This window comes from Malus domestica, chromosome 05 (genome assembly GCF_042453785.1).
Source record: "Malus domestica chromosome 05, GDT2T_hap1".
NCBI classification, from domain to species: Eukaryota; Viridiplantae; Streptophyta; class Magnoliopsida; order Rosales; family Rosaceae; genus Malus; species Malus domestica.
Genome location: NC_091665.1, coordinates 46,401,821 through 46,454,113, shown reverse-complemented (window position 1 = coordinate 46,454,113; position 52,293 = coordinate 46,401,821). Strand labels below are relative to the sequence as shown.

The 52,293-nt window shown below is 36.7% G+C and overlaps 5 protein-coding genes across 7 annotated transcripts; 2 read left to right on the top strand and 3 right to left on the bottom strand.

The window, feature by feature from the left end:
• Positions 1 to 5,049: 5,049 nt before the first annotated feature.
• Positions 5,050 to 9,752, bottom strand: LOC103408748 (heavy metal-associated isoprenylated plant protein 7-like). The gene is made up of 5 exons (XM_070821604.1): positions 9,445 to 9,752; positions 9,007 to 9,172; positions 8,478 to 8,680; positions 6,248 to 6,338; positions 5,050 to 5,539 (listed from the first exon to the last, which is right to left on the bottom strand). Exons 1-5 carry the CDS (start codon positions 9,451 to 9,453, stop codon positions 5,196 to 5,198), a joined length of 813 nt encoding a protein of 270 aa, XP_070677705.1. The 5' UTR covers positions 9,454 to 9,752; the 3' UTR covers positions 5,050 to 5,195.
• A 7,554-nt stretch (positions 9,753 to 17,306) lies between these two features.
• LOC103434405 (protein PYRICULARIA ORYZAE RESISTANCE 21) lies at positions 17,307 to 19,446 on the top strand. The gene is made up of 3 exons (XM_029103369.2): positions 17,307 to 17,888; positions 18,294 to 18,375; positions 18,514 to 19,446. The coding sequence occupies exons 1-3, from the start codon at positions 17,871 to 17,873 to the stop codon at positions 19,188 to 19,190; spliced, it is 777 nt and encodes a 258-aa protein (XP_028959202.1). The 5' UTR covers positions 17,307 to 17,870; the 3' UTR covers positions 19,191 to 19,446.
• A 1,026-nt stretch (positions 19,447 to 20,472) lies between these two features.
• On the top strand, positions 20,473 to 24,227 carry LOC103434406 (pentatricopeptide repeat-containing protein At4g16390, chloroplastic). Of its 2 annotated transcripts, none has more exons than XM_029099059.2 (2): positions 20,473 to 22,765; positions 23,459 to 24,227. In XM_029099059.2, exon 1 carries the CDS (start codon positions 20,576 to 20,578, stop codon positions 22,703 to 22,705), a length of 2,130 nt encoding a protein of 709 aa, XP_028954892.2. In that variant the 5' UTR covers positions 20,473 to 20,575; the 3' UTR covers positions 22,706 to 22,765; positions 23,459 to 24,227. The 2 variants fall into 2 exon arrangements, with proteins under 2 accessions (XP_028954892.2, XP_008370969.3); XM_008372747.4 differs by lacking the exon at positions 23,459 to 24,227 and adding an exon at positions 23,053 to 23,442.
• A 6,263-nt stretch (positions 24,228 to 30,490) lies between these two features.
• LOC103455646 (myosin-15-like) lies at positions 30,491 to 44,898 on the bottom strand. The gene is made up of 21 exons (XM_008395226.4): positions 44,651 to 44,898; positions 43,318 to 43,534; positions 42,224 to 42,297; positions 41,306 to 41,420; positions 41,158 to 41,192; positions 40,892 to 41,014; positions 40,184 to 40,355; positions 39,977 to 40,081; positions 39,264 to 39,409; positions 39,005 to 39,167; positions 38,630 to 38,688; positions 37,949 to 38,105; positions 37,524 to 37,673; positions 37,283 to 37,419; positions 36,786 to 36,932; positions 36,588 to 36,689; positions 36,117 to 36,174; positions 35,927 to 36,019; positions 31,192 to 31,313; positions 30,911 to 31,010; positions 30,491 to 30,770 (listed from the first exon to the last, which is right to left on the bottom strand). Exons 7-20 carry the CDS (start codon positions 40,301 to 40,303, stop codon positions 30,965 to 30,967), a joined length of 1,605 nt encoding a protein of 534 aa, XP_008393448.2. The 5' UTR covers positions 40,304 to 40,355; positions 40,892 to 41,014; positions 41,158 to 41,192; positions 41,306 to 41,420; positions 42,224 to 42,297; positions 43,318 to 43,534; positions 44,651 to 44,898; the 3' UTR covers positions 30,491 to 30,770; positions 30,911 to 30,964.
• Positions 44,899 to 48,143: 3,245 nt separating this feature from the next.
• LOC103434416 (microtubule-associated protein 70-5) lies at positions 48,144 to 51,924 on the bottom strand. 2 transcript variants are annotated; one of them, XM_008372760.3, is made up of 11 exons: positions 51,544 to 51,924; positions 50,923 to 51,008; positions 50,735 to 50,800; positions 50,453 to 50,623; positions 50,194 to 50,364; positions 49,955 to 50,110; positions 49,681 to 49,827; positions 49,525 to 49,596; positions 48,832 to 49,425; positions 48,571 to 48,737; positions 48,144 to 48,468 (listed from the first exon to the last, which is right to left on the bottom strand). In XM_008372760.3, the coding sequence occupies exons 1-11, from the start codon at positions 51,668 to 51,670 to the stop codon at positions 48,450 to 48,452; spliced, it is 1,776 nt and encodes a 591-aa protein (XP_008370982.2). In that variant the 5' UTR covers positions 51,671 to 51,924; the 3' UTR covers positions 48,144 to 48,449. The 2 variants fall into 2 exon arrangements, with proteins under 2 accessions (XP_008370982.2, XP_028954767.1); XM_029098934.2 differs by having other exon boundaries at positions 48,586 to 48,737.
• Between the last annotated feature and the right edge of the window lie 369 nt (positions 51,925 to 52,293).

Here is a 52,293-nt window from a genome sequence, read left to right as displayed (position 1 = left end):
AATAACATTACTCTTCGCAAAGACCGAGTAGTATGTATGTTGACCCGCGATATACAGAGACGGGTGGCTCAAGGGGTGGGAGGTCCCACAGTCACTAGTGGACCCGCTAGTCCAAACTCGTAAACTTTTCATGCTGAAACTCAGCAGTTGAGATTCATTCAACACTCAGCACTCCGCACTCCTTAGCCTCGACTCGATCGATCAAAGATTGAAAGGGACAAGAGTAGGCACTTATAACATAAAGAATAGGACCCGGCCTCTCCCTCCCACTTCCCATACATTTTCAGCCCTTCTATTTAGTACGATCACAGTTAAACCATGTCAACATTTTATATTAATTTTTTTATAGAGATAATAAGATAAAAAGTAATAGTAATATAAAATATTGACGTAACTTAACCGTGACTGCATAAATAGAAGGGGATGAGAGTGTATGAGAAGTGAGAGGGCAGAGAAGTCAGATCCTAAAGAAAACACTTACGAACCTACTCACAAGTCAAAAGTAGTTACAAGACAGCACTTCCATTGCGATTAGTTGCAATGGGTAGGCCTGGTGATCTTCTGGAACGTACGATATATATAAGAGCAACAGAAGGAGCAACAGAGCTTTTGGTTCATTTGATTTGAATCATCAATTTCTACCTTATTGCTCAGATTCTCAGTCTGTAATGTAGGTTTCATTTGATTGAATCAAAATCACTAGAAACTGGAGATCGATGTTTGGCATTTACAAATTAACAAGTCTCAACAAGTTTATAAAGTGTACTATTTATATCACGTGAAATTATCCATTAATTATTTGATTGGCCCTACAACTATACGTTGTTATATGTGGAGACCAATACGAGAGCATCAAGTTGCTTCTTGGTTCTAATATGTTAATTTTTGTCAGATTTCTAAACTTGTGATTCATGTATGATGTATGAAGTTTTTGGATGAGCATTGGGTACCCAAATGAAGTCGCGGCATTCACAATAAGAAAAAGACCTGCCTGCCAACTGCCAATATTTGGGACAAGGAATTCCATATAAATAATTAAGACATTGCATTTATTGCTGCAAAACAAAAATAGATGTGGCGTCGCTACTCTGTCGCAGTCTACCTACCTTAATTCTAACCTCCCCCTGATAACATAACCCCAATATATATATTAGACATTAAGTAATGAATCTCACCTTACAATACGACTAAATGGCATGACATAATAAAGTTTATTTACATAACTACATCTATACTCCCCCATGCATGATTCTATTTCTGCCTCGTCCATTTGTTCTAAAACAATGGAGAGCCAGTAGTCCACGCAGTATAAGTTGGGCCTGATATATACATAATGGCAGTTGGAGAGTTAGAGATTGGACAATCTAGCTTTTTGTGATTTTCAAGCTTGCGAAGCTAGGTTCCAACAATGCCACCCAAATTTGAACCCAACGCGTAGCACGCTTGCTCGATCGCTCCACCTAAGTAGGCGTATACTACCAAACAGTCTGTTTCACCTTTCGGTTAAGATTGATCTCCCGAGATCCCATCCATGGTCCACCACCATTATATATTTGACGATATTCCACTATTTCTTCCAAGGCAATGCCTTTGTGGTCTAACGCTGTGTGCTGACCTGACCCGGCCCCCTATCGTATAAAGCCAGCTCGCTTCGTCGTTCCCACTCAAGTAGTTCCATATATGTATATATCTATCTGTCTTTGATGCCCCGTTAAGTTTTCATTTGTAAATTCGTTCATATTCACATGTGTCAATTTGAGCAATGTTTTATTTCTAACTGCCAATGTTTCACGGTGGAGCGAGACAGTTTTTATTTTATTTTGTTTTAATGCAAGCAATATACTCTTAAGAGGAGGAGGGGTATGAAATTTAAACGCGGTGAGTTGAATTCGAGTGGGATAGTGTTGAAAATAAAGTATTGCCTTAATAATTTAAACAGTAATAGGTCGTTCCATCTTAATATTGGCTTTTGATTTTATGTTAAATACATATACACATTCTAATAATATTATATTCTCAATGTTATGTTTCCAACTAAGCTAAAAGAGCAGCCCTAGTTGAGCAGATACTTTTTCTTTTAAGATAGGACCATATGTTAGTTATCGTGCATGGTCCATAATATATGAATACATTCTGCATCGATCGAGTGGAAAACGGATCTCAGGTCATCACTGTTTTGGTCACCACTTATCACTGGCTATATACGGCCTTGACAAATAATACAAATTGACATTTGACACAGACCACCAGCACAAAAGAGGACAGGGCTTTGGGGGTGGTGGGGGTATCTTTCTCCAGTAATTAGACGAGTGGCTGTCATATTATTAATATCTTTCTCCAGCCAATTCATGTGGGTTTCTTAACTTTGATTGTCCAATTTTGTTTCATTTTTCTTCCACTGACTTTACTATTGGAATTAATTTCAACCGTTAATATTTTTGTGCCTCTACATGCACTTGAGAGTTCTGTACATCGATCGACATAGCATATAATCCTATAATATATGTCCAATCTCTTCTCTTTTTTTAGCCCATGCATGTTCAAGCCCAGTATATGTTTTTTCATTAACCCCAAAAATCCTGAATATGTTTGCTGCCATTTTAACAAACAATTTTGCTCAAAATATATGGAACTCGTTATAGATTAATGTATAGAAAACTTCATTTTAATCCCTAAATAAGATTGTTTTTTCAATAATACCATATGTAAGATTAAAAACTAAAAATAGTCCTCCATGTCAGATTATAGTATTCCATGTCACATTTAATCATTTTTTAATAAATTTATTGCATTTTTAGTTTCCCTATTTACCCTTATTACTCTCTTAAAACCAATTAGAGAAACAAATATATAATTAATTTTTCAAGAATGCTTAATTAACTAGATCCATAATTAACATGTTTGTTATAACATAAACCTCCATGTGTTATTCCAATCAAAGAACCCAGAAAACTCAGAAACCATGATCAAACGAAAAAAGCCATAAAACTTACAAACCATCGTTGTATTCGGAAGAAAGAAGAAAAAATGGGCTTTTAGATGCCAAATTGACGGTGAATCCAAAGATAAATGAAAAAAAAATACAAATTAAGAAAATAGAATGTGAAATCACAACTTAAGTGATCGTATCAAATTAATTGGACATACACTATATAGTACCTAATCGACCGTACCGAATGGATAGGACCTAATTGACAGTACCTAAATGATTTAGGTGCATTCATATAGGTACTATGATTTAAGTGCATTCATATAAGTACTGTGATTTAGGTACATTCATATAGGTACCATGGTTTAGGTGCATTCATATAGGTAGCATTGTTTAGGTGTATTTGACTTGGTACTATGATTTGGCTATTTATATTTCCTCTATGCTTTGAATGGTGATAATGAATAATTTGAATTAGGTATTTGTTAATTCTTGTAACGTATCACTAATATTTTTTTTAATTATGTTTATCATTTTAGAAAATCAGACAATAATCAATGCCAAAAAATGTGGAGCAAATTAAAATCAAATATTTAATAGGGGCATTATTATATGAACAAAAAAAAACATTAAATATTTAAAAACAAGAAAATATAAATTTTAATATTTATGCTGACATGGAAATTTAGTCAAAGGACTATAATGAATATATAATCTAACATAAGGTTTTAATTGAATTTCAATCTTTATCAAGGATTAAAATGAAGAAACCCCTTAATGTATCATGACTACTTTTTCCTTGTCTCAATGTTATCTAATAAAAATTATCAGGAATGAAAATAATTCACTAGAGTTCCAAGAATTTCATCATGCACGCTCATACCAAACTAATAAAATTTGAAAATAGATGGTCAATTTGAAATTTAAGATTCATCACTGAGAAGGTTTACTCGAGCCGTCGAGTGTCTTAATACGTAGTCCGATCCCCGCAATAAGAGATGACATTCAATACAAGCCTAGATTAAGTAGGTAGGGTTCATTATAATTTCTTAGCTAGGTTTATGTTAAACTCAAGATTTCTATGTATCATACCATGATACATAGCAGGTTCGTCACCATTTCAAAATCTTAAGCGATCACATACATTGGAGTCAAACAAACAAATATTCTTTGATATTGATCAACTGGTGGTGAGTAAGCTATACTGGGAGAGGAAGTCGATTAGGCAATTAAGGTTGACAATCAGTTTCCTTGACAAGAAAAATGGACATAAAACTATGAACAAGTAGTGACCAATACATTCGCGCTTACTAATCAGAAATAGGGGCAAAAATTGAGAATTTTCCCACCTAATAATTAGGAGGGGTGAATGTTAAAATTGCACCTAAACAGTAGCGCTGCTATTAATAAATAGGTGCAAATAATCACATATTAAAATGATTCATACTTCAATTGATTATATACAAATGGTAGTCTAAAAAACACTTATATGTCTAATCAATCTTATACCTCCCAAAGACGAAATGATGCAACCCTTATAGGTACACCACATAAGGTAAAAGCAAATTAAAATAACAATCTTTTCAGAAAAATAAGAAACAAAACAATCAAATTATCTAAATGGAAAAGATCCAATACTTACGTTTCCCAAAAAAATTAAAAAATCCAATGCCCACTGCACATGTTCTATACCTTCGATCTTCTTCTTTCAATCGATTAATTATCTGTCTTTAATCACAATGTTCAACAGTTCTAATAATTCACGCATCAAATTAAGGAAGGAGCTTCTTGATCTTACTTATATATCACCTGAGTACACACTAGAATTCACAATTAGGGTTAAACTCTTTAGAGCATCCGATACAAACTAGGTCAAGGAACTCATTATTACGGGTAAGACTTCAATATTACGTATCATTCAATGTTACGAGAATTTTAGTCATCAGATTTGATTTTTACACCTACTTAGATCTTCTTTTTTTTAATCTTAGTCATTAATTTCACGTATTATTCAATACTATGTAGTATTAAAAAAAATTACATTATTACATGACGACATAATTCAAACATCGACCAATGTAAACTTATATATATATATATATATATATATATATATCGGATTGATGCCCAAGGATGGCATGCATACACTCTTAATTAATATATAAGTTGCAATAGTTAATAGTTCAATTATTAATTTCCACATGTACGTAGAAAATTGCAGATTTAGGCATGCATGTCTTACTGCACGCATATACATATATAGCAGTTACATAACAGAGCATGCATTAGGGTTTTCATCGCTGAAAATCTGAGGGTTTGGATACGATGAATAATCCGAGTAGTACTTTGTCGGCCAATATTCACTTCGCTTGATATCGACCTTATTATCCTCTCCCTGCTTGTCTTCCTCCCCTTCTTTCGTCTCTCCTTCTTTCTCGGCTTCTTTCTTCTCCTCTTCTTTCTTTTCTTCTTCCTTCTTCTCTTCCTCCTTCACAACAGAAACCTGCTTCCTGGTTTTTTTATACACCTCCTCAGCTAGCTTCGCCGGGTCCACTACGCCTTTTACCACAACCTGATTATTAGCTACGTCTGTTTCCACTGATTCCACTCCTGCAATATTTAATTTAAAATGCACCCTCCAAAATATTACATGTTGATCTGGTAAAATAGTTCAACAATTTAGGCTGCGCTTTAATTACATTCGGATAAAGATGTACTTGCCCTGCAGGCGTTCTATTATTATAGGGTTTAATTGCTATATTAATCACATGTAAAATAAGAAATAATTCATTCAACTAAAATCAAATTTAATGCATATTCATGATGGAAAATAATATCAAATGTTAGACATTTTGTTTTTAAAGCAAGTTTACGCCCTACTACGGTGTTCATGATTGATCGGCGTTGTAATAGTAGCATTCTAAATCATAAGGCGAGTGAATGGATATGTAAATATGATGTGAAAAATGATTAAATGAATATATGGGACTTTCTTTATTCATAGAGCTTGTCATTTGAATTTTATGTTTTGAGGGACACATTTTCCACCAAAAGACACCACTATCAATTTCCATTCAATTAATTTAATATATAATAATAATATTAAATTTCCAACAGGAATCGCGTCTCACCTACACTACCCCCAGGTATTAAATCCCAAACCCATAATGTGTGATTTTTTATTTATTTTTCATTTGAATAAAACTATTTGTACTACATCTGTACGCTATGCATGCGGTATTAAAGAAGACTTATATTAATTGAATTGAAACAAATATATGTAGGCTTAGAGAAAGAAAGATTATACGGAAAAAGTACCTTGGATCTTTCGAATTCGCTTCTGTAGAACTTGAGCGCAGGCGTCGCAGTGCATTCGAACTTGCAATACCACCGTAACAACAGCAGGAGGCTGACAAGAGAACGTTGAATTATATATAAATACTTTCTCACTTTTCAGAGATAAAATTCTGAATAATATGATCAAATAATTGATTCTTTACCAGAAGATCGGGTTTAACTAATTGATTAAGCATTATCACTTGAACTACATATATAGATTCTTGGTCTAATTACGTTGTCTTCTCTGGCCATATACTTGTGTACTTTCTACGTACATCACTGGTTTCTTGAATACAGATCTCCTATATATATATATATATATATAGAGAGAGAGAGAGAGAGAGAGAGAACTGTTATTATCAGTAAAAAAATCTCATTCTACACTATTCATAAATGTATTTTTTTTTCTTATTATAAAAAATTTGAATGCAAAATGAGATTTTTAAAGTGTCGATAACAATTATATATATATATATATATTAATATTAGATTTGTTTATTTCATTGGTAGTGTTGATCTATAAGGCAAAGGTAGTTCAAGGTCCAATGTATAAAGGACAAGAGTAAAGATGGACATGTGATACCAACAATCGCAACTCCCAATGTGAGGAAGTGGGATGCATACTGATTCAACAGACTAAATATACGACAACCAGCCTCCATGGCATGGCATGCATGCTATTGCAATTTACGTCTGCATATGCACTATAAAGATGTGTATTATCGTGGCTCTTGTGGGAGTAGAGCACATGTTTCTTTTATTTTATTTGTTAAATCATACATAAGGAAGAGCTATAGCTATATATAGCCTAAGAGTCGTAGGAGGGCATATGTTTTCCATGTTACATTGGGGCTGCAACATGTGCCCGTGACCCCCGGCACTCATGGCCAATGCCCAATTGCCCATGGTTGCTACAGCATATGTTTGTAACTACAACATAGTATGGTATGGCTGGTGTCTTTGGTATAACACAAAATCTCAAGAGGAACACATGTTAAATGACGTTAGAGTATACATGTATATTTTATTTGGTTAATAAAATACATAAATAACATGTTCTAATATAAGAATACGAGCGTCCAATTCAAATTAATTGATATTCTGTTATTTTAAGTATCTTAATGGTTAAATCTTTATTTAAAGATTAAAAAATTAAGAATTAATGATTAAAACACTTGAAATATAATACTCTAATGTGCCTAAGAATTTTTTCTTGTGAGGGACTTGCACGTGGATAGTGAATTTCGTGGAGGTGGGGCTGTAATTTGCTGACTTCGAATTGTTACTTTCATGTCAGTATTTAAAACAGTAGTCACGATATCACTGTTCTAGAGAATCGAGCCTACCCCATTCCTCCATCCATAGGACCATATAGTCACCATCCATAAAAACCCTAATTAATTCGTTCAAACTTGAACTTAATATGCTTAGTGATCTGCCAGATATTACCACAATCTAATGATAATCTTTTTTATTAATAAGTGAGAAGTCTTAGGTTCGATTCTCGTCAAAAACGAATTTGAATCACATTATTACTATCTTATTATGAGTTTTAGCCCATTCTTTACCATTTAGTTTTAATAATATAGTTTGTTTAAAAAAAGAAAAAAAAAATATATATATATATGCGCTTGGTGATCAGGATCACAGAAAAAACACAAAAGTAGCAGAGACTGATAGTTGAGACCCTTTGAGCTGGTTTAGTATTTATGTGCTTTAAAAAAAACTGTTTATGTTATGCTGTAAGAATAAACTTATTTTTTATTCTTCACGTTTTCAGCTTTTTTTCATGTAAAACTATGAAAATAAGCTGTTTTTAAGTGTTTACCAAACACTTTTTTGAGCTCAGCTGTTTTTTACACCCATTTTTTATAAAAGCACATCAGTATCAAACCAGTACTTAGTCTTCGAACACAGATACATACGTATATGTCATTATACAAATAAAAAAAACTTAAAAATATATTTTTCTATTTATATAATAAACATATGACGTACCACTTCGTGTTCTAATATATTAAAAATTCTCTCCTGATCATAGACTAGAGATTGGAGCGAGTAAAGCCGTGGAAGGTAGGTTAAAATATATGATTATTTCATGAGTATGTTAATGTCTCATTAGTAATATATAACGACAATCTTATGGTGGAGACCCGGTGCGTGAAAAAATAGTGAGTGAAAATGTGAAAGTAGGTTTTGAAATAATTACCTGCTCTTTTTTCTCTTCCTTGTCAGCTTCTTTAACCTGTTGGTCCTCCTTCTTCTCCTCTGGTGGTTTAGGCAAAGGTGAAATGAGGTCCACTTTTTTGCCGCTTTTCTTTTGTAATCTTTCGCAGACCTTTATGGGGTCTGCCGCCTTCCCTTTCACCACCACCTTACTTGCCTTGCTGTCTGTCGTTACATCCTCCACTCCTGCAGTCCACCCACCAGCGTCCACCACAAATTAATTACATTCAAATACTCAAAATTCAAACTACTTGCACTAACCCCTCCTCGTACCTTTTTAATTTCTTTCTGATTAATTATGAACGACAAGAAATACACTTGAAAAGTATTTTCTTCAAGAAAAACGTGCGAAACATGAACTACGCTAATACAAAAACACTTTTAAACTAAATTATATGTATTTTCCTGGCTCAATTTGTTTTATTCTTATACAATTCAAAAAATTGATGAGGGAGAGGTTCTCAGAATTCAAAAATTAAGGATGGAAATAATAAGGAAAAGAACAAGTTTACCTTCAAAACCCTTCAAGGCTCGAGCAACCTTCCTTGCGCAAGCTTCACAATGCATATCAACCTTGAGTACAATATCCGGAGGCTCTTCTTCTTTCTTTTCTTCCTTTTTCTCTTCTTCTTTCTTTTCATCTTTGCTTTCTTCCTTCTTCTCTTCCTCTTTCTTCTCCTTTAATTTGTTTCCATACAAAATATATATCAAAACAAAAATCAACTAGAAGATTAAACTTATAAAATGCCACTTAATACATGAAGCTAATCTTTGTTCTGCCCAAACAAATTAATGTCTAATACACAAGAAAAAACCAACAAGAATATTGGAAAAAAATTTGAAATATCTCAAAAAATACAGCAAGCTGTTCAAATCGCATACACACACACACACACACACACACATAAATAAAGCTGGTGAATAAAACAAAGCGTCGGCCAAATACTTACTTCGCCCATTTCTCTGGTGATTCTGAAAGTAGTTTTCTTCAGAAGTTTGAATGAAGATGGATGCAAATATGTTATGCAATCTGGAAAGAAAATGCGATGAAATATTCACTCTTTTGCTTTTATTTCTTTATCTCACTCCTCTCCTCTAACTCTTGGTCGGTCTCTTATCTCTCCTTTCCTTTCTGGGGTGTGGGTGAAGAAGCTAAAGGACATTTAAGTACGTGAGAATTCTACGTGTCCGACGTGGAATTGTTTAATGCTGACTCAGCTTCTCACAAATTGCCCCTGCTTTCCTTCGAAATGAACTGCATGATCATTCATACTACTGTTGGTATTAAAGGCAGGGTAGGGACAAAAATCATTTTACCCTGACAAAAGGAGTAAATGTTTACGTAGAAATATATCTTTTTACTCAAATCGTTGGGTATAAATTCAGTAATTTTTCATGGTCAAATAAGAACACAAACGTTAATGCATGTGATTGATCTCTTTAGCCGGCCTGGACGAAAAAGCAGTGGCGGGTCACGGGTGGATATGATGGTTTTGTATAACGATCTGATTTTTTTAAGGAAAGTTTTGAGGTGATTAAAAGGACAAAACCTTAGATTAAGGGGTCAAATGCTATGATCGATTGTATACATTGCATTTGCATAGTGTGAGAGATTTTGTTAATGTGCCATGTTCCGAGCACACTAAAAAATCTTTCGTATACTGCATTGCTTTGATATATACACACATGTAATCACCAAAGGGAAATGATTGGCCAACCCTAAAAGCTCCTGAATCCTGATAAGGTTCTCCTCCTACATCACTAACTTCAGTTTTGCAATCAAACAAAAAGTTTTCCCGACACTATTAAGATAAAGTGCAGATAAGACCTTTTTTCGAATCAAATGTCAGCCTTTAATCAACTTAGTTTTTCTCTTTACCTTTATGTAATCGACAATAATTGGATCTTTGAGATTTATTTTGTCAATGATTTCTACACTCCTCTTATTTTTATACACTCAGGTCTCGCTGGTTAGAGAGAGTTAGCTTTAGATAATATTGTTCACAATATTGAAGACATTTTGAAGAAAAATATGATTGACAAATTTCTTATATTGTCCAAGTTAAATGTTATCCTTTAACTTGGATCAAATATAAAATTGAGATTCATTTTTTTCTTCAAAATGCCTTCAATATAATGAATAATCATCTTGAAATCAATCATCTCTGACAGACGGGCCTCATTGTATTATTCTTTGATTTATTCAATACAATTTTACAGAAATAAAAAAAAAGTACATGAAAAATAGGAGAGTGCCGAAAATTCACTTCCCGTTTGTACAATGCTCATATTGAACGTTTTGATCCCAACATTGATCTTTTATTTGAATCTAACTACAAACTTAACACGATGTTGTTTCAAGAATCACGGCATGAAAACTGAAAAAAATAAAAAACACTATATTTAATTTATTCAGCAATTAACATAATTAGTTTTTTTTCTCCACATGTGGTACATTATCTTATTGGATATAGTTTTGGGTTTTCATCTATTGTGCCGAGTTCAAAACCGCATTCTTTTCTAAATTATTTTCATAGTTTCAAACCCTCTCTCCCATAATAATAATAATAATGTTTGGGCCCAAAATATCAGTTTGGGCCGAGTATAGAATTATTCTCATCCCAGAAGGCCTTACGACAGGGTTAGCAGGGATCATTTAGTTCTGGATTGGTTAGGTCGTGGGCTTCCAAACCTAGGTTGGTTAAGTCATGCTACATGACGAGTCGAATCTTGGTGCAATGAGGAGTCTCGGCAAGATTAATAACCCGGAAGTGAATCCGGCTCAATAAAGGACTAGGTTCACAATTATAGTGAAAATAGGACTAGTCGAGTTAGTATTTGATCATGAGAAGAAGTCCTAATCCGGGTAGGTTTTTAACTCGACCTTGAAGGTATCTGGTGCTATAAATAGAGGAGGTTGTACATCGTTCGAAGGCCCCTTCCAATTCAACACACAACTGCCCTGCGCAAATTCTCTCAACAACTTTGAGATTTTTATTTTCTCTTTTCGCTGACACATCTTCCGTTGGCATTAACAGCACTGTGAAAGCAACCAGTGATATCTTAAGTCGGCATAGATATCTCTGTTGCCGTAAAATCAGCCGATCTCGCAGCATCTTCCGTTGGTATCAACAGCACTGCGGCGAGGACGGTTGGTTACCTATCCAAGTCTCGGTCGAGAAGGATTTCCGAATCCTTATTGATTGAGGTCATCTCATTAGCTTTCTCGGCGAAGTGAGGTGTTACAGTTTACTGAGCTCGGCGCATTGCACACCGAGTTATTTTATGATTGGATACTCTCAAGTGGGATTTAGAGTTCGGCATTCAGACGACCGAACCACGTTCACTATTAAGAATTATATTCGCTTTGAGTATTTGTGCTCTTACACTTTGGTGTCGATTCGGTGTGAGTTTACTCTGACGAATAACAGCACTGTGACCGAATCTGACGACGACGAATTGTGAACTTCGTAAGAATAATAGTCTTGTCTTTAGGTTCGAGAACCCAAAAGGCCGAGACATGTTCCTTCCTCGGTCGCAATCGCAAGACGCAGAAGTCAGCCGCGCACCCAACGCAACGTCAACAAATTTACTCCTCGGCCGAGCTCGGCTGACGAGTTGGCACGCCCCGCATTCATCGAATGACGTAGTTAACTTATAGATTACTCGGCCTGCGCGCCACGTAGGCTTGGTAGTTTTTAGGGTCAACAAATAATAATTAAAAAAAATTAGTTTTTTTCTCCGCTTTAGGAGAAAATGGGAGTTTATTGATTATTATGTTTGGAATGTTGATTACATTATTTAGAAGAAAGACAAAAGAAGAAAGCATTACGTTCTCTTGATCGATCAGCACAAAAAAAATAAAAAATAAAGAATAAGAAAAACGATTATGCATGTGGAGCAGGAAAATAAGGCTGTCACAGCTCTTCTCCTCACTCAATTTGTTAGAGGTGCTATAAAATTGTGTGTAGCTAGAAATAGGATGGGAATGTTGATTACATTATTTAGAAGAAAGACAAAAGAAGAAAGCATTATGTTCTCTTGATCGATCAGCACAAAAAAAAAAAAAAAAAAGAAAGATAAAGAATAAGAAAAACGATTATACATGTGGAGCAGGAAAATAAGGCTGTCACAGCTCTTCTCCTCACTCAATTTGTTAAGAGGTGCTATAAAATTGTGTGTAGCTAGAAATAGGATGGAGCCCAAGGGGTCCCCAGGGTTTTGGATTCCAAGCTCCCAAGTGAATATCATGTGGACTAAACTAAAAGCCCATATTAGATATATAATTTTTATTATGACGGGAATACAGATGATACACCACGTATTTTTATGTAAATAATGAGAAATTTTACTTTTTAAGTTATTAACTTTTTAACACACATATCTTACCATTTGTATAATAACACGTGATGTACATGTGTCGATCATACTGAAAAATCTCTTCATATCAGATTGCCCTGGGAAATGGGAAGGCCATCAACATCTGGAAAGAGGTAGTGGAATCCAGCGGGACCCATCTCATGGAAACCACTCACTCGCTCACTCTTCGAGGGTTATGTTATGTCTGTGACTCTCTCTGTGTGTCTTTATGTGTCTCTCTGTGAATTGTGATGATAAACATTATCGTCATCTAGTTTCCCATGTCATGAAATGAAAGTAGCAGTAAACCAGGAAGGAAAAGGCAGATGAAAAGAAAAGGTGATTGGTATTTGGAGAGGGAGAGGGAAGGATTCCTGTCTTCACGTAACCAAGTTGGCCCTTGGCACCCAATCAATCACCAAAGAATATCCCATGCACTCACTTTATTTAACCAAATCGATACGAATGAAATTAATGAACAAGTACTAATTAACAAACTTTGTAGATCAGTATATAATCCATTTAAACATGCAACAAAGCGTTGGGAGATCAGTCGTTTGCCAAAATTTGTTTGCAAACCCTAACTGGTATCTATTTACCAAAGAAACCTAAACAGGTAGTAGGCGAACCAGCAGATCAAAGTGGCACTCTAGATTCAACTCGCACAATTACCAACTAGAAATTTCAGTAATTTTCCAATTTAGAGCCTTATGTGATTCAAACGAATATATAGCCGAAATAAGTTTAGTTATATGCTATATTCATATGCATATAAAAACAAGGAAGGGTAAAGAAGAAAGAAGGCAAGGGGAAAGCGGTTGGGCGTTAGATGGATCAAAAGATGATTCTGATATCTGATATTAGAATCCTGAAAGCAAAAGCTCGTGATAATTCCACGATGCTGTCATAAATTGGAAAGCGGTCCTTTGCAACTTAATAGATGAAATGTGTCAACGAAATTCAAAAGGCCATTAAGCCGAAAACCTGACTACACAGAAGCCCGAAATAACTTCTTCATCTACTACTCGTATGTGATATGTGTTATGGTAGGGTAGCTTATAGCGAGGAGCACTAGCACGGCACTCCAAATTCCCTATGTTCAAACCTTTGGGGTTTGATCATTTGGACTTGTGTCGGGAATGATATTTTACTCTCTGTGAATTTTTTCCCTTCAGCTGCTGAATTGATCAATTGCAATATCAACTTCTTCTTCTCCCATGGGAATGGGGTCAGTATATGGGACAGACCAACACCATTCATCTCTTATATGGGACACAAACGTTTTGATCTGTTATAAGAATGAGATGAGATGAAAGAGCTGGAATATATGTTAACTATAATGTGTTCTGTAGACTGTATAGACAGCGCTGATAATTCCCTTGTACAGTGCACTATACAAGAGAATATGGTTATTGGTTGCATGGTTTATCATTTTTTGAGCCAGGAAGCTTATATTAAACTGTTCGACCCAAAGGGTCAAATCCTAAAAGGGTTTTGTGCGTTAAGATTTAGGGTTTTGTTAGGTAGGTGGGTTGTACTGTATTCGTTGCCAACTCTGTTGGGTTATGTCAGTCTGGTGACTCAAATCCATCTTAAATTGTCACAAATCTGGGCTCCACAATTTTAGCATCGGCCCAAATTCAACATGGTAGTTTCTATTTACTAACTTTGAATTTTCTCTCATGCTATCAAAAGTGTACATTAACGCTCTTGTAATCGAGTGTTTATCAAATATAGCAAAAAATTAACTCTTAATTTCAAAAATATCACTTTTTATAAAATCTTTTAAATATATCCAAAATTCCACCTAAATAGACACAAATATTCTCAAATTTAACAATAAAATAAATTAAAGGCTTTTTAGCCAAAATGATTCGTGATATTGTCATAACTCCTTAATCTGGTCTTTAATAATTAATGATAATCAATAGTAGTGTTCTTGAATTTGTCTATCGTGAATCATTTTAGTCTTTCTTTGAATTTGTCCATCGTGATCATTTTAGTTTTTTTGTGAAAAATCTGTCAATTGTTCTGTTAGTGTGATGATGTGGTGCCACGTGGGTCTCACAAATACAATCATATAACGACATGTAAATTAACTTTAAAAACTAATTTTATATTTAAAACTAAAAATGATATTACTAAGAAAAAAGACGTTGAATGCATGATTGAAATTATGCTCCTCCCACTTGTAGTAACCGCGGCGCCGCTCAATGTCGGTGATGAGGGGGTCAAAGGGTATAGGGTTGTGGTGGTGGAGTGTAGAAGCAAGGGTGAAGTTGGACCGGAGCTTAAGGCGATAGTAGCTAAAAAACCTTTAATTTATTTAATTGTTAAATTTGAAGGTATTTATGTTTATTTAAGTGAAATTTTGAATACATTTAAAATTTTTTTATAAAATGTGACATTTTTAAAATTAAACGTTAATTTTTTTCTATATTGATAAATACTCCTTGTAATCTATATAATAAGCCTCTTTCAAAGTTACGCCTCTGGTGTGCGTGTTGAAGCTACCAAAGCCCATTCAATCATGGGTGGAGTAAAGTAGTGTCGGCACCAAAAATTAACGGTTTGGATAAGGCTGTGTCCCCACCACTCATCATTTCTCAAACCCTAATCTAATCCTACGGCTTTCTTTCTTTTTTTCATCATTGGTGGGTGGATATATAGTTTAATACCACACCCTCCCGAGTCCAATTGCGCTTATTATTATGAGAGTTGGACCGGCTTATCTGTTCTTCTACTTTCTATACATTTTCATTTTTTTCTATTTGTACGGTTACGGTTAAGTTATATTAATATTTTATATTTATTTTTTTATAGAGATAAAAACAAAAAGCAATAGTAATATATAATGTTGACGTGACTTAACCGTGATCGTACAAATAGGAAGAAATGAAAGTGTATGAGAAGTAGGAGGGTAGAGAAGCCAAGTCCATGAGAGTTACCTTACTTTGGTACTCACAAGTTCAAAACACAAGACAACATATTGGTACACTCTTGACTTCTTTTCTATTAATTTTTCTTATAAGTTACTGGTTTAACTACTTATAAACGTATATAAAGTTTCATTTTTTCTTGATGTGAGATTATCTCAATAATTTCAACAACTGATCCCGTGCATCCACAAACAACAAAAAAATGAAACTCAAAGTAAAAATTAAAAAAGAAATGAATGAAAAAACATAAATATGTTCAAAATACAATTGTAATGAATTTTTTTTAATAAATAAAATCAAATCAAGGAGACAAAGTTAAAGTGTAACGCACTTAATAAAGAGCCAAAGGATAACAAAACTATTAGTATAAAATTATATTTCTTGAATGATAAGCTGAGGTCACAAATATTAGGAAATGATAATAACTTTTATTATTCAATCAAATAACAAGACAACACACATTAGTGTTGTATAAAATAAGAAGATTAATTGAACCGGCACGTATTACGTACATCATTATCTTGACGATTTTCAACCCTAAGTTCAGCACACATCCATGCATGTTGTATAGATAATTCACCACTTTTTGTATCACCGCAATCCCGGAAGCGACTTCGTAACCACAAATTGTGAATTATTAGTAACCAGGCAATATACACCACCGACACAGTGCTATTGAGTATTATTAGGGTGTGTAGTGTAGTACTTTCTAGTCTCCAAATCTCATTGCACCAAAAAGATAATTAAGTAAATTACTAATAAAATATAATATAATACAAAGTCTTATGTCCACTAATCCAACCCATATCGGTTGCATCGAAACGAAACATATCAAGTCTTATGTAAAAATGAATGAGCTGTTATGCACTTAACAAATCTGGAAGGTACATATATAGCCTCACATTTTGTTTAATTGTATGCTATATATTTTAGTAAAATAAATGGACCACTGAACCCTAAAATAATAAGAAAAGATCAAATCGGATTGATCAAACACTATCGTGTGAGGTATGAGGCAGACCCACCTCTATGAAACTAGGACTTACATATGAACGGTTTTCTGAGGTAGCAGCCACACTTGTCATCTGGAGCCCATGGTTTTTGAATTTCGATCATCCGTTTTTCTCTCCGGTACATTGTAGATAATAGGGCTTATTACATTTTTTTTAATACACCGAATTCCACATGTAGATGATGTATGATATATGTCGGTAGTCTAAGGCAATCACTTGTTTGAAAAAAACAGTTAAAACTGGCATTTCAAACGTATCCACACTGTCAAATATTTTAACTTTTAATGGTGACAATATAAGATGGATTGCAATTATGGCTTCCCAGTTGCATCGAGTTACTAGACGTTTCTTCACCGGTTTAGATTAACAAACCAAATTTCAAGATGGGTGGCAGCGGGTACTTAGATCTAGGGACAATTGGAGGAATTTCCATGTGCCATGTGGGGGTGCATGATCCATAATTATCGACCTTGGAATATAGTTTATTTCAATTAACTTGATGATCATGAAATAATATTGGCAGTTTCTCCTCCACACCAAACTCTGTACTTTAATAATTACAATTAGCTAGCTTAGGATGTAATTTTACTTTTGATAATGGAATCATGATGAATCATTTACTTAAACTGATATTGGCAGGACGTTGGAAAAAGTATGGAAGGTGACGTGGGTGAATCGAAGCCAGCACATGCATATGCAAAAAACTTGCAACTTTTAGCGATCTTCAGAAAGCCACTACCTTCATATAACGACAACCCTCAATCATCATACCAAGAAATCAATCTTCCCATATCAACGTGTTCGCATGTCATTGGCCATTTGTGTACAGAACTATTGTTCTCTCTCTCTCTCTCACTCACTCTTTCTTAAGAAGCAATTTGCCATAATTCTTCAATCAAATATTCCTCTCTTCTTCTCCTCCCTTTGCTTTGTAGTTTGTTCCACCGAATTATATATCTATGTATAGATATAAAAGTTGGTTCAGTGAGGGCAGTCCCATTCAGTCATTTTAGTTGAGAGGTTCTGGTTCAGATCTGAGTCTGAAAGCATCCGCTACTCACTGCAATGGGGGAAAAGGAAAAGGTACGTAATATTTGGTAAAGTTTGTGTTCTTTGCTCATTTTCTTCTTCTTACCCAATGATGATTTGCATGGCGAAAACTAAAAGACTTTAAGCTCTTATTTGTTTTTTGTGGTTCCTATTTTTTTGTATCCTGATAAGAATCCCAAGTCCTCTGCTCTGCTATTTAATTTATTGTTTTTGGCTCTCGCGCGCTCTCTCTCTATGTTCTTCATTTTGCCACATACTATTTCACCATGATTCTTCCTTGTCAGTCAGAACCCTATTCTGCAGCAGCACTATATTCCACTTCTTTTTGTCTACACTTCTGCACAACAATCATCTGTATATTATATGAATTTTTTTTGTCAATCTTTGGTTAATATATATACAAATTTTTTTCATTAATATTAAAAATGGGTAGTCCAGGTTACGATTATGGTGTTGAAGGTGGATCTTGGGTGTCACAAATGCTATAAGAAGGTCAAAAAAGTTCTCTGTAAATTCCCCCGTGAGTCTCTCTTCTCCTTGAGTTGTCTATAATTACTAGATGAGCAACCGAGTTAAAGTTCTTTCTTTTTGGGAAACTAAGATTAATTTTGGATAAAACGTAAACTAAGTAAATAAAATGTGTGTTTGTGAACAAGAGAAATACGAGACCAGATATACGACGAGAAGCAAAACCAAGTGGTGATCAAAGTGGTATGCTGTAGTCCAGAAAAGATAAGGGACAAGATTTGCTGCAAAGGTGGAGGTGCCATAAAAAGCATTGAGATCAAAGAGCCAGAGAAGCCCAAGCCACCACCGGCCGAGAAACCCAAAGAGCCCGAAAAACCTAAACCGGCAGAGAAACCCAAAGTGCCCGAAAAACCTAAACCGACGACTGAGAAACCCAAAGAGCCTGAAAAACCTAAACCGGCAGAGAAACCCAAAGAGCCTGAAAAACCTAAACCGGCAGATAAACCCAAGGAACCTGAAAATCCTAAACCTGCACCGCCACCAGCGGAGCCAGTGAAACCGCCAAAACCTGCACCGCCACCGGCTGAGCCAGTGAAGCCTTCTCCTCCTCCAGTGCAGCCGGGTCCTGTTGTGCCAGGGTACCCACCGCCTGTCCAAGTAAACGCGTGTTGTATGGATTGTTACCAGGGGCATCCAGGTGGGCCATGCTACAATGGTTATGGCGGTGGGCCTGCCCCATACATACAATATGATGGTTACTATGGAAGACCTGTGTATGACAGTTACGGCGGTGGAAACAGAAGCTACTGTGTTACCCGCCCTGATTGTTTCAGTGAAGAAAATCCCTCAGCTTGCACAGTCATGTAAATCATCGATCATCTTCTTTGAACCGGGACGTCTTGTTCAATCTTGGATTAATATTTTAGTAGTCTTTGTTGGTTTAATATTTAATATTATCAGAGGACCATATTGTTAAGTGAATAATAAAGTTGGTTGATGATGTTGGTGGTCAAGTCACAATCACGTATATCTGTCCATTATATAATTGATTATCTAGAGAGAAAGAGAGACATCATGAAGATGAAGTTGTTGGCTGCTACAATTTTCAATGAAATAAAAGTTTAGTTATTCTCTAATTGGTGTGACTAGTTGAATCGAAAGGAGTGAGAATTAGGATTTTCATTCCAATTGTTTACTAAAATTCGTGTGTAAAATTATAAATTTAGATATTAACTTAAGCCGGTGTTTAACCCATAATCCAATTTCTTACTCCAATTTTTATTACGAGTACTAAAAGGATTAATATTAGAGAGTTAATTAATTATGTTGATAAAGAGGCCAAAACTTAAAACTGGGTGGGATGCTGATAATATATTGGCGGTGAGCGTATAAGATTGGCAAGTCTATTCATCCACATCACATGATTGTTTCATTGTTCTCAATCCGCACATTTCATTTAAACACATTAGATTATTTAACAACCCTCGATCCGTCGTCCCCTCCAATAGTCCAATGTCAACAACAGGAGAGGGATTGATATGTTTATACAAAAATCGGCAAATACCAAAAGCCGACGAGTCTAATCCAACATCAACTTTGCATTCAGGCTGGTACCGTTTCTACGAAACCCACCATAAAGCATCATTCAGTTTAAAAACTCATAAAAAATGATTTTACAGTAAGTGGTGATTTGTTATGGTGATTAAGATCTTCTTCTTTATTTTATTAAGGTTTAAAACTCTTTCCCCTATCGTTTAGCATAGAATTTTGTTTGTATTAAAAAAACTCCATCGTTACATTTTCTGGAATAGTTGTGAGCTAACACTCAACAATTCGTTATTGATTTATGATTTCTTTATATTATGCCATTTTTCATACACCGTAAGCTTTTGAACATCACTTTGTAAAAAAAGCTTCTGAACGTTTAGACCTGTAAAAGGATGATAAGACTGCTATGAAAAAGCTTAGAACAGATTCCTCGAGGTCATCATAAGACCTTTTTGAACCAACTTTAAACATAATCGTAAGGCTTTTGGAAATTCAAGTTGGGCTTGGGAAATTTCCCGTTCCCGGAAAATCACTTCCAGGCCCGCTATGAAATATTAGAGGGTCCGTAAACTCATAAGGCTAATATAGTAAATTAAGTCTCCCTCTATCCATTGGAGGTTTGGAACGCAGAGCAAAGGAAAGCTGAAAGCCCCTCCTTTCCATAATCCCAGACAGGGTGAGGTCAACACTTGCAGAGAGGGAAAATGGCTTATCACTTATGCTCTTCGCCCTCTTCTCTCTTCCACAACCCCCGAACTCCCTCCCGCTCTCTCCCTTTTCCTTCCCCGACTAATTTTCGACTCAGAAGCTCTGCAATTCACACCCACAGACTCAGTTTTCCTCCGCTACAATTTCAGTCAACAACCTCTCTGCAAATACACCGTGTTTCGTTGCAAGACCAGGTTGCAGAAGAAGCCCAGAGCCCCAAAGACTCAGAAATTGAAAGTCTTCAGAGCCCAGATGGAAATTCCGGGTCTTTGTCGAAAAGCTACGTCTGGGTCAATCCCAGGAGCCCCAGAGCTTCACAGCTGCGGCACAAGTCCTACGATTCCAGGTACGCTTCTTTGGTGAAAGTAGCTGAGTATTTGAACTCTTGCGCTCCGATTGAAAGTGATGTTTCTGAAGCTTTAAAGGGTTTAGGGGATAATATTTTGGAACAAGACGCTGTGGTTGTTCTTAATAACATGAACAATCCGGAAAATGCTTTGCTTGCGCTTAACTACTTTCACAAGAGATTGAAACCCAAGAGGGAGGTGATTTTGTACAATGTGACTTTGAAAGTGTGTAGGAAGGGTAAGGATTTGGATAGAGCAGAGAAGCTGTTCGATCAACTACTCCAGAGAGGTGTTAAACCCGATAATGTTACCTTTTCGACTATGATTAGTTGTGCTAGGATGTGTTCTTTGCCTGATAAGGCTGTGGAGTGGTTTGAGAAGATGCCCAGTTTTGGGTGTAATCCGGATGATGTTACCTATTCGGCTATGATTGACGCCTATGGGCGTGCCGGTAAGGTTGAAATGGCTTTCAGTTTGTATGACCGAGCTAGGACTGAGAAGTGGCGCATCGATCCAGTGACGTTTTCTACATTGATCAAAATTCACGGGCAATCGGGGAATTTTGATGGGTGCTTGAATGTTTATGAGGAAATGAAAGCTATAGGGGCTAAGCCAAACTTGGTTATTTATAACACTTTGCTGGATGCCATGGGAAGAGCTAGGAGGCCTTGGCAGGCCAAGAAAATTTACCGAGAGATGATCAGCAGAGAGCTTTCACCAAATTGGGTGACCTATGCGTCTCTTTTAAGGGCCTATGGTAGAGCTCGCTACAGTGATGATGCTCTTAATGTTTATAAAGTGATGAAGGAGAAGGGGCTAGAGTTAAATGTAATTCTTTATAACACCCTTTTAGCTATGTGTGCTGATGTTGGTAACACTGACGAAGCCGTTGACATTTTTGAAGAAATGAAGAGTTCTGAAACCTTGAAGCCCGACAGTTGGACCTTTTCATCCATGATCACCATATATTCCTGTAGCGGGAAAGTCACAGAGGCAGAAGCAACATTGAATGAGATGTTGGAGGCTGGTTTTGAACCTAATATCTTTATTTTGACATCACTCATCCAATGCTACGGGAAGGCAAAACGCACTGATGACGTTGTTAGGATATTCAATCAACTCCTAGATTTGGGTATAACACCAGATGAGCGTTTCTGTGGTTGTCTCCTGAATGTGATGACTCAAACACCAAAGGAAGAACTTTGCAAGCTTGCCAATTGCATTGAGAGGGCTGATGAAAAACTAGGGTATGTGGTAAGACTTTTGGTGGAGAAGCAAGACAGTAGTGAAAACTTCAAGAATGAAGCATCAGAACTTTTCAACTCAATCGGTTCGGATGTAAAGAAGGCTTATTGCAATTGCCTGATTGATCTTTGTGTGAACCTCGATCTATTGGAGAGAGCCTGTGAGCTATTAGACTTGGGGATTACACTTCAGATATACATAGGTTTACAGTCAAGGTCTCAAACCCAGTGGTCTCTGTATCTCAAAGGTCTGTCTCTTGGGGCCGCTCTGACTGCATTACATGTTTGGATCAATGACCTATCTCGGGTATTGGACTCTGCTGAGGAGCTTCCACCGTTGCTTGGAATCAATACTGGACATGGGAAACATAAGTATTCAGACAAGGGTCTGGCAAGTGTATTTGAGTCCCATTTGAAGGAATTAAATGCTCCATTCCATGAGGCCCCGGACAAGGCTGGCTGGTTTTTGACGACAAAGGTTGCAATCAAGTCATGGTTGGAGTCTAGGAGTTCATCCGAGTTAGTTACTGCTTAGATGTCGGCTGTTTAGTTTACTGACAAAGCTCATCACACTGAAATGTAACGTCAAAAACTGGTATGTGCTGCTTCTCAGTTTTCTATTTATATGCTTCTGAAGTTTTCGCTATTGGCGTAGAGAACAGTTTTGTACCATTAGAATTCAACTATGAAATCTACTTTCACTAGTCTTATAGAGTTAATGAAGTTCTTAGAATTCTTGCATCTTACTCAGTACTAATGTACCTATATATGTGCTGTGATTTGAGTGATGGTATCAATTAGATCCAGTTAAAGCATTGCTAAATGAATTCTAAGAAATCAAATAAGTGAAAAAAGTCCGTTTCCTTTTGCATGTTACGGAAGTTCTGAAAATTCCTTTTGATCAAAGCCATTCTGGAGGTATTGTGACATGAGAATGGCAAGGGGTACAAAACAAGTGCATTGTTCTAACTTGTGTTACCATCCAACGTCTATGAAGGGGCAATTGGCAATTTGGCATTGTCGCAGACTGAAGTGACCTTAGGTGCTTACTTTATGAGGCTTATTTCCGCTAGTATGGTTCTCTAGGTACATGGCATGTTATTTGCTTGCGATAGGATCAATTAGAAAGTTGATCTTTTGCATCTCTTTTGGTTGAATTCGAGAGCCGAATCTAGTTTGTGGCTAGTTGACCCAGGCTTCCTATGTGATTCGATTCGAGGCCTCATTTACATGTATTTAATAAAGACATAAAACATCTAGTTAAGTTCAATATTTTTTGCCTTTATAGGAAAACGGAAAGAAGTTCAATATTTTTTGGAGGTGACATTCGATACTTTATACTGTTGAGGCTGTGGTGCAATGAAGAATCTCACAGACCATTGACTTCAAGGTATTTAGATTATAAAACATAACTAAAGTAGCGGTGTCTTGGCTTGCACGTCAAACTTCCTCACACATGAAATGATCAAAGCCACACAACACTAAAAGTTCGATGAGAGTCCGAATTCCTAATTTCATCACTTGTATTTCTCTGTGCGAAGTTTATACCAGACAATGAGAAATTGCATAAATATTAAATGTTATGTTCCATCTGCCCCAAGACCAAGAGACGATTACATTTGGCTTTCACACTGGCTGCAAGCGGGTAACAACGCCCGACCGTATATGCCATTGGCACCCGACACTACGCTAGAACCCGGTGAGGTTTACAATCTCGTGCCAGACCTTGCAGGTCTCCTTGGAAACCCCTTGGTTCCTTCAAAAATAGTCCGCCAAGAAGGATGCAAAAGAAAGAAGATTAAGATCGTGGTGACCAGGGAACAGTTGGAGTTGTTGAAGAGTGCGACCAAGCTCCGGTCGAGAGAAGATGGTGTTCGATTGTCAGGGAGGTTTCGGCTGGAGCCTCCAAAATGGCAGCCTTCTTTGGCCATCGTTCTTTTGAATGATGGGATTTTGGATTTCTATCTCTCCCTCCAGCGTCATTTGTACATTTTTAAGAATAGTAGAACAGATTACTCGGTACTATATATAATGGGTATTCATAGACTTGAAAGTTCCATCAATCTTAAAATTCAACATCCTTGTATAATTACTAGTGAATAAGAGGACTATATGTGTAAAATAAAATAATACAAAATAAATGAGAAAGCGGTTGGTTTCATTCAATTTAGGGTAAAGTTTAAAACTAAAAATGAAATTATTATCAAACGGCCCTTGAAAACTAAAAACGAATAGCCCCTTAATTGAACTTATCCATTTTGTGTCATTTCTCTATTTATTAAGGAGTTTTCAAATTTTGGATTTTGGGTTTTGGCTTTCGTTTTCTTTCTTTTTTATTTATTTTTAAACGGAATGTAGTTGCTGAAACCTCAAATTGAAATAGTTATCGAAGGCCACTGAACTTTGGAGTGGTAACTTGGAAGTGAAATCTAGCCATGGATTTGTCGATCGCCTATTCTATTGACGAAGGTACATGAAAATCACCTTTTGTTTTTGTATTTTTATAAATTTAGCTTCAATATCATTGGTAAGGATGGAAGCTGTTGTATAAATGTTTCGTATGATTATAAATTTAGCTTTAATAAATATAATTAAACATCGAACTCGTCATTTATAAAAATAAAATTTAATGTTGAGCTTGGCACATATGAAAAGAAAAGAAAGCCACTAAAAAAACAAAAAATCAAAGCGTTAAAGATGATAATAATAATAATAATAATAATAATGGTAAGCAATTAAAATTAACTAAAATAACTAATTCTTCAATCATTTTTCTCTGTTTGTTACACATTGTTTCCCCCAACACATGGCTTGTAATAAAATTGCTGGAAATAATATTTGGAAAATGATTAGTTGCAAAGGCTTGGTTATTTATGTCTATAAATTATTCTTTGCTTTATATGATCCAAGAGACATAAAAAAACAATTTGATGTGATGGTCATGAAAAAACAATTTGATCTGATGGTCATAAATAAATAAGAATGTGCACAAAAGTTTTCGATATGATGGTCATAAATAAACAAGGATGTGCATAAAGGGAGAAAAGGGTGTGTAAAGATGAGCACAAAAGAAAGGAAATGGTTTGTACGACTAGGGTCCAAGAAGCTCAAGGAGGAGGAGGCAGTGCTCCATGAAGCTTTAAAGGTTGTGCATTTCTTTCCTTCACTCTACGTTACATTGTCGTCTTTTCATTCTTTGGATCGGTATGTGCTCTGTATCTTGAGGCGGAATTTGCTCATTATCGTTATGGTTTTGCTGTCTGAAGATTAAATGTTTAAAAATTGTATGTTGTTGTCGTTAAAAAATAATTTTCTTTTCTCTTGCTGGAAAGTTGATGCTTGAGTTGTTTGAGCAAGAGGAGGAGAAGAAGAAGTAGCTAGAACTAGAAGACGATGAGGAAAGTGTGAAACTTTGAAAGAAGCATTTTTTAATATTTTGGGTTTGACGCTCTAACTTTGACAACATCGTAGAGTTTTTTGAATTAAAAGAAGCATTTTAAGTTGTCATAAACAAACTGCCTGCCAAATGAAGTGAGGGGAAGAAGTGAAACCGGGATTCCCGTCTAAAAATTACTTGCTTCGGGTGCTATTTTCCATTCTTAAAATGACACTCAAAACTTAAAATGACCTTGGAAGAATTGCATGATGAAATTTGTGGTTTGTAGAGTGATTTCCACTATATAAAATGAGAATTACATTGTACATAAGGGCTTGTTTTTAGAGAGGTTATGGTTTGACATCCTCCTAAAGTGAAGGTGAAAGATCATTTTTATAAAAAAATAAGGGTTTCCTTCCCCTTTTATAGATGTCATAGGCTAAGTAATGAGGCCCAAATATTGAGGCTTTATATACGGTACAACATGAGTCCCCCATGTCTTCAGTCTAGAGAATCTTTTGGCTGGAGAAGTGACTAGATGTTGTCGAGAGTCAATCATTGGCATGAGGCTGGTAATGATGAATGTGTGATAATTGATGATGATTTGGAAGGAGATGCCGATGATGAAACAGATGAAAATAAATCAATAATGTCGATGATGCTTACCATCAATATCCACCATCCCAATCAGTATGACATTATATATATTGTGCAACAAGGTTTGGATGAGGAAATTGATATGATGTTGGAAGAATTGTAGGATGAAATTGGTTGGTTTCTTATCTTTGAACTTCTATGTATAATTGTAGCCGACCCTACACTTAACCCTAGATTGGTATATGTCATCCTATTTCATGCACAAAAACTAGTGGGTCCTAGGTTATAAACCATTGGGATATTACATAGTGTGAAGATGCAAATGAAGGTGTGATAATCAATTATGATTACTTCAAGGATTACATGCATCAATTCCTATGACTTTGATCTTTTACATTGTAACCCTAAGTGTTGTGGCTGCTGCTGAGGTTCAGCTGGTCTTGCTGCGTTGAGCCTGATAATGTTGAAGGTGTGATAATCGATGATGACAATGATGGTGATGATTTAGAAAGAGATGTCGATGATGAAGTGGGGGAAATGAGGCAATAATGTCGATGATGATGACAATGGGGGACGAGTGGGAGTACTCGTTCGAATCGTTGGTTATGTTCTAAATGATTTTGTCACTTGTATTGGTGTTGAGCAAATCCTCAATAATTTCGCCCTAGATGAGCGAGTGCGAGAAGAGTTGGTGTGCCACCTGCTTACCAACAATATCCACCCTCCATTTGGCTACGTAAAGCCTGACGATGATGAAGGCTTGATAATCAATGATGATAATTTGGAAGAAGATGATGGTGAAATGGAGGAAGATGCAATAATGTCGCCGATGATGACAATGGGGGAGGAGTAGGCACGGTTTGAATGGTTTTGTCACTCATATTGATGTTGAGCAAATCCTCAATAATGTTGCACTAGATGAGTTAGTGCACCACTTGCTTACAAACAATATCCACCTTACCTATCAGTATAACACTATATATGTTGTGCAACAAGGTTTGGATGAGAAAATTGATATGACCTTAGAAGAATTGCAGGATGAAATTTGTTGGTTTCTAGAGCCAATTTCAACTATATAAAATGAGAGTTACATTGTACATAAAGGCTTGTTTCTAGAGAGGGTATGGTTTGACATTGTCTTAAAGTGAAGGTGAAAAATCCTTTTTATAAAAACAAGGGTTTCCTTCGTTGTCATCATCAGCTATAAAATGGGAAGGAAACCTTGTTTTTATAAAAAGGATATTTCGGGATGTCAAACCCTAACATCTCTAGTAACAAGCCTCTACGTAAAATGTAACTCTTATTTTATATGATGAAAATCGACTCTACAAACCAACAAGTTTCATCCTGCAATTCTTCCAAGGTCATATCAATTTTCTCATCCAAACTTTGTTGCACAACATATATAGTGTTATACTAATCGGTAAGGTGGATATTGTTGGTAAGCAAGTGGTACATCAACTCATATCGCACTCATTCATCTAGTGCAACATTATTGATGATTTGCTTAACATCAAACCATAACCAACTATTTGAAAGGGTATGCCTACTTCTCCTCCATTGTCATCATCAGCTACATTATTGCATCTTCCTCCAAATTATCACGCCTTCATGATCGTCAGTAAATTATCATGCCTTCACTATCAGCTACAAGATTTCTTTCGTCGTTTGGATGAAGCGATAAATCGATTATGCAAGTTGAATGAAACTCCACCCCCATTATATCGAACTATTGTTCCAGAACAACTTGTAGGTCGAGCAGTAGGTCGTTTGCATCTTCACACCGTGTAATGTCTAATTGGTTTATAACCTGGCGATATGGACCATGATATGTGATGACATTTACCCATCTGGTTTATATTCCTAAACCACGGAGGAATATAGGGACTAGAAACCAACACTTGATCATCAATTTCTTCTAATGTCATATCAATTTAATGCAGACCCTATTACACAACATAGATAATGTTATAGTGCTCAGGCGGGTGGATATGATTGGGAAGTCGGTAACGAACCAACTCATCTTGCACTCATTGATCAAGCGCAGCAGCATTTGGGACTTGTTCAAGATCAATATGAGCGACCAACTCGTGCATACCATAACCAACAATTTCAACAGGTACTCCTACTCCTCCCCCATTGCAATCATCACCATTATCGTCCTCATCTTCTTCCATTTCATCATCGGCGTCCCCTTCTAAATCATCACCATCATCTATTAGCACACCTTCATCATCAGGGTCTGCAAGGCCAGCTGTCATTGCCACAACTGCTGCAGCATAAGAGACAAAATGCAAAGGCTTTTCAACATTGTTGCTAGATTTTGACTTGACATCTTCATCTCTATGCACTAACTAAGACATAATTAAGTTTAATTGCCTGAAACATACAGAAAATGACAACTTAATAGGAATGAGCATTACTCATAAAACAATCAGACCATAACCAACTATTTGAATGAGTGCTCCTACTCGTCCCCCGTTGTCATCATCATCGACATTATTCCTTTATTTCATCATCGACATCTCCTTCCAAATCATCATCATTGTTTATCACACCTTTATTTGCATCTTCACACTATGTAATATCTCAATGGTTTATAACCTAGTACTCACTGGTTTTTTGTGCATGAAATAGGATGACATATACCAATCTAGGGTTAAGTGTGGGGCTGGTTTCTTATCTCTTAACTTTTACGTATAATTGTAGCCAACCCCACACTTAACCCTAGATTGGTATATGTCATCCTGTTTCATGCACAAAAACCAGTGGGTACTAGGTCATAAACCATTGAGATATTACATAGTGTGAAAATGCAAATAAAGGTGTGATAATCAATGATGATGATTTGGAAGGAAATGGCGATGATGAAATAGAGGAAAATAAATGAATAATGTCGATGATGATGACGACGGGGGACAAGTAGGAGCACTCATTCAAATAGTTGGTTATGGTATGATTGTTTTCTAAGTAATGCTCATTCCTATTAAGTTGTTATTTTCTGTATCTTTCAGGCAATTGAACTTAATTCTATCTAAGTTGGTGCATAGAGATGAGGATGTCAAGTCAAAATCTAGCAGCAATGTTGAAAAGCCTTTGCATTTCGTCTCTTATGCTGCAGCCATAGGCGCTGCAGCAGCTGTCGTGGCAATGACAGCTGGCCTTGCAGACCCTGCCGGCGCAGACCCTAATGATGAAGGTGTGCTAATAGATGAAGCTGATGGTGATGATTTGGAAGGGGACACCGATGATGAAATGGAAGAAGATGAAAACGATAATGGTGATGATTGCAATGGGGGAGGAGTAGGACTACCTGTTGAAATTGTTGGTTATGGTATGCACGAGTTTCACTCATATTGATCTTGAACAAGTCCCAAATGCTGCTACGCTAGATCAATGAGTGCAAGATGAGTTGGTTCGTTACCCACTTCCCAATCATATCCACCCGCCTGAGCACTATAACATTATCTATGTTGTGCAATAGGGTCTGCATTAAATCGTTATGACATTAGAAGAAATGGATGATCAAGTTGTTTGGTTTCTAGTCCCTATATTCCTCCGTGGTTTAGGAATATAAATCAGATGGGTAGATGTCATCACATATCATGGTCCATATCGCTAGATTATAAACCAATTAGACATTACACGATGTGAAGATGCAAACGACCTGCTGCTCGACCTACAAGTTGTTCTGGAACAATAGTTCAATATAATGGAGGTGGAGTTTCATTCAACTTAGCATAATCGATTTATCGCTTCATCCAAATGACGAAAGAAATCTTGACGATGGTGAAGGCGTGATAATTGATAATTTACCGACGATAATGAAGGCGTGATAATTGATGATGATAATTTGGAAGGAGATGTCGATGGTGAAATGGAGGAAGATGCAATAATGTAGCTGATGATGACAATGGAAGAGAAGTAGGCATACCCTTTCAACTAGTTGGTTACGGTCTGAATGGTTTTGTCACTTATATTGATGTTAAGCAAATCATCAATAATGTTGCACTAGATTAATAAGCACGAGATGAGTTGATGTACCACTTGCTTACCAACAATATCCACCTTACCGATTAGTATAACACTATATATGTTGTGCAACAAAGTTTGGATGAGAAAATTGATATGACCTTGGAAGAATTGCAGGATGAAACTTGTTGGTTTGTAGAGTCAATTTTCATCATATAAAATAAGAGTTACATTTTACGTAGAGGCTTGTTACTAGAGATGTTAGGGTTTGACATCCTCCTAAAGTGAGGGTGAAATATCCTTTTTATAAAAACAAGGTTTCCTTCCCCTTTTATAGATATCACTAGAAATTACGCCCGCGCTGGGAACCAGCTGTTTCAAGCGTAATCGGATGAATAAAACACATTTAAGTTGAATAAATTCAACACAATTATGAACAAATCGTTCAAAATTAAAACCCTAAACCTCCACATAACCCAATACACAACCAAGGAGTCTACACAGATTCAAGTTTCCATATTCACAGATAACTATATTTCCATCACTTTCTCAACAACCGAACAAAAAATAACTGAAAAAGTGGAAAATGCTACCTTCCTCAGAATAAGGTCCAGAGGCTGCCTCAGATTTTGAGTCACATAACTAAGGTTGATTACTGCTAAATGCAAAGAAGAGAAAATACATGTTATTACCTATACAAAAAGCACAATAACCAACAGGGTTTCACTCTAATATGTTATTAATTATATTACAACAAAATAAACTGAAGCAAACAAATCTGAAAACAGGGCTAACCATTGAATTCTCAGGGTTTGAGCTTCTTGGTTTCTGGTTTACATGATGATCTGCTTACTTTGTCACATTCAACTCTCGAGCATTTTCAGATAAAAAAAATCTTCACAAAAAAAGTATCTAATTTCACAAAATATATGAAACCTAAATCAAATTTCTTGATAAAACTAAGAATAACTCCACAAATTACTAACTTGTAAAAAAAATTCAAAATCCCAGATTAAATTTCAACTTTAAAAACCCCAATTCGGACAATATATCCACAATACCTCCAAGACGCTCACCTTAACAGAATGAACAAAAACTTCCCATCCCTAAATGTCAACCTCAACGTTTCAGACTCACTAAATTCTAGTGTTTCTTCAGCTTTTCTAGCAATGTGGTAGTTTCTGTGTGCGTGTGTGAGCTGAGAGAGAGAGAGAGAGAGAGAGAGAGAGTTGTGAGTATTTATATCAAAGGGCATGTAAGAAAACATTTGGATTTGATCAACTACAAAAAAGAATAACCAACTGCATTATAATAACATCATTGTCTCACTAAAATAAACTCGCCAAAAATAGTATCTGTGGTTAAAGGGATGCACAAAGCACACACCCTTGAAACTCAATCCCTATTATTGCATTCATATATCCTATGCATATATTACAATGAAACATCAATATTAATCGCTAAAAAAAAGTATCATGCATATTTAAGCTCAATCCTTTTTGTAAATTTAGTGCAAAGAGATGCTTGCAATAAATAGGAAAGCAAATCTTTTTGTGCACATTGCAGCTATCTCAGCTAATTCCTAATCCAACAGTACATATTTTCTCTAACAACAAATCTTTTCCCTTTCCACCACTTTTCACTTGTGTCATTATCTCAGTAGAGAGGGTGATGGCAAACAAATGACAAAATAAAAAGTTAAAAAAAAAAAATCCCAACTACCAGATTCAGTCAAATGCATACAACAACAACAACAACAAAACCTTTTCCCACAAAATGGGGTCGGCTATATGAATCCTAAAACGCCATTGCGCTCAGTTTTGTGTCATGTCCTCCGTTAGATCCAAGTACTCTAAGTCTTTTCTTAGGGTCTCTTCCAAAGTTTTCCTAGGTCTTCCTCTACCCTTTCGGCCCTGAACCTCTGTCCCGTAGTCACATCTTCGAACCGGAGCGTCAATAGGCCTTCTTTGCACATGTCCAAACCATCGTAACCAATTTTCTCTCATCTTTCCTTCAATTTCGGCTACTCCTGCTTTACCTCGGATATCCTCATTCCCAATTTTATTCTTTCTCGTGTGCCCACACATCCCACGAAGCATCCTCATCTCCGCTACACCCATTTTGTGTACGTGTTGATACTTCACCGCCCAACATTCTGTGCCATACAGCATCGCTGGCCTTATTGTCGTCCTATAAAATTTTCCCTTGAGCTTCAGTGACCTACGACGGTCACAGAACACGCTGGATGCACTCTTCCACTTCATTCATTCAGCTTGTATTCTATGATTAAGATCTCCATCTAATTCTCCGTTCTTTTGCAAGATAGATCCTAGGTAGCGAAAACGATCGCTTTTTGTGATATTCGCTAGATTGCTCTGGTCATTAGCGTGGATAAGTATATAAATGGATAGAGACAGGAAAGCAAACACAAGATGTACGTGGTTTACCCAGATTGGCTACGTCCACGGAATAAAGGAGTTCTCATTAATTGTGAATGGTTTACACAAGTACATAGGTTCAAGCTCTCCTTTAGTGAGTACAAGTGAATGATTTAGTACAAATAACATTAGGAAATATTGTGGGAAAATGATCTCGTAATCACGAAACTTCTAAGTACCGAAGTGTGGTATCATCTTCACTTGCCTTAATAGTCTCATAGGTAAATGTGGCATCTTCTCTGGAAGTACTGTTCCTCCATCCAGGGGTGGTATCTTTAACTGGTGGAGATGCACAAGGTAATGTATCAATTTCACTTGAAGCTTACTTGTAGTTTCAAGCTTGGTCAAGCGCGATACAAACCATGTAGTAAGAGTCCCCCAAGTCGCCGAGTTAGGGAATCTGCTGAAAGAGGTGACAGACAAGGTAAGCAATCAGAGCTCCAAGCAATCAGTCCCAAATCAAAAGTTTGATTTCGAGTTCCGGCTGATTGTTCTCATTCTCCCTATCTTGCAGGCAGCATGAAGGATAAAGAGAAGAAAGACGAGAAGAGATGATATAAGATACTTTTGCTTTTGAAGAAGTAACTTTCCACAGACTTATTCTTGAACTGGGCTGAAGGGTTTTCTAGTTTCCTCCAAAGTATAAGGCCGACTGAAAAATTTGAGGGTCAAAACAAGTCCATCAAATCTAGAGTACATTCGACCCTGCTGATATGGGATACTTTTGCTTTTGACAGAGTAGTGGATGTATCAGCACGTGTGCTGTTACGCTTGTCTCCACATGCTTCCTTGTATCCTTCTCACTTGCCCTATCTGTTCCTCAGGCAAATGCGGTATCTTCCCTGGAAGAGCATAAGATGTTGAAAATGAGTACTCGATAGCAATGCCAGGTAAGTAATCAGGTAAGAGGTTCCAGGCAGTTAGTTCCTGACTGGAAGCTTAATTCCAAGTGCTGACTGATTGCTCTCTTTCTCCTTGTTTTGCAGGTAAGAACAAGGCCAAAGGAAAAGACAGGGAAAAAGCATGATATAGGATACTTTTGCTTTTAACCCTGATGATATGAGATATTCTTGCTCTGGTATAGCTTGTTTGCAGAGGTATTATCGGGAGGAAAGAAAGCTGAATATTTCGAAAGGCTTCGTTGGGAGTGCCCTCTCAGATACGAGGAAGGGTTGAGCATTTTTGCAGGTCTGCCTGTCCGTTGGGGATGGAGGTCGACATATATAGGAGTCTCCCTAACAACAAGTAGTAATGCTATTCCTTTACCCTGCTTAGTCATAGCACGGTAATGGGAGCTGCCAGCTTCACATGTTTTAACTCTGTCAGAGAACTTGGAAAAAGTGGTCTGTGGTATCTGGAAAGTTGATGTTGCGTGTGAAGATTACAGACAAGCTTTATCCAAGGAGATCTGGCTCTCGAAGTTGGGAAAGTGGTGCCTCTTCGGTTTTCGAACAAGCAATTTTGTCGGGGATCTGACTCGAGATTCGAAGAACGATGCCTCTTCAATTTTTGAGAAAGCAATCCTGCTGGGGGTCTGACTCTCGAGATTCGGAGAACGATGCCTCTTAAATTTTTGAGAAAGCAATCCTGCTGAGGGTCTGGCTCTCGAGATTCGGAGAGCGGTGTCTCTTTGATTTTTGAGAAAGTAATCATGTTGGGAGTCTGGCTCTCGAGATTCAAAGGGCGGTGCCTCTTCAATTTTGGAGCAAGCAATCTTGTTGGGAGTGTTTTCTCGAATGTGAGTAAAGGTTGAGCATGTTTGCTAGTCTACCTTGCCACGGAGCACAGAGGTTGACACACAAGGACTTTCCAATTATCCAGCAGTGGTACTGTTCCTTTACCCTTGTGGGTAATAATATGGTAGCTAGACCTTCAAAATTTATGTGTCTAAACTTTGTTAGTGCTGTTTGTTTACTATTCTTCTACCCTTCTTGGTCAGAGCGATGTAGTAGGAGCTGCAAACTTCACGTGTCTCAACTTTGTCAGAGAACTTTGGCAAAGTTATCTGTGGTACCCATGAGCTAATGTTGCATGTGGGAAGTGAGTGATTGAACAGTAAGATTCATGTGTTTTCTACTTCACCAGAAATCTTCGACAGAATGCCCATAATTTCCGCAAAGTTGAGTGTGCATGTGACAGGTGCTGACAGGGCTGAAAAAGTAGGTGCCTCTTCGATTTCTGAGATCGACCCTCGTGGTCTCTGAGCAGCCCAGCTTTTGAGAAAGTAAGCGCCTCTTCGATTTCTGAGATCGGCATTCGTGGTCTTTGAACAGCCCAGCTTTTGAGAAAGCAAATCGATTTTTGAGATCGACCCTCGTGGCCTCTGAGCAGCCCAGCTTTTGATAAAGCAAACGCCTCTTTGATTTCTGAAGCTCCATCGGATTTTTATAGAGGCTGGCATTAAGTTCCAAAGCACACTTGAATCTCCACCAGTAGAAGCTCCATTCTTGCACTTCTAAGATATTGATTTGTCCGACCTCTTCTCTCTTCAACACCTTTGAAAATGTCTGGCCCCTCCGACCGTCGTTTTGACTTGAACCTTGTTGAAGAGGCAGCCACGCCTTCTCCAGACAACATATGGCGCCCATCTTTCGTCTCCCCTACTGGTCCACTTACCGTTGGGGATTCCGTGATGAAGAATGATATAACCGGTGCGGTGGTGGCCAGGAACCTTCTCACTCCCAAAGATAACAGACTACTTTCCAAACGGTCTGATGAGTTGGCTGTTAAGGATTCTCTGGCTCTCAGTGTTCAGTGTGCAGGTTCTGTGTTTAATATGGCACAACGCCTATTTGCTCGAACTCGCCAAATTGAATCATTAGCGGCTGAAGTGATGAGTCTCAAACAGGAGATTAGAGGGCTCAAGCATAAGAATAAACAATTGCACCAGCTCGCACATGACTATGCTACAAACATAAAGATGAAGCTTGACCAGATGAAGGAATCTGATAGTCAAGTTTTACTTGATCATCAGAGGTTTGTGGGTTTGTTCCAAAAGTATTTATTGCCTTCGTCTTCTGGGGCTGTACCGCGTAATGAAGCTCCAAATGATCAACCTCTGATACCTCCTTCTTCTAGGGTTTTGTCCAGTACTGAGGCTCCGAATGATCCCCCTCCGATGCCTTCTCTTTCTGGGGCTCTACCGACTGCTAAAACTTCTCCTAAGCAACCTTTGTGAAGGCTCCCTCTTGTTTGTTTATTTTGACTTATGTATATGTAAGTCAACTCCTTGCATACATGCTACTATGAAATCAATCCAGGATACTAATTATCCTTTTAAAATCATATAATAAAAGGGAGGGGAGAAGAAGATGGCTTTGCAGCATTTCATAAATATTTGTCAACCAAAAAAAGGAGACAGAATGGGCAAAACCTTCTCAATCAAATCCAGAACATCTTGGTTGTCAATGTAGCTCCAATCAATTTCCTCTTTGCTATACTCCTCCTGCTCCATCTTGAACACATGCTGGAACAAGTGGGAACGAAGTTAGAATACAATAATTATTAATAACATAAAATGATAAGAGTATGTTAATTTCATAAAACATTAATGCACCGCACACCTCATTAAAGTGTTGCTGTAGCTTCTCATTTGCAAAGTTAATGCAAAATTGCTCAAAACTGTGGAAAAGGAAAACCTAAATTAACCAAAGGAATAATGTACAATCGCAAGGATACTCTTATAATAATAGACTAGAGTTTGACTTTTGACAAGACAGAAATAAAACAATAATAATAAGGATGATATAGGTTGAAAGAGTAAAACTTGAGTAGAGAGAGACTATGACTATCACCAACTAACAGATCAGCTGGGATGTCAAAAGTCCAATCACCTTATGAATTACAGTGACAAACAAGAAGCAGAAACACACATGACACTAACTCATTTACAATACACATATATACCCTCTGGACAAGTCAAAGCGACATGACCACTTACTATACAAAATTTCAATGGCACTTAGATAGTATTCCAAATCCAAATTTAAGACTCGTATATTTAAAATTGAAATAGATATGGGTAAAGATCTCACCTATTGTCCTTAAAGCATTCAAAACCATAAATGTCCAAGACTCCTATTTGCATTTGGGAAGTCGAGTCTTGGCCAACAGATGTATTAATCTTATCAACAAGCCTGTGAAAATATCCAAACCCAAATAAGGTAAAGAAGAATCTTCCCAGACGAGTTAAGAAAATGAAGTTCCTGTGGGGAATGTTGATGAAACCATACCAGTCAAACAACCGAGAATAAACAGTCTTTGCCAATGCATCTCTACTAGAAATAGCACCACTACAGTCGAGAGCTTTAACAATAATTCCTTCACGAGTTTGGATTGTACGAGTAGACAGTGTTGCTAATAAGAGGTCCACATCACACCTGATTTATTAAGCAACTCTAAATTAAATTATCGAATGCAAGTTGTATATATGAGATAGTTTGGGCAGGAACTTTCTTTAGCATGTTCCTATCACAAAATGCAATAGAGTGATTAAGTTACAGGCAACATTCTAGAGATGTATCTCCTGACTCATAATATGCACGGATTGCATTATATAGTCCATGAAGATACTCCCTCAGTAAATTACAAAAAAAAAAACAAAAAATCTCGGAATTGAATGTTCACTCATAAAATATTAAAGAAACCGACAGGATATTAAACCATTCAGTTTGTTCAAAGTTAGTAAGGGAAAGTAAAAATTCAAGTTCAAGCTATATAAATCACCTACATGAAAAGTTTAGCAGCCATCTGCATATGAAAGTTCGATTTCTGATCCTTTAGAACTGAAGAGTCGTGCTCTTTCCCAGGAGAAAATTCAATGTTCCCCAAATGCAGAATTGCAGCCAAGGTGCGGAATATTGCTTCCTAAAAAGGTAGAAAAATGAATCTCAGAAACACCCAAGAGCGGAAGTGAAGGGAAAAAAAAGTATTCATCTTAAAGCGCCATCCACTTGGATTAAGTTTTAAACCTGATCTTCACGGCTGATACCAACAATATCCATTGCTGTTCTTGTCTTCGTATACTCTTCTGCACTGCTCACTCCATCAAGTTCATAAGTCTTGCTTTGATTCAGGTAATGGAAGTGGCTTGGGTGGTCTAACTTGTACTTCTCTGCATCCTATACGTATGGAGAATCCAGAGAACAATATCCATGAGCTTCAATAGAGTACACGACTGATGGTCATATGTGAACCATGATGATACATAGAAATGGGTGTAAAAAACACATGTATACACATACACAACTTGAAACATCCTGGGATGCATAAGGAAAACTTGACGCATGTATACACACAAACACTCAATGATAAACAGCTAATTGACTATAGATGCTCAGATATTTACAATGGTAACTGTGTGATAAATCCATCCAATCACAGACACAAAGAGTACCTTTCCAGATGCGCACAACTGGTAAAAACAGTGGTAATTCCTTTCAGGATCTGTAATCTGAACAACACGGGATCTTTCCAGTAGATAAGTTCTAATTGCAGCTCCAGATATTCTACCACTTGCATCAAACTGGATCTCAACAAACTTGCCAAAACGACTGCCTCAAAGAAGAATGACAATTGAAGGAAAATCATTTTCACTTCAAAAACTAAAATGAAAATAAGCATGACATTTACCAAATTGCCAGAAAAACTAAAATCATTATTAGTAGTTAATGATATACTACTAAACTGATTAGCAATTACAATAATAAATATCCCAATTATTGTTGGATACAGTAAACAACAAGTTCATTAATGAATAATGTTATCTATTAAAAAGGGCAGAAACAGTTCAGTAATTATATTCTATATCCTCCCCTACATCCTCCAATTATAATTACCTTCAAGGTATTTACTTTATACTAAGTAAAAGCCAAGACCTAGTTCTTTTCATTAATCCATACTCTTCCTGCATTGCCCTCACTCTCTGATCTCAATTTTCAACTAACCAGCATAACTTTTACCCCATTCTTTTATCATCAAGAAAGCATACATGTGCCTCAACCGAAAGTGTGAGAATTTCAAATTTTTACATACCAAATTAGTGATATTTCAGGAGAAGAATAAACATATAGCACACCTTGAATTGTCATTTCTAACAGTCCTGGCATTACCAAATGCCTCCAAAAGGGGATTCGACTGAACCATGCACCAAAAAGAATCAGTGACACATTAAAGGCAACAAGACAATAAAATTTAAAAACAATTTCTAACAAAAATATAAAAAACTAAATTGACCAATTTTCTCAGTAAAAATGAAGAAGATCAATTCTTTTTCTCAAGTGTTGGACCATGACGAAGACCAAACTGGTCAAAAAAAAATTATTTAACTCAACCATAACTTCTCCGCTGCCAAAATTTAGTGGCAAAATGAAAAACCCTTATCTATAACAGTGTGAATTTATTTCTACTCTTATTCAGAGTTGATATTTGTTTGAATGGAGGTTGATCTTACTTCAAGAACTTGTTGTTCAACAGTTCTCTCATCACCAGCACCAGCAGCTTGGCCTCCTACATAAGTAAGATACTGCATAATCAGTTTCGTCGTTTCAGTCTTCCCAGCTCCACTTTCACCACTGACCAGTATTGATTGGCTTTGTCCATCATTCACCATTGCTCTGGATTACAAAATCCAGAAAAGCTAACTTGAGTCATTCAATGGAATAGCAAAGTACAAAAAAGGTCAAGACTCAATTATCATAAAATTGGCATACCTATAAGACGCATCAGCCACGGCAAAAACATGGAGGCTTAGCTCACCAAATGGAGCTCCCTTATACTGCTCCATCATATGGACATTGTATAGATGGGGAAGCTTTGTGAATGGGTTAACCGCAATCAAAATGCTCCCTGTATATGTCTACCAACGACAAAAGAAAACAATCACTTCAATTCCGAAAGTAGGTCGCGTAAACCAATTTTAATAATATGAAAATATAAAAGGAAAAATTTTTAGTATACCACATTTTCTACGCTGGTTTATGATATTATCAATTTATCATTATCTCATCTAGAAATGATGGCGTCAAACATGACAAGTGAAATACCAATTCCATTATAACACTCAATATGATCACTTTCCTATACATTTAACAGCAGTCAATTTAAGTCCTCCCAACTCTCCGGTTGAAATCAAGGATATTTTGGGGTTATACTTAACATTTCTAGAATAGGTCAATTCACGTCAACTCGTCTGCTAGTAAGCCTCATCCAGGGCTAACGGAGAACCAGTAGCACGCCAAGTGTAAGCCATCAATGAGACAATCAATAGCCAATTTGAAAATTTTCGCAAGCATTTAAGCCGATCCACGGTTTAACAAATCATCATCAATCCTAGATGACATAGCACAATGTGGCACATAAAAGCCCCTTCACAAACTAGCCGTATCACTCCAATTATACAAATTGCACACAAAAATCGACTCACATATATATCATTGAGAGCGTATCCCCTCTGAAGGTTATACACCACTCCGCCATGCTCGTCCTCATCCGCATCCCTCAGAAACAGCTTCTCCGGCAAAGCCAAAACCTACACTCCCAAAACCCCCACAATCAACACAAAAATACCCAAATTTCATACACACTAATCAGTAATTACACACAAAAACCGAGGGCAAACGTTTCACTTCACCTTCTTTCCCGAAGCGGTGACGACCTGGAGCTGCTTCCCCTTCCAGTCGGCGACTTCAGCCGGGACCCAGGCCAAATCCCGGTCCTCGACCCAGACCTTGGAGCCCCGGCGGAGGCTCATCTCGGAGGACCCCCGGCGGGAAATTTCAGTTGCTGACAGAGAACCAGAAACCCTAGAATTCGGTTGGAGAAGACGACAAGCGGCGGAAGAGCGGAAATCGTGAGAGGTTTAGAAAGAAACAGAGAAGGACAAAGTAGAGAGAGAGAGTTTTGGGTGAAAATTTTGGGTTCCCGCCCTAACAGGTATAGAGTAGGAGTCCGAAATGGCGGATTTGTGAGGACCACTATGCTAATAAATTCTACAATGCAATTTCAAGATCTAATTTCCTTCCCGCCCTAATTAGGTGCTGCATCAATGGTGATTTGTGAAGACCACTATGCTAATAAATTCTACAATGCAATTTCAAGATCTAATTGCAACAACTCGAAACCCTAGCAAAACGATCAAACGAATCAAGAAAGAGACCTCAAGAGCGGGGATCATTTTTCTTTGAATATGAATCCGCATCATGTACCCAACTACGATATAAATCCTCATAAATCCATTTCTGGAAAGTACTAAAATATCCAAAACAAATATGTGTGTGTGTTGTATCAGCATGAATATGAGGCATTGAATGGTAAATTGGATGAGCAAGTCTAAACATACCAGTGATGGCGAGTGGTGAGGATGAGCTTGATACCGACACCATGTTCTTGGGCTGCTTTCAGAACCTTCTCATATTCAATTGGATCCACAACCGTTGCTTTTTTGGTACTCTCGCCAATAATTCTAATCACCAATAACATAGTTAAATTTTCTCTGAGTCGTATAGCAACTCATAGGGTAATAGCAAATGAACATTGATACAAAACTTGAATTAGACAGGTATAATATTATTCTCCTTAAAAGAATAACTATTTGTAAGATCATACCTTTGACTTTGGTTGGGAGTGTGGTCTCTCTGTCACTTTTGTATTGGATTTTGCGGGCAATTTATGTGAAAAGTGAAATATATTGCTTAAAGCGATTACATATATGGCTATTAAAAAAATTGCAATCAAAGCATGGATTAATAATTACCTCAACAGCTAATGGAACCAAAGCCAAAACCCAGAGCTTCGAAAGGCAGAAAAGATCAAAGAAACAGGAATAGTCCTTCTTCCTTCCCCACTGCTGCTGCTGCCACTTTCTCTCTCTAAAAACCAATTGGGAATTGTTTAGTGAGAGACATAGAGGAGAGAGTGATGAGGATTGAACGAAAGAAGTACAAAAAAACCTAAAAGAACATAGACAAAATTAAAGTTAATTACTTACAAATTCTAAATTCTAAACCCACAAAACCCAAAATAAAGACAAAATTCAGAATTCATAACAAAAGAAAACCCAAATTAAACACAAAATTAAGGTGCCTTCGGAGGCATAAGCTTAAGAACGCAAGAAATTGGAACTTTCCAAAAGCGCAGACAGAGAGAGAAAATAAAAATGGGGGTATATTTTGGAACTCACAATAGGAGTTTTGAAGAAGGCACAGAAAGAAGATCTGCGACGCAGATTTAATCATGATGGAACAGGGTTGTACAATTACTGTGAAAATCAAAACTCAATTAACAAAAAATATATGATAGAACTTGAGCATTTCCTAGTGAGAAAACCACCAAAAGAAAAAGAAGATATTAACTTCCATAAACACATTCCTCTTATGAACTCGAAAAACGATATTCAATTGTAAGTATAGTCTTGTATGATAGTTTCCTAAGGTCTCTTAATCTCAAAACAACATCTCTGCTGTAAATAATGGTCAAGCCTGTAGCCCAAAATTAGTAGTAGGATTCTAGGCATGAATCCATCAACTATCGAACTACCCGATCTACCAAGAACAAATCACACTTTTTTCAATGGTGACGATGAATTTTCAGAAGTTACAGAAGATTTTTTATCAATTGAAAAGACAATGGTCATATAAACATCAAAATCCAACAGAAACACAAAGCAACGTACCAGTTCTCTATCTTATATGCTGTTTTCAGGTGGATCTTCCTAACTCATCCCAGAAAACCGTGCATATAGTTCACCTGCAAGCATCATCCCACAACCAGAGTTCATGAAAATTCTAAAGAAAATAAATCCGTTAGCAATTTAGAGAAATTGGAGGACCAAATCATATTAAATTTGAGTTAAATGAGCAAAGGTACACCGATTAAATAAGATACTAAACACATTTTGAATCTATGAAATAGAAGAAGAATTAAATAAGGACCAAATCCTTTTCCTCTCCCTTCTTTCTCTGTTTCAATTGCTTTCAAATGACAGACAAATACAACCACCATACATATAATCACATTTTCGGTTCCCCCAAGAACTAAAGCTGAAAAACAAAGTAGACTTCCAAAATCAAAATAATTTATTTTACCATGCTCAACGTGCTGGAAACCCAAAAGAAAAAAAAAAACAGAAATGAAAGCAAAGGGAATAACTTCAATCACAAATGGACTTAAAGCACTCAATTCAGTGAATTCATTATTCTTCTATCCTTTTTTCCCTCAATTTTCTTGGAAACCAAACAGAAAATTAGAATTGAGTTAAACGTTATTCAAAATGGAGAAAAGTGCCAATTCCCTATCACTCAATTTCTAATATCAAACAAACAAAATTAATCCAAACTCAAAACAACATTAAACATAAATATTCAAACTTTACTACCTTTTAGCTCTCTAATTTACTCTCAATATACACGAACAAAGTTGAGGATTCACTTTATGATAGCCATCCAACCGAAATCACACAAAATCAACAAATCATTGACAAAAACACTCATGGAGTTCTAATTAAATATGTAATTGTTGGATCATTTGCTTCTGTATGTGGAATGAATTCCTTTTATTCTCTTTTGAGATATATATAAAGTTTCAACATATCCAATTCCAATTAGCACATATCCAAATTCCAATTCAATAAACCACACATTCAAATCAATTCAAACTAAATACCTAATATTCAATCACATACCCAATTTAAACTATATGGCTAACATTCAGTTACATGTCCAATCTTTAAGCACATTTGGCATAAAAACCCAAAGAAACAGAAAGTACCTCAAGACATTCAAGGGTCGGAAAAGTGGTTGATTTGGACGGTTGGAAAAGTGGGTGTGTGTGTGCGTGTTGAGTAGAACTGCTTTTGTGCTTTATGGCTGGTGGATATAGTAGATGAAACAGAGAAATAAAGGGAGGAAACATTGTATTACCTATTCAAGCAAGGGAGGAAACACTTTGCAGCAACTTTAAAAACATGCTTGTTCAAAGACATAAGCTATAATCAAAACCAAACAGAAAAATTCAATCTATTTCTAACAACAACAACCATAATTTCCTACCAAAAATAACATATCTCAACAGATTTGTTAGGAAACGATTCACAGCTATGCTCAATTCATTCAAATGTAGGAAAAAATGGGGGCACTTAAGCCACTAATTGTAACAGCAGAAAGAAAATTGAGCTACTAATTTGAAATGGCATGTTTGATACAATGAATAAGTAGAAAAACAATAGGATTTTTAGCTGCCTCATATAATCTTTTATGCAAAGCCTTAAAATGTTATGCTCAATTCAGTCAAAAGTTGGAAAAAATGGGGTTTTTGCGATGAAATTGTCATGTTTTGATTCAATAGTTTAGACCACATGGACAAAATTGAAATTGCATGCTTCATTCATTCAAAAGTAGGAAAAAAGTCAAATTTTTTGTTGGTTTACATAAATATTTTATAGGAGGTGGTAAAACGACATGCTTAATTCATTTAAAAGTAGGGAAATGGGATTTTTTTCAGTGAAATTGTCATGTTTTGGTTAAATGTTTTAGGCAAAATGGACAAAGAAGAAAGAAAACATACCATTTGGTTAAAAGTATTTTTTTTCCTTTTGATTTTGGCCAAAACAAACGGTTCTGTCTAAACAAAGTGTTAATGATCTTCTTCCCCCTGGTTTGGTACTTTGCAAAATAGCACAATGGTGCAACACCACTGCTCAAGCGCGATTTCCGAATGGGTAATGCACAGCAGACTAAAATTACAAAGAAATTTTAACCTAACATCAAATTTACCCAAACTCCAATCATTCCTCTGATTTGTTCCAAAAAATTACAAACACACTCTAATATAACGGGTTCCCAGACGTACAAAAAAAACGATGACAAAAAGTCACCCCAAAATTAAGCTACCAATCTCTCAAGTACGTACTTGATAAAAGTGAAGCATATACATATGTAAAATATGAATGAAATATGCAACAATTGTATAAAAACATGCATAAATGATAAACCAATCTTACAAACATGTTAAATAAACAGAAGGTATATAATAATAAAGAAGAAGAAGGAGAACGAAGTACTAAAAATAGCAAGGAAATTGTTTTTGGCGGAAGGAGATTTACCCAAAAAATAAGAGGACCGCCAGAGACACTGCCAAATTTGCGACTGATCAACGAAGGAACCAAAATGAAAAATATCCTCTCAACGAGGAAAACCTAGCACAGGATCAGAACCAACCCAAAACAAAATGGTTACAATTTCATCCAAATCAAGCAAAACGCAAAAGAAAAACCAAACACAGCACATACCACTGTCGGTCGCAACCCCAGAAATTGTGTGAAGCAATTTTACCACAGAGGACAAAACACCCAAACCCTAGGACAAAACACCCAAAACCCTAGGTTTATACAAATGGAAAACCTATTTCGGCAGAGAAGCTATAAACACTGAAAGACCAACACAACAGGAAGAAAAAGAGAAATGAAAAGGAAGTGGTATTATCAGACAGTGAAGAAAGCAGCAAAAAATATATGTTTTGCTGTCCCAATTTAGTAATTTAAAATCAAATCTTGCACTCCCAACTAAAAGTTGAAGAACCGAACCATAATCAAACAGAAAAGAAAGCAGGAAAAAACAACAGATTTCTAAGCAAGTTCAAACCATAAACAGTGAAATAAGGGAAAATTCAGTTCAAAAGGGACACTTAACTTTGAAAGAAATTCAAGCTGCCAGCTGGGAGAAATCCTCATCAATGCTTGCAGAGATAGCTTCCAGCTAGAACCAAATCTCTGAAACCAACCCTAGGTTTAGGCGTCCCATCCTGCCTCACCGTTTATCTAAAGCAGAGCTCACCAAGAAAAAAACAAAACCCAAATTTCGAGCAGCCCTACCTATTGCATTGCTCATCCTACCCCTCCCTATCTCCTCCAATTTTTCCTTCTAGAAGTCCTCATCTCTCTGGCATCGCACGACCCACCTCTCGTCTCTCTGCCATCGGACGACTCCTCTCTCTCTTCTCTCTCGCATCGCACCACACCTCCCCTCACTTCTCATTGGCTTCATTGCAGGCTAGGCCTGCCCGTGTCGGCCATCCATCCGAACAACCCAACCACAAACAAAACACACCAACCCAGTCACAGCCCAAACCCGCAAAAGCCCATACAACTAAACCTGAAAAAAAAAAAAAAAAAAAAAAACCCAGGTGAAATTCTTAAAGCAATGGCATTGTTGTAAATAAACTAACACTATTCATTTCTATAGTGCCATTTCCATGCTTTCTTTAGACTAAAGTAATAGGCTAAGTAATGAAGCCCAAATATTGAGACTTAATATATGGTACAATATGAGTTCTCTAAATCTTCAATCAAGATAATTTTTTTATTGGAGACTTCAAAGTGACTAGATGTCATCGAGAGCTAGTCATTGGCATGGGGCTGGTAATGATTAAGGCGTGATAATTGTTGATGATTTGGAAAGAGATGCCGATGATGAAATAGAGGAAAATAAAGCAATAATGTTCGATGATGCTTACCATCAATATCCTCCATCCTAACCAGTATGACATTATATATATGGTGCAACAAGGTTTGGATGTGGAAATTGATATGATGTTGGAAGAATTGCAGTATGAAATTGGTTGGTTTATTTTCTCTGAACTTCTACGTATAATTGTAGCCGACCCCACACTTAACCCTAGATTGGTATATGTCATCCTATTTCATGCACAAAAACCAACGAGTCCTAGGTTATAAACCATTAGGATATTGTGTAGTGTGAAGATGCAAATGAAGGCATGATAATCGATGATGATGACTTTGAAGGAGATGCTTATGGTGAAATAGAGGAAAACAAAGCAATAATGTCGATGATGATGACAATAGGGGACGAGTAGGAGCACCCGTTCCAATAGTTGGTTATGGTCTAATTGATTTTGTCACTCATATTGATGTTGAGTAAATCCCCAATGATGCTACACTAGATGAGCGAGTGTGAGATGAGTTGGTGCGCTTACCAGCAATATTCATCCTCTCGATTAGTATGACATTGGGTGAGGAAATTGATACGAAGTTGGAATAATTGCATAATGAAATTGGTTGGTTTCTTGTCTTTGAACTTCTACGTAGAACTGTAGTTGAACCCACACTTATCCCTAGATTGGTAGGCGTCATCCTATTTCATGCACCAATGGGCCCTAAGTTATAAACCATTGGGAAATTACGTAGTGTGAAGATGCAGATGACTTGTTGATCAAATTGGGAGCAGTTATGGAACAAGAGTTTAACAATATCTTGGAGGGGGCATATCATTCAACCTACATCATCTGTTTACCGCTTTATATGAAGATAAGTCTTGTAGAAGTTAGTGAAATCGAACCTTGGCTCATTGTAACCCAAATGATATGGAAAGTCCATGCAATAGTTAAAATGACAATAATAATGACGGATCTCCCCCTAGGCCCAAAGATAGTATTGTTGAATAAGAGTTTAACGTATCTTATAAAGTATCATGCAACATATTCTCTTGTTTTTAATAACATGACTATACCCTAAACCATCGATAACATGACATGTTAAAATTATTATACTACTGATTCAGACAATAAGTTTTACATAAAAAAAAAGGAAAACTAATGAAAATGACTTGAAAACTTTGAGTTTTAACGATAAAGACAAAATAAAGGGTAAAGTGAATAGTACCATAATTGATTTTTTAGCGTAAAAATGTGGTTTTTCATTAAGGTGAACAGTACTCGAAGTTTTTTGTCAAAGTTTCCTAAAAAAAATTTAGTCTCAATGAATAACCTGACTTGAGCAATTTCTGGTCGTTTACTAATGGCCTTAAAGAGAGAATATCCGATTTGAGGTTTATAACTACAAATGTTGATGATGAAATTGAGAAACCAACAAAATACAACGTTTATTATTCTATAGGAGATCTGAAAGACACTAGCATTCGAACAATTACTATTTACTAAGGCAATCATTGTCTTTGCCTAATTACCTGGGCAATTATTACCTTAGTAGCGTGAGAGTGCTCTTATACCAATTGATCAGGATTATGTATCCATCTCATGATACACAAGTTCAAATAAACTTAGAAATATGCAGAGTGTTTTTTTGTCAGGCCACAAACGGAAAGATTACATTAGAAACCTTTACAAGGAATATTACTACTCTAAGGTGAAAGTAACTTAAATGAGAAGTATGCTACTACCATCACGTTTTAATGACACTCGATTTTGATCCCACTTTACTCCTTGAAACTTAAAGTCGTCATTTTGTTCCATAAAACTCGATTTCGATACCACTTTATACTGAAACTCAAAAGTAACCTTAAAATGTTTTATAAAGACAACCTATAAAATGTTTTATAACATAAGTGCCCCGATGGTCGTCTGGTCCATTAATATATATATAACAATAGTACACAATAGATTCATAACGTAAAGGAATTAACTTGGCTCAACAATTCCTCCTCAAGATCATTTTACGTAAAAAAATGTTAATAAAATATAAGATCGTTTAGTCATCTGAATGTATAAAAACATATAGATTGATCATGTTAAAGAATTACGAAACATTTATCTACTCGCTACTGTTGATTGACTAAATAATCTTACTTACAATAAAAAAGGATCTTACTTTAAATTGATTTTTTTTGTAACGATGACATTTACAGAGCAATGTATAATATGAACAGTTCTAATTATAAACATGAAGTTTCATGAATCAATCACAAAGTATATTGAGGAGCAGCCAAGCCTTCTAATGTAAAATGTACTTTCGGATTTTCTTTATGTAGAATTCATCAAGCATAGGTAAACACAATAAACACCAACCTAAAATGAACAAACTCATCACTCCTTTTAGGATCGTAATATTATTTCAAGTAGCTATTTCATTGGTGAATCCCTGCTTTCTTTCAAGATGCTTTTGCTACCCTACAAAAATTTCAAGATGCATTTGTTAATCATCATAATATTAGAAATTCACGATCAAATTAGCTGAAAAGGAGGAAACAAGTATACAATTGAGGCTCTTACAAATTTGTCACGCACCGTTTAGAGGAGTTTATATTTCTGCTCTTTTTGTTATCATCCATATACTTGGCTGCTGCAGTTTCTTTATCTCTAGCCACTGCTTCTCTCTTCATTTTCTTAAACTCTACATCCATGGCTTTTGTCAGCGCATCCACCTTTTTCATCAGCATCTAAGAAAACAGTCGTAACATGCACTCAGTACATGAATGGTGTGAATAGACACAAATTAGGGGGTGCATGGGAGGAATGTGTTGTTAATTTCACCTTTATTTCTTCATCTTTAGCATTCATATCGCTCTCCTTGGCTTCGCAATGCTTCCTTAAGTTTAGGACCTCCTTCTGAAGCCTATCGTAGAGAAACCCGGAGACCATATCTTCACTTTCAGGATCGGTACTTATCTTGTTGTGCGAATCCTCATTGCCACCATATGCAGCTTTAATGTCCGCGGCAGCAGTTTTATCATTGTTGTTTTCAGCATCAGTATTAGTATTTTCCTTCATTTCTGTGTTCTCCTTTTCACCACTATCAACAACTTTACTTCTAGATGCCCATAAGCTTTTCTTCAACATATTTTCTCCAGAACCATATTTTTTTCTAAAGCTGTTCGCTCTTTTTAGCCCTCCAGCTGTTTCGTTGTCTGAATGTGGCTGTTGCTGTGGAGAGCTTCTACTGACGGTGGAACCCCTCGGCTGTGATGTCGATCTCTTTGCTGAACCACCGTTGCTTGTCAGAAATCCTAAGAAGTTACTAGATTTTTCCGGTTTTGGGGAACCACAAAATAAATTAGGAGTACAGGAGAAGCTCGAAACATGCTTTAACCCTTCCTCGAGCGTCTTTAACCTCAACTTCATTTTTTCCTGATGTAACATTAGAATTGAAGAATGAAAGATTCAGGTGGATAAATGGCAAAGCATTTAGATGGAGTAACAAGATGATTGCCAAGATTATATTTTCACCTTGAGTTGTGCTTCTGCCTTCGCTGTTCTGTCCGATATAGCTAGCTTGTCTCTCAACCGTTGCATCTCTGCCTGCATATGCAAAGCAATAATTGTCCTCAAATATTTTATTTTATAGTTTTTGGCATTTTCTTTTCTTTCCTGAACAGGAAATACCTGCATTAGTCTTCTCTCTTCCAGCCACTGTTTCACGGGCATAACTTTGTCATTGTCATCCTTCCACTCATTAGCAATCACAGTTGCTACCCGGTTTGCTGAAACTTTAACTCTTGCTAGCTCTCTCTCCAGAGTTCTCTTCTCCTCCTGTGTAGTTCCATGAGACGATGGTCAGTGCTTTGATTAATTTCCCAAATTCCAAAATTGTCATGGAAGTAAATATGTTTTGTTTATATGTCCCTTCAAATTAATCATATGTACCCATGAAACGTACATGTAATTCTTCCATCTGCCGTTGGTAGTCACGAATAGCATTGGCTGCAGCCCCACCAGCTAAAACGGCCTCCTCAAGTTCCTGAATGGTTTGACTAAGCTTTTCAACCTCTAAAACCTTTTGGCGGTTTGTTTTTTCAAGGATTCTGTTTTCCTCCTGCATATGGTACATTGATTGGATTGAATACTCGTACTTAATTATGTTTGAGAAATGAAATAGGATCTGATGCAAAGTCATGCCTGGCAGATCTCAATCTGTCTCCTCAATTCAAAGTTTTGGTTCTGAACCTCTTCAACTATTAGAGCCCTTTCTAGTGCACTTTGCAATATCCGCTCTGCTTCAAGAAGAGCTGACTCTTTTGTCTTGGTGAGGCGTTCCATCGCCTTCTTATCCTCCTGAAGTGCTGCAATCTGAAAAGGTGAAAAGGGGAGGAAAAATCCTTCCGGTGTGAGCAATCAAATGGGGTTAGTTTAGGGAATAATTCTCCTGAGTTTCTACCTGATTCTTGTACATTTTGATTTCAGCCTCTAGAGGAGCAATGAAAGACTCGAGAGGAAGAGATTCATCGTCCCTTCGATTTGCATGTACCCTTCTAAGAGCTGATTCAGCAGCATATTGTGCAGCCAATGCATCTCTCTTCTCATCTATTAGTTTCTTGATTTCAAGATTCTGCATTTTATCATATTTGGTTTTGGACATGACATAGTAGGGTGATTAGTGACAAAAATTCATCAGACATAAGGATACCCGAAATTCAAAAATCTCAGTAATCAAACACACCTTGTGCTGGAGAAGACTTTCCGTGACTCGGTGTTTTTCGTCCAATTTCTGTACTTCATTTCTGAGCTGGAAAATGTAATAACGAAAAAGAAAAAAGGATTCAGTCGTTTTCTAATGAGTAAGTTCAATGTGTTTGTGCGTTTTCAGTGACTTGACATGTCTGTACATATTTCTTTCACTTTCAGTACCTCTTCTACAGCCTTATCCTTTTGAACTTCGGTAGCTCTGAGAGCCTTGATCTCACCCTGAGCAATCCCCAACTCCCGACTCTTTTCTGCAAGTTCAATTTAACAAACTCGTATTAAATTTGTATTTGAAGACTTTTTTGTCAACTTTTAGTAGAAGGAAAAAGCATATCATATACCAAGAGACTGAATTGGTAACCGTAGAACACTTAACTACTGAACCATCAAATCTTTTGATACTAGTGTCTTTGAGGCTAACAATTGTTCTTTGTATTCATAGTCCTTGTAAGGTATCACATATATAACTAGACCAGTGGATCAACTTTTGAAAACAATGTTCATTCAAGGAATATAAAGAGAAGTTTACGGGACTATATATGTACATAAAGATAAAGAACAAATAGAAAACAATAAGCTCAAGTCATTTTCAGCACCCGGAATTTAGAAGTCATCATATCTTTATTACTAGGTAAATATGGCTTTCTTATAAAACCCTATGCTCCTCCTGTTGAAACTCAACTCAGTAAATTGCATTCAATATCATATATGAAAAACCAGTTCAGTTTACAGAAGAAGCAAAAATAGTCCGGAAAAAGTGCGAAAACGGGAGGAGGAGAGAGGGACCTTTGAGTAGGTTGTGCATCCGATTGAGCTCTAACACAACAGGGTCTGGATGGACAAGGGACAGCTCATCTCCTCCAACTCCTCCAACTCCTCCAACTCCAAGTTGTTCTTCATCATAACCCGCCATTCCGATATCCGATTGGCTTATGTTTTGCTAGGCAGTTTAGCAATAGATAGACAAAGAAAGAAAGAAAGAAAGAGCTGTAATCTCCAAAGCTTAGCTTAATTAGGGATGGATATTATACAATGTGGGGGATTGAATGTGGTTTTTAATGAGTAGATGGTGTGTGAGTTCTAAGGAATTGAGCGTAAAGAGTGGGATGATGAGATATGGACCTCCCTTGCTGGGAACCAAATTTTGGATATTCAAGTTACAATCACAAATCTTAGGCCGGCCAAACCGGCTGTTATTCTTCCCTCCTAATTTTGACAGTAACGGTTACTTTTTAAAAAAACATAATATTAATTTTGAGATTTATCTCTTAATTTTGATTTCCAACCGTTGTGATTTGTGATTGATGGTTACTCTTTGCAGCTGTGAATTCCTCATATGTATAATTATGTTTTAATCCAAGTGTTGCATTTATATTTTCCACCACCTAATCTATGATTATAATTACGTTTGGACCGTTCAAGGATTGGCATACACCATATTGTTAATCAAAGAGTGATTAGTGCATCTGTTGGTGCCATTTGGTGCAACCTTCATCTGTTGAAGCGGTTTTTTATCTTTTATTATGTTGAAAGATC

What these genes read in the sequence shown, in the direction of transcription:
- LOC103434416 (XM_008372760.3), bottom strand. Translation starts at nt 51,670, where the DNA reads ATGGCGGGTTATGATGAAGAACAACTTGGAGTTGGAGGAGTTGGAGGA. An exon ending in GATGCACAACCTACTCAAAG is followed by an intron (nt 51,009 to 51,543) that starts GTCCCTCTCTCC and finishes TTGAACTTGCAG; the next exon opens with AAAAGAGTCGGGAGTTGGGG. An exon ending in AGGCAGAAGCACAACTCAAG is followed by an intron (nt 49,426 to 49,524) that starts GTGAAAATATAA and finishes ATGTTACATCAG; the next exon opens with GAAAAAATGAAGTTGAGGTT.
- LOC103434405 (XM_029103369.2), top strand. An exon ending in AGTTCTCTGTAAATTCCCCC is followed by an intron (nt 18,376 to 18,513) that starts GTGAGTCTCTCT and finishes TGTGAACAAGAG; the next exon opens with AAATACGAGACCAGATATAC.
- LOC103434406 (XM_029099059.2), top strand. Translation starts at nt 20,576, where the DNA reads ATGGCTTATCACTTATGCTCTTCGCCCTCTTCTCTCTTCCACAACCCC.
- LOC103455646 (XM_008395226.4), bottom strand. Translation starts at nt 40,303, where the DNA reads ATGAGCCTCCGCCGGGGCTCCAAGGTCTGGGTCGAGGACCGGGATTTG. An exon ending in ACGCTCTCAATGATATATAT is followed by an intron (nt 39,410 to 39,976) that starts GTGAGTCGATTT and finishes TGTCGTTGGTAG; the next exon opens with ACATATACAGGGAGCATTTT. An exon ending in TTGAACAACAAGTTCTTGAA is followed by an intron (nt 38,689 to 39,004) that starts GTAAGATCAACC and finishes TGCATGGTTCAG; the next exon opens with TCGAATCCCCTTTTGGAGGC.
- LOC103408748 (XM_070821604.1), bottom strand. An exon ending in AGGAAGAGAAAAAAGAGCAG is followed by an intron (nt 6,339 to 8,477) that starts GTAATTATTTCA and finishes TTCTCTTGTCAG; the next exon opens with CCTCCTGCTGTTGTTACGGT. An exon ending in GCGAATTCGAAAGATCCAAG is followed by an intron (nt 5,540 to 6,247) that starts GTACTTTTTCCG and finishes TAAATATTGCAG; the next exon opens with GAGTGGAATCAGTGGAAACA.